Below are 72,089 nucleotides of genomic sequence, written 5' to 3'. Positions count from 1 at the left end.
GGAATGGTAGAACGATGGGTTCGATGACGGTTTGGATGTACCGTACACTATTCAGTGTCCCCTCGACGATCACCAGTGGTGTACGGCCAGTGTAGGAGATCGCTCCCCACACCATGACGCCGGGTGTTGGCCCTGTGTGCCTCGGTCGTATGCAGTCCTGATTGTGGCGCTCACCTGCACGGCGCCAAACACGCATACGACCATCATTGGCACCAAGGCAGAAGCGACTCTCATCGCTGAAGACGACACGTCTCCATTCGTCCCTCCATTCACGCCTGTCGCGACACCACTGGAGGCGGGCTGCACGATGTTGGGGCGTGAGCGGAAGACGGCCTAACGGTGTGCGGGACCGTAGCCCAGCTTCATGGAGACGGTTGCGAATGGTCCTCGCCGATACCCCAGGAGCAACAGTGTCCCTAATTTGCTGGGAAGTGGCGGTGCGGTCCCCTACGGCACTGCGTAGGATCCTACGGTCTTGGCGTGCATCCGTGCGTCGCTGCGGTCCGGTCCCAGGTCGACGGGCACGTGCACCTTCCGCCGACCACTGGCGACAACATCGATGTACTGTGGAGACCTCACGCCCCACGTGTTGAGCAATTCGGCGGTACGTCCACCCGGCCTCCCGCATGCCCACTATACGCCCTCGCTCAAAGTCCGTCAACTGCACATACGGTTCACGTCCACGCTGTCGCGGCATGCTACCAGTGTTAAAGACTGCGATGGAGCTCCGTATGCCACGGCAAACTGGCTGACACTGACGGCGGCGGTGCACAAATGCTGCGCAGCTAGCGCCATTCGACGGCCAACACCGCGGTTCCTGGTGTGTCCGCTGTGCCGTGCGTGTGATCATTGCTTGTACAGCCCTCTCGCAGTGTCCGGAGCAAGTATGGTGGGTCTGACACACCGGTGTCAATGTGTTCTTTTTTCCATTTCCAGGAGTGTATTTCTGTCTCTGATAATATTCTACATACTGTATTTACATTTATATACACTATTAAGAAAAAAGAAAGAAACGAAATACCGTGAAGGAATTATTCGAATGGGATGGAAATCTGTGGTCGGTAGATGTGTGATGTACCTGTAAAGGCACACAAATCATTAGAATTTCAGAAAAAAGTTGTATGATCTATTCACGGAAAAGGGCTTCAAAAACTGAGCAAGTCTTCGCTGATTATTGGGGCATAGTTCGAAGCGAGACTCATTACTGAAGACAATTCTACTCCAGTCAATGAGATTGGAGGCCGAAGACGTGTTGGAGAAGCCCCCTATAGCGGTGGGGTATCAACCGGAATGTCGTTCGCCATACGGCGCGACAGGCCTTCCAAACAGGTTGGGATTTTGACGATCTAACGCGGCAACTGCACAAAAGTTGGCACGATATCCGTTGGGACGACACCCAAACAACTGTCAATCAACTCCAAGCCGAATAACTGCTTACACAAGGGCCAAAGATGGATCAATGCGTTACTGACTTGCTTAATTTTGGAAGATCTTCCTTTTGAATAAATCACCCATTTCCTTCGGAAATTGTAATCATTTGTTTGTCTGTGCCTGTACATTACATCTACCGATTTCAGTCCCATTTGGATAATTCATTCGTGGTGCATCGTATTTTTTGTGTTAGAATGTATTTTTGTAGCTACGCCTGGGCTCTTTAGTGTGTTATCTTGTCTTAATGTATGTAAATCCCCTTCTGTTTCTGTATCTCCATATGAGGTTTCATTCCCTCTGTCTATAACTGCTGTCAGCTAGTGTTATTGTCCTGTTTGGTATCTGGCTATTCTACTTGTAACTCTATAGAAATAGTTTCCGCTGTTCTGTCTAGGTCAGCCATATGTCTGAATTTACGATCGAGATGTTTATGTTGTTTGTGTTGTTTGTCATTCTTTGTCGTCTAGCCTGTGTATGCGATATACAGTGTGGTGTTACTTGTTCATTGGAGCCAGTTTCCCCAAAAAAGAGTTCTTGGCTCGGGCAGATGTTCATCCTATGGAAGTGAGCTAGGTATGGACCATGTCCTGTTAGGAAATGTGTTATTCCGCGGGCTTGAGTAGCACGTTTTGTCATTAATCTCTCCGTCTCTAGTCGCGTGCGTTTCACTCCATTTGCCACGTATTCATCCGCTGTCTTTCAAGATGGCGTTTATCGGTCGGTAATGCGGTCGTGTGTGACTCCTCTACTTTATCTCTGAAGCCCATCTTCGCTCAGTATTTTGCAGTACGGTACCTAACGGTGATGTCGATTGGAGAGACGCTCAAGACTACACAAAGGGCTTCCAGAGGTGTAGTTCTACAGACGCCTGTAACCGAAGGACCACACCATTCTGCCTGCGCATCGCAGCAGTTATCGTTCTCGCCAGCCGATGTTTATGTGCCCGTGCAAAACAAATAATGGATTCAAAGATTTACAGTGATATAGTATTAAATGCCTCGACGAGTAAAGCCTGTCGTGTTTATTCTTGCCAGTTTTGTAGTAGATTTATTAACTTGGCTGCTGTAAGTTATTGATGGGTCTTGGAAGACAGTCCTTCGCCAATCGTAATTTCCAGATATCTCTACTTTTGTGTTACTTTTCTGTTACCAAGTTTCGGCAATTGATTTATAAAGAGTCTCTCTTCAAGTAGGGCGTAAAGTGTCTTGTTTGGGGCAATCGTCAGTTTATTCTGTGCACACCAGTTGTTCCTGTGTTGTAGTACACCACTAACTTTCTTCTCAAATTGTTCTCAGGAGCTGGCCGATGCTATCACCAGCAGGCCTTCAGCAAATTTCACTGCGCAGACAAGGATCGTCACTAGATATAAAAGGATTCTGAAACTGTATCCCTACTGTAGGCCTAACCCCGCATCCTGTGGTAGAGGTGGTCGGTACCTGCAGCTCCATCAGACGAGCGAACTCCACGGGCTACCAGTGGTTTTCAAATGCGTCTGCGACGTCTATCGCTGTGACTTTCACATATTTGTGGTCTGTACTTTTTAAGGTGCGGAGGGTTTCGTATATCGTGTCTTCAATTGACTTGTTTTTCCGACGTCCATACGGATGCGGGCTAACTCCTGCCAGCTTCCAGTGCGACTGTAGTGTAGCACACAGCAGGCGGTCCTGGACGTTCGCCAGTATGAAAATCGGCCAGAACGAGTTTCGAATGGTTGGGTCTCTATCATGGCTTTCTTGGAGATTACACTATTTGATATTTTCCACGCTGCAGGTATTCTCTTGTCTGGAGAGACTAGCTTAAGGCCTCGGTTAGAAGGGGGGTATTCAGTGGCGCGGTCTGTTGTAGCACTTGGGCATGGATGCCCTCGGGTCCTATCATCGCTCGCTTCGAAACGCAGAAGATGAGCATTTCAGCGCAGCCGTATGTAGTACGTAGCAGTAGCATTATCTGCATTCTGTACGTAAGAGAGAAGATTACACTGCGGGTTCTTCATTCAAAAACCGCATTTGAATTTTATTTGTTTGTGAGGAGATAGTTTATGCCTTGTGTAAGCAGGAGAAACATCTACAAGCATATGTCCATTTTTTACACTGTAGCCTGTCGAGACGGAGGTTCACCATTTCACGATGTTACTGCTCGCGTTGGTCGCGATCCCAGGTCTGTTATGAAAATATGAATCGAGAACTTCAGGAGAACAGGACTCTATACATTGCTTACCTCAGCTATTCTGTAGAGATCCTCCTCATTGATCATCTAATTAGTCGATTTGATTTCAAAATTCTTCCGTAACATCTCAAACGCTTCTTTTTCTTGTTTTCTCGCAGGCCCTGATTCACCACCACACAATTCTGTGCCCCAGACATTAATTTTCTCCAGAAATTAAGGGCTATGTTTGTACTAGTAGACCTCTGTTGGTCAGGAATTCTCTCTTTAACTGTGCTAATTACCGATCTGTGTCCTTCTTGCTTCGTCCAACATGTGCTACTGTGCTTTCAAGATAGTTCCTGACTTCATCTACTCGTGAGCTCCAATTTTGATAACATTATCACTAACATCATTGCTGCTAAACTTCTGCAATTTCATCTACTTTCGGTTTACCCTAAATTCATAGCATGTACTCACTAGATCTTTCAGTCCATTCAAGAGGTGTGGTAAATCTTGCTAACTTTCACCGATGATGGCTAGGTCATCAGAGAATCTTGTCACTGATATCCTTCCATCCTGAATTTCAGTCCATCTCCTGAACCTTTCTTAATTTGTCATTGCTTCCTCGGCGTATGGATTGCATAGTAAAGGCAAAAGGTTAATTTCCCTTTCTAATCCGAGAACTTCGTTCTTGGTCTTCAATTCTCATTTCTCAGAATATCTATTCAAGTTTCTGTTGCACATTACAGGTGATCAATACAGGCAGTGTTTGTGGCGCGGCAAACGTCAACAAGTGCTTGCTATCACAGAAGTGCTGACACGAATTGCCAGGTAAGGCGTGACATCATCCGCTTAGGAAGTCTGTCCAGTGAGTTGCCTGTTTAGAGGCGCGGGCTAATTACATGTGTTAATACGGAACGATGGTGTGCCTACATTTTCTAAGATACTGCAAGTGCTACTATGTCACTATGCATACAAATATTCAACACACTTATATGCGCAATTCCTCTGTGTGCCTTCTAATGACGCACAATCGTCTTCTGGAACCCAGCGGTATTTATATTCTACATACAAATCGTTCTCCCCAGAGCTACAAGAGTTTCCTGAGAATTTCAGACATCCTGCACCATGATACATAAGCTGTTAAGGTTATCGTACGATATTTCTAGCGCCTGTCTAGTCTTGCTATCTACAGAATTTTGTCGATGATATATTTCTAAAAATCTGATGTTACGCCTCGAGACTGATGGACTCTACAAGGCTATTTGTATGGACGTTTCGTTGACATTTGTGAAAATGATTTTTGAAACCCTGAAGGAATGATATCCATGCCTTACACTTTACTTGATCACAAGTCCTCAAAAGCTCTGTTAACCCTTTGAGTCCCAACAATACGAAAAAGTATAATTTTAAACATGTTCACAAAGTTAACCTTTATCATCGTAGAAAGCAACGAATACAAGAAGTTCCAAAATGTAAACATTCAGTTGTTTTAAGGATGAGGTTTCACTCAGGAATAAAATTTTACACAAGAAGCAACGAGTACAAGAAGAAAGCTACTAAAACCAAACATCGATTTACTTTAAAGTGCTGGTTTGACTTTGGAACCACTGGAAAATACAACTCTCACCCATTCAGCATTTCATGTGATATATTTGAAGACCATTTCGCATTTTTCCTACACACAATCACACATCTTGAAACTTCCATGAACTCATGATGCCTAAAACAAGTAATAGTCCTAAATAACAAGCAAAAACGTATCTAAAATTTAACAGATTATGTCAGTGCTTTCAATTCCAAACCACTCCTGACAGCGTTGGTACCAACTCATATTTACGTTACCATAACTTTAGCTGGACATACCTTCACTGTCGATAATGTTCAAATGATCACAGAAAACACATGTAGCAGTCTCCTACAATCCTGTAGCGCGAACTCCTCTCCGACTTTTCCTTTGAAAGCTACAATGCTCTACTACAATCCACTACATTCGTAAACGTAACTCAACATACCACTAGATGTCTCTGTCTTGCAGTAAACTCCAAGGTTTCGTGCAAAAAGCTCTGGTACTTCAAAACAAAATTAATGAAATGGTCGTTTGGAGCAGAAAACATTGGTTCTAGAAGATTTAAACTTGAATATTAGACCAAGTGTATCTTCCATGCCCTTGTTTACAACAAGATAAGTATCTATATGTACTTGCTACGGCTTATGGAGCATCAGAATTTGTGTCATTACCATTTGCTGTGACTTCCATTTGACGTAACAGTAGAGAGATGCGCTCCGACAGTGATTGCTCCAACAGTGACCAAAAGAGTGGAACCACGTCCTTTTTTTTCAGACGGTTACTGATTCTGAGTCAGCAGTGGAGACTCTGGAGAAAACTAACATTGCAGATTGCGTTCGTCATCGCTATACGAGTAACGGCATGAGGTTCTATACGTGCTCTACACCATCTCTTGTCGCTCAAATAGCCAGAAATTTGGACGGCATCTGTTACACTTTTAAACTGTTAAGGCCAATAGCGGCGTCCAATCTTCGAAATCTCGATGACACTTTCTTTCGACAAGATAAAGCCAACCACATGTTGCTTGTGCTGCCATCATCGATTTTGATACTTGTTGCCATGGTTAGCATGTTGTCCTGGTTGCTCAGACATCGAAAACCTCTGGTAGTGGTTTGTCCAGGAACCAACCAAACATCACTAGAGAATGACACACACACATACCTGTCATCCAAGATAGGTCGGATTTAATGCCCAGCAGAAAGGTACACTGGAAGATTGGGTTTAACGTCCCGTCGACTTCGAGGTCATTAGAGATGGAGCACAAGCTCGGATTGTGTTAAGAATTGGGAAGGAAATCGGCCGTGCCCTTTGAAGGAGCCGGAATTTGCCTGGAGTGATTTAGGCAAATCAGCTAAATCCGGATGGCCGGACGCGGATTTGAAGCGTCGTCCTCCCTAAGGCGAGTCCAGTGTGTTAACCACTGCGCCACCTCGCTCGGTGATGTCCAGCTCAGAGTTGCGGTTACTGTCAAATGTGGTAGCTATAAGCACAAAATTTCGCATCTATACATCCCTATATCACCTACAAATTTAACCATATATTCTTGATACTACAGTTTGTACAAACAATATTTAATATATCGTTATATTTAGTCCTCGTTAGCGTTGCAACTTAAAGGGTCTGTGTCAGCCAGGTAGATTTCGATTTCGTCTTCAAGGTAATTGAAGGTTACAAGATTAGATATTTGCTGGGTTATATAATTACAACACAGTCGGTAATGGAAAAACTGACACGTGTGGCTGAGTAAGCGGCCCAGTGAAATAATACAAAGGGTATGAAGCTACCTAACACTAATACTACGGTGTAACCAGTTTGTGAGTCTCCACGCAATACCCGCAGGTGACGATGAAAGAACAACTGGTACTTATCTTGAACTACATGCAGTTATCTCGCTGGCTGCTTCTTGCTCTTTCCATTCCCATTTCTAATAACTCCATTGGAAGTTGTTCTGCTGCCTCTGAATCACGGGGTCCCGGGTTCGATTCCCTGACGGGTTCGGTATTTTCTCTGCCCGGGCACTGGGTGTTTGTGTTGTTCTCATCATTTCACCGTCATCATTGTAACTAGATTGGATTGTGAAAATAAAATGGAATGTGTAAAAATTGTACGGGTGCTAATGACCGCGCAATTGAGCGTCCAACAAACCGATCATCATCATAGCTTTGATCAGTACTGTCTGTATTCTTATACGACACGAATGAATTCACACGTTTCATTGTCTGGTATGCATTAGTAAACAGAAAATTAAAATGTCTCGATAATTCTATCACATCTAGAGTTCTCAAATCTAGTGAAGTACTTTTATCGCAGACCGATTAACGTTCGGGTGTGTACTGTCTACTAAATCAACTCAATTATTATCGTAAATAAACTTATAAGCCAAAAAATTATGACCGTTCACGATGACGTTGGATACCGACTGGTGACGCTGCGGACTCGTCACGCGGTAACAAAAGTATGTTAGTGGACTAGGCATGGACGGGAAATCACCCTAGCGAAGATAGGCTGAAAATGGCGAAATCCTTTGAGATAAGTGGCTTTGACAAAGGGCAGACTATTATTACGCAGAGCCTATGATCGAGAATCTCGAAAACAGCGAAGATGGACGAATGTTCATTTGTTGCTGCCGCTAGCATGTACGGAAAGGGGTAGAAAGACAGTGAAACTGCCATTAGACGCTGAATAGTTGGATGTCCACGACTTTTCACTCAACGTAGCTTTCTGAGGCTTGTCTGCTCTGTAAAATAGGCTAGATGGTGATATGTCGCATTTCTGCCGAAAGAGCACGCTGCTGGTACATGCACAAGTGTTTCGGAGCACACGTTCATCTTACATCGTCGAACATGGAGCTCTGCAGTAGACCACTCCTGTGTGTTCACATGTTGACCTCACGGTTACGATTGCAGTGTGTACGGGACCATTGGAGTTTGACCGTCGATCAATGGAAACCTGTTTACTTGTCGGATGAATCACATTTTTGCTACACTACGTGGTCGTATTCACAAATGCCGTCATCAAGGTGAACGGAGGTACGAAACTTGTAGCGGTCCACAGACACAGGGTAGTTGGAGCAGTATTATACTATGGGACACATTCTCCTGCTCTTGCATGGGACCTGTGGTAGTAATAGAAGACACACTGACAGCTGCTAGCTAGCTGCATTCCTTCATGCTTTGTCTTCCCCGACGGCGATGTCGTCTTTCAGCAGTCTAACTGTCCGTGTCTCGGAGCCCGAACCGTGCTTCAGTGGTCTGAGAAGCATTATAATGAACTCACGTCGGTGTCTCGACGACAAAATTCACCTGATGTAACTGCTATGGAATTCATCTGGGTTGCTGTCAGGCGCCGTAGCCGCATACGCAAATTAGCGCCCCGTTCCTTACGAAAATTACATGACCTGCGCGTAGACATCTAACGCCTCATACTTCCACAAAGCCACTAACAAACGGCCGGATGTGATACGCCGAATGGGTGATGTATTTCGTTCCAAAGACGGACGAACAAGCTATTAAGCATGTGGTCATAATGTTTTGGCCCATCTGTGTAAAGAGATACATTTAATTTCCAGAATTGCTCTTCCGATAGTTTTAACTACATATTATCCTATCGCTGTTCACCACTCTTGTAATGGATGCACGGCGTGGTTCATTGTTCATTACATAAAGCGGAATGTGCTACACTGAGAAACCGATGTTAAACGCTTCTTCATAACGTATTTGACTTTCCAATAGTCTTACATATTCTGACGTTATTTTCTCTCACAGATCGATAAATAATGTTCTGCTATCGGATCGTTCCTTAATGTTAGGGGACCACATGTACATCAAACTTCTCTCTGTCACGGTAGAAATCCAACAACCATGGGTGAGTACATGCGTAAACCGTCGCTTCGTTCAGAACTGCGATATTCAGTAAGTCAAGCAGCGATCTATATACTCCTTACACGTTTTCAGTGGGTTTGTCCGTATCATGTCCTCCAGAGCTGCTTACCAAACAAGTTTACAGTTTAGCTACGATGCTGAGTTACGAGCCATCTTGACGTTAGTAGACAAGATAGTATGTATTCACCTACTCTGGTTCCCTGTGTGTAATGCAAGCCATCCAGGTAAGTACTTTGCGACTGGCAGATATTCATCCAAGGAGACCAGAGCAATAACATACTGCGAAATGTAAAGTCACCGTGAGAATATTAAACTCAGTGGGATGATCGGGTCATACGTCATTCGAAGTAGGATACGTTGTAAATGAGGACAAATGCGTTATGTTCGCTGAAAGTGGCTATCTGGCGAATTAAACAAATAACATCGTTTTTGCCAGCCGTTGTGACAAAATGAAGGACTATGAACTCGATGTGGACAGGATATTAACCGTAGGTGCTTATTCTCGTACACCGGAAAGATAACTCACCGAAATACGATGCTTCTAGATTTCTATCTGTACGTCACATTACAGGTGACTGCACTCGTACTGAACCAGAGAGGGCTATTTTGATGGGAAGATGTCTTCTATTCTGAGCGACGCGCACGATGCCGTTGTTAATCTTTCTGCTTTTCAGACAAAATGTATTGAAATAGCTCTTATTCAATGAACTATCTGGTCTGTTTGTGATGCCCGTATACTTTATCAGATCTTTTTGTACACATTTGGTTTATATAATTTTCATATGTTTATTGGTTGTAGCTCTTTAAAAGTAATGTATGCACTGATTGTACATCAACTCATATCGGTCGTTAATAATGCAGTGGTGGATGTTCTTTGCAACCAAACCAAGGAAAACTTACATGTGGACACGGATAGATTTCTGTTCTAGCGTAACAGAGTTGAGTGGGATTGCCAACCATGGTTTGCTTGCAAGCCAACGTTATAAGGCAATTAAACCAAATTCACTGAAATGAATTGAATGTAGACATTTGACGTAAAAGGTTTCTGGGTACTGTTCCGCGTCATATTGTAAGAAAAAACATCTATTACTGCTGAAACCTATGCTTCGGCCACGATTACAGAGCCTTCTTCTGGAAACGTAGCTGAAAGGTGTCCGAATATACTGGAACGGAGTCTACTTGCCCTAGTTTTCATCACGCTGCCAGTACTTGTTCAGTCTTCAGCAGACGAAATGCGTGCTCAAGCAAAGACACCATGACGCTATCGATATAGCTGAAGTAGGAAAGTCTTTGCACACGCGTGTTACTTTTTTTCTTCGGTGAGTTGGTCAGGAAATGCAACGTCAGTTAAGATTGCTAGAAACGGCAGATAAAGCCTCGGTATGATATGTTTGCACTTGGCTGGTGACAGGGGCGGCAAGAAGATGAGTGAATTGGATGGGTCGGGCCACAACCTGTGGAGCTGGTACCGAAAACGTTTATTATTTTTAAACATATTCGTAAAGGCTGTTTCTGATTTCACAGGAGTGGATGAATACCAAGTTGTTGTCATAAGTCGTTTTGTGACAAACATGTATGACTCTGTTGTCGAACTGCATGTTTTGTGGACCCAGAATCTTCCTTTATCATCTCTACTATTGTGTTTATCAGCCACAACTAAACCTGCTACTTGGCCGTTTCATGGTCACTGTAGTTCTATGTTGGCTTCCGTAGATCCCACATTTCAATCTTTATGTATATATCAGCCAGCTGCTAAGTCAACGCATGTTCCACTCCACATGGCAGTCCTTACTTCCCATTTGATATTTTTATTAATAACATTCTATACTCTCTGTCACGAGTTTTCTCAGGCCCTTTTGGATTAAAACCAATGTATGAGTCTGTGAGGGTTGTCTTCAGTAACATGTGGTCACACGTTGTGTGCTACAGCTATTGATCACGTCGACTTCGATTAACATAACATTTTTGATTAAAGGCCCCATTCTTTAGTTATTTTCATTCGATATAGAGTTACTGAAAGTTGCGGTTACTGATTTTATATACCTTATACATAATCTTCCATAATCCCTTGCCTATCTTTTCTATGGTCACAACCTCGCAATTTTGAAACAGATAGAACTATATACATCGCGCATACAGGTATATGAACGTGTTTTTTCGGAGTGTATGAGGTAAAGTTGTCGCTGAATTTAAGAGCTGCAGGATAGACTGAACTCGGGTTGTCCCCTAGCCATATTTACAGGTCTAAGAAGAAAGTTACTTGGTTTCAGGGCATAATTCCGTTAGTTAAAGTTAAATATTTAAAGAAAGAAATTGTGAATTTAGATAATTCCGAATTCATGTCAGATCAGGATCTAAACTGAATGAATTTAAATTATTTTCGCATAATAGTCAGCTTAATATCAGTACAATTCAGAGCAGTAGCTTACAGGCTTTACCTACTCATTAGCTGAGTATTAACAGAAGCCCACTTTCAGAGTCCACTCTGATAAAAACAGCTAAGATGCAATAACTTGAGGTGCAATGTGTGGATGTCACTCAGAAATGCCGAACCTGTAATGTTCTGAATATGTCGGACACGAAACTGCCTCCTTTGGCCATCAATCACCGGTACACTTCTCGTCTTTTTTAACAACAAATAGTGCCACATACACACTTATTTCACTCTTGCTACTGCGTCTGAATTACTCTCCATGCCATGGAAGGCGGTGGCGTAATGGGCAGACAACTGACAGGTACACAGGATAACTGCGATTCCAGTCCTTAGCTTGCAATTCCGAGTTAGACGGAGCCCCAAAATCCCATAAAACAAGTGCCATGATAGTTCCACAATCCAAGCTTATGCTCCGTTTCTAATGACTTGGCTGTTGACGAGACGTCTAATTTGTCTTCCATTCTTCCCCATCTTAGTGTCATAGATGTTGAATAATAAAAAATAAATGTAGGAAATCATAACTCTGGGCTTAGTTAAACACAATGCAGTTCTCCGCAGCGTAAAATCCTCGCCATCTTCCTGCAGGGATTTTAGGACAAAACCAAAGTAACATTCCCAGATGTACGAGTATCTCTTTCAGCTGCTGTACCACAGCAGTTGAGCTCGTTCGAAGAGCGCGCACACCCAAAATTTATAGGATGTGCAGCCTAATAAAAATGCTTAAGCCTGGAAGATGCTCCAGGCGAACCTCTGTTAGCGGGCGACTTCCTGTGGTCATTATTCAGCTGCATTGGACTTCCGTCCAACAATCTATGTTCGTAAAATCTGTTTCTGAAATAAAATTCATATCGAGAATAAATGTGATGAAAATCTGTTTCTGTAGTTACAACACTACCCCTGAATGAAGGACAAAGCAAACATTTTGTTTTAACGAAAACGAATCACGTAATGTTTGTAAAGACTGTGCTCAGAAGAGAACCTAATATTGTGTTGCAAACGTTGTTTTAAATATGTCCACATTAATGCAAAGTAATACTATCATCATCGTACGTCTTCACTTAAACAGCCACGAATAATTTAGGCATCTTAACTCTAACTATATGGAAACTACTACAGTGCATACGTTAGAATGTTTCACTATAAAGAGCAAAAAAAAATGTTAATTTACTGTCTGTATATACAGGGTGTTACAAAAAGGTACGGCCAAACTTTCAGGAAACATTCCTCACACACAAAGAAAGAAAATATGTTATGTGGAAATGTGTTCGGAAACGCTTACTTTCCATGTTAGGGCTCATTTTATTACTTCTCTTCAAATCACATTAATCACGGAATGGAAACACACAGCAACAGAACGTACCAGCGTGACTTCAAACACTTTGTTACAGGAAATGTTCAAAATGTCCTCCGTTAGCGAGGATATATGCATACACCCTCCGTCGCATGGAATCCCTGATGCGCTGATGCAGCCCTGGAGAATGGCGTATTACATCACAGCCGTCCACAATACGAGCACGAAGAGTCTCTACATTTGGTACCGGGGTTGCTAGACAAGAGATTTCAAATGCCCCCATTAATGAAAGTCAAGAGGGTTGAGGTCAGGAGAGCGTGGAGGCCATGGAATTGGTCCGCCTCTACCAATCCATCGGTCACCGAATCTGTTGTTAAGAAGCGTACGAACACTTTGACTGAAATGTGCAGGAGCTCCATCGTGCATGAACCACATGTTGTGTCGTACTTGCAAAGGCACATGTTCTAGCAGCACAGGTAGAGTATCCCGTATGAAATCATGATAACGTGCTCCATTGAGCGTAGGTGGAAGAACATGGGGCCCAATCAAGACATCACCAACAATGCCTGCCCAAACGTTCACAGAAAATCTGTGTTGATGACGTGATTGCACAATTGCGTGCGGATTCTCGTCAGCCCACACATGTTGATCGTGAAAATTTACAATTTGATCACGCTGGAATGAAGCCTCATCCGTAAAGAGAACATTTGCACTGAAATGAGGATTGACACATTGTTGGATGAGCCATTCGCAGAAGTGTACCCGTGGAATCCAATCAGCTGCTGATAGTGCCTGCACACGCTGTAAATGGTACGGAAACAACTGGTTCTCCCGTAGCACTCTCCATACAGTGACGTGGTCAACGTTACCTTGTACAGCAGCAACTTCTCTGACGCTGACATTAGGGTTATCGTCAACTGCACGAAGAATTGCCTCGTCCATTGCAGGTGTCCTCGTCGTTCTAGGTCTTCCCCAGTCGCGAGTCATAGGCTGGAATGTTAAGTGCTCCCTAAGACGCCGATCGATTGCTTCGAACGTCTTCCTGTCGGGACACCTTCGTTCTGGAAATCTGTCTCGATACAAACGTACCGCGCCACGGCTATTGCCCCGTGCTAATCCATACATCAAATGGGCATCTGCCAACTCCGCATTTGTAAACTTTGCACTGACTGCAAAACCACGTTCGTGATGAACACTAACCTGTTGATGCTACGTACTGGTGTGCTTCATGCTAGTACTGTAGAGCAATGAGTCGCATGTCAACACAAGCACCGAAGTCAACATTACCTTCCTTCAATTGGGCCAACTGGCGGTGAATCGAGGAAGTACAGCACATACTGACGAAACTAAAATGAGCTCTAACATGGAAATTAAGCGTTTACAGACACATATCCACATAACATCTTTTCTTTATTTGTGTGTGAGGAATGTTTCCTGAAAGTTAGGCCGTACCTTTTTGTAACACTCTGTATTGGCAAAACACGCAGAGTAGCTGTTAAAATCGAACATATCTTAAATGTCAGCCTATAGCAACATAAGCAAATATCCTGACTGGATAGCTGCAGTGCTTTCTATGTCACATCACTGTGAAACTGTGAGCTCATGTACCCATCGTCTTTGAGTCCAGATCACGTTTTCATCTTTAATCTCTACTGAAGGCTGTATAAATAACCAAAATCAACTATAAGCCAGTCTTTAATTATTAAAGCAAAGAGTGACAATATATGAAATTTAAACTGGGAAATAGTGAATTACTTACACATTGAATGTTAAGAAGTGGATGCAAGCCTGAATGTTCCGTGTCAGCTGGTCACACTACCCACTGCAGAGGCTTAACTTTGCCGCGCAGCTGCAGTTCGATGTTAATCTATGACGATGTGCGTAGCAATAACTGGCGCACAGGAATGTACCAGTAATCACTCCATCTTATTTGCCCCTCCATTTCAGGGAAATCACCAGCATTTATTCTCTTAATGTAGGCGCTGGGGTTTTACGCAAATTGGCAGACGTGAATACGCGCGGTAACAGAACACAGCGTCGATATAATCTGAACCCAGATGCAAATGAAACTGTTTCACACCGTTGCACTGAAAAATACACACAGCGTTTTGCACATGCACCGATTTCCGCTTCCATTGCGACTGTGCGTAGCATTTATGTAAGCAAAAAATGTGCTGTAGTTTCGCCACCATGCTACCATGTCACCCAACGAACCCTCAACTTTCCGTAGATCTCCATAATCGATTCATTCTATCGAATGTAACCTCTCACTTCTAACATCGCTTTCGAGACAGAACTTATTAAAATAGAAAAATGGTGAGAACAAACTACTTGAATAGTAAATATTAAACAATATTTTAAATTTATAAAATGAAAAACCATTATGATGTGTAATTTATTATATTATATGTATAGAACCAATACCGCTTCATAGTGAAGAATAATGCATACGAGACAGCTGTACTGCAATTCAATCATTTCTTCGGTAAGGATGTAAGTTGAAATAATGAATTAAAATTTTTTCAAAGGCCTGTAACGCCGACGCTCTCCGATACTGTTATAGCACAACATAATAGAGAAATCCTGCGTAGGTGATCTTGATGTGAACTGAAGTTTGTGTTAGAGTGGGTTGGTGTAGTTCATACAGCTGTTTCAGCCACAATTTCAGAGTGGTGTAGTGGATAGCACCTCCGTCTAGTAAATAGGAGACCTGGATTAAAGTCATAACCTTGACAGAAGATTTAATTTATTACTTCAACTTCTATCCTTATCAAAGTAAAGTTGAGATTCAGTAGATATTCCATCATATCAGTCATTTCAGTTGGTTAGATAGCCATGCAGGACTACTGTAAATGCCGGCCGAAGTGGCCGTGCGGTTAAAGGCGCTGCAGTCTGGAACCGCTAGACCGCTACGGTCGCAGGTTCGAATCCTGCCTCGGGCATGGATGTTTGTGATGTCCTTAGGTTAGTTGGGTTTAACTAGTTCTAAGTTCTAGGGGACTAATGACCTCAGCAGCTGAGTCCCATAGTGCTTAGAGCCATTTGAACCATTTTTGAATTACTGTAAATGATTCATTCGTTTTCAGAGCTATTTATTTTCTGAAGTGAAGTGTTCCATGTAAAAATATGATTGATGCATGACTAGAACAGCAAATTCACTAAGTTCTCTTGAGTGACCCTCTGGCCTAGCGGTAGTATTGACTAGTTCATCTATAAAGGAGACCGCATATATGACGCTGGTGCGACCTATTCTTGAATACTACTCGATTGTTTGGGATCCGTACCAGGTCGGAAGAAAGGAATAGATCGAAGAAATTCTGAGGCGGGCGGCTTGATTTGTTATCTCGTAGATTCGAACAAGATATGTGTTACGGAGGTGCTTCGGAAACTCAAATGGGAATCCAAAGAGGGAAGGCGGCGTTCTGTTCGAGAAACAATATTGAGAAAATATAGAGAACCGGCATTTGAAGCTGACTGACAAACAATTCCACTGCCACCAACATATAAGGACCACAAAGATAAGATACGAGAAATCAGGCCTCATACGGAGGCATATAGATAGTCGTTTCTCCCTCGCTCTGTTTGCGAGTTGAACAGGAAAGTAAATGGGTAGTATTGCTACAGGTTACCCTCCGCCACGCACCCTACGTTGACTTGAGGAGTATCTATGTAGATGTAGTCAAGTTCATTCATTATCTTATTTAGCAAAATCATGTAGATGGTCTTCACTGTAGCACTGACTCTTTATGGTATGATTATATGATAGCGGACCAAATACTGCTTGCAGTTACTTCTGTAAAATATCTGGGAGTATGCGTGCGGAACGATTTGAAGTGGAATGATCATATAAAATTAATTGTCGGTAAGGCGGGTGCCAGGTTGAGATTCATTGGGAGAGTCCTTAGAAAATGTAGTCCATCAACAAAGGAGGTGGCTTACAAAGCACTTGTTCGACCTATACTTGAGTATTGCTCATCAATGTGGGATCCGTACCAGGTCGGGTTGACAGAGGAGATCAAAAGAAGAGCGGCGCGTTTCGTCACAGGGTTATTTGGTAAGCGTGATAGCGTTACGGAGATGTTTAGCAAACTCAAGTGGCAGACTCTGCATCGCGGTGTAGCTTGCTGTCCAGGTTTCGAGAGGATGCGTTTCTGGATGAGGTATCGAATATATTGCTTCCCCCTACTTATACCTCCCGAGGAGATCACGAATGTAAAATTAGAGAGACTCGAGCGCGCACGGAGGCTTTCCGGCAGTTGTTCTTCCCGCGAACCATACGCGACTGGAACAGGAAAGGGAGGTAATAACAGTGGCACGTAAAGTGCCCTTCGCCACACACCGTTGGGTGGCTTGTGGAGTATGAATGTAGATGTAGATGCGTTCTCTGAGCTATTCCAGTGTTCTTGGTAGTGGGGATACCTTAACACGCTCTTTAATGTACCCCCAAAGGAAAGTCTTCAGCACTATGCACCGTCTAGTGATGCGGAAGTACGTCGTTTTCATAGTGACGAACATCGATGCTTCAGTAAAGTGATGCTCCGTCTTGTTGGTAGATGAAATTCAGGGAATCAGCAGTCAGTTGTGAACCATCACATCTTCTCGCATAATAGAAACGTCTGTGACACTGCACAGAAAATATTAACCTCGGGATCATCGCTCTGATGCGCCTCAGTTTCATGAAGATGTTTAGTACCCCACCCTCTCACACTGTAGCGACTAACCTTTCCAGATAAATGGAAGATTGCGTCGGTGGTGAATATCAGCTTGGAGGCGAAATGTTCACCCTCAAGTGCTTCCTGTACTGTGATGCAAAATTAATGGCGCCGGCCATAAGCTTTAGGCTTTTATTGTTGTACGAGCTGCAGACGATAGGGTTTGAAATGCAACGCCGTCGCAAAATCTTTCACACTGTTTGGTGCGGTGTTCAAATTTCGTCACTTGCGCGGACTTCAGAGATTTTTTACACTGTGTACGAAACTTTCCCTATCCATCTCCGTGACTGTATACGGCACATTTGGTCGACCGGTACTTCTTCGTTTACAGAGGCAATAAATGTCCAAGGGCGCCCATATGATAGTTTGTTGGGGTGGAGGAGGGGGGTGGAGGGGTCTAGACTTTTGGGCATAGAGTATTTTTAATATTTTGGAAGACGAATAGCGACTTGTAATCAACCATAAATAAGTTAGAATTCCGACACTATTAAAAATCTGCGTCACACCGACGTTTAAATCATTTTGTTGAAAGAAAAACATCTGATAACACTATATTTTTTCCTTTCCCTGAGAGGTAAGGTGGGTCTAAGGCCACTGTCTTGCGTCCGAATATGGGTGCTCTTGCCAGTGTCCCTAAATTGTCGATACCAACGCACTGTGATCTGTTTGCGTGGTGGTTCTTTTCCGTAATTACTTCTGAATGCACGGTACACAGTTCCAACAGAAAAATCTCGCATGTTCCAACTCATAACAACTCTTTTCTTGCATTGTTGCCATTTTGTCATGGGTCTGCACACGTTATGCCAGCTGGTGGGCACAATGCAAAATGGGTGAGTCCACTGTTCTGTTCAAGCATGTCATATACGTACATGTAAGACTTTCGAAACTACAGAACTTTGAAAGCGAATGTATCATTTATAGCTGCGTTGTATTTAATTTTCTATAAATTAGAAGGGAAACTATTACAGAAAATAATAATAATAAGTTTTATCATACATTATACATAGTATGTACTAACGCAGCTTCAGCGTGTAACTAATATTGTGACTATAGATGTAGTTAAATATGATAAATATAAGTAATTATTCAGAAAATTCCTGGCAGATTGAAGCTGTGTTCCAGGAAGTTTAACATCAGGGCAACTCCATTGCAGAATAAAAAATTCATTTTGGTAATTAGTCTAGTTAGCCAATAAAACTGAAGAAACTGTAAAAAGACAGGAATTCAAGGACATGGGACCTGGATAAACTGAAAGAGAGTGTCAGAGAGAGCGCTACGGAATGACTGACAAGAACAGGAGAAAGAAATACAGTGGAAGAAAAATGGGTAGCTTTGAGAGATCAAATAGTGAAGGCATCAGATAATCAAGTAGGTAAAAAGACGAGGGCTAGTAGAAATCCTTGGGTAAAACAAGAGATACTGAATTTAATTGATGAAAGGTGAAAATATAAAAATGCAATAAACTGAAGCAGGCGAAAAGATGTGGATACGTCTCAAAAATGTGACCGACAGGAAGTGCAAAATGGCTAAGCAGGGATGGCTAGAGGACATATGTAATGATATAGAGGTGTATATCACTGGGGGTAAGATAGATACTGCCTACAGGAAAATTAGAGAGACCATTGGAGAAAAGAGAAACACCTTTATAAATATCAAGAACTCAGATGGAAAACCAGTCCTAAGCAAAGAAGGCGAATCAGGAAGATGGAAGAAGTATATAGAGGGTCTATGCAAGGACGATGTACTGGAGGGCTGTGTTATGGACATGGAAGAGGACGTAGATGCAGATGAAATGGGAGATATGATACTACCTGAAGAATTTGAAAGAGCACTAAAACACCTAAGTCGAAACAAGGCCCCGGGAGTAGACAACTTCCATTAGAACTACTGATAACCTTGGAGAGCCAGCCATGACAAAACACTACCATCTCTTGAGCAAGTGAAATATGAACGATAAACAGTTTGGACAAGATGAGAATAGAAGCTTTCGAGATGTGGAGCTATAGAAGAATGCTGAAGATTAGATGGGTAGATAACGTAACTAATGAGAAGGTACTGAACAGAATTGGGGAGAAGAGGAATTTGTGGCACAACTTGACTAAAAGAAGGGATCGGTTGGTGCGACACGTTCTGAGACATAAAGGGATCACCAATTTAATATTGGAGGGAAGCATGGAGGGTAAAAACAATTGAGGGAGACCAAGAGATGATTACAGTAAGCAGATTCAGAAGGATGTAGGTTGCAGTAGTTACTCGGAAATGAAGAGGCTTACACAGGATAGAGTAGCACTGAGAGCTGCATCAAACCAGCCTCTGGACTGAAGAGCACAACAACAACCACCTCATAAAAGTGATTCTCTGGAGATAGTTATTCTGCACTCACCATCAGGAAAACCAACAACATATTCATTGCTGGATAAAGGCCCGCTCTAGACTTTTTCATACGATACTGTTATTAGTGGCACCCATCCACGCTACTCCAGCATGTTTTCTATCCACCTTGCATATTGTAGTCGCTTCAATATTTTATTATCGCCTGGAATCCAGCGAAGATCATCCTCGCCCTTCTATCATTCATTCATATGCCACACCCGTCACCACTCTAGTTTCAGTTTAGTCTAAGTACGTCTTTGTTCCACTTTTTTTCCTCATTGCTTTGTTTTCACGTCTCCCCTAATAGCTTCCAGCATGCAGCTTTATATTCCATACTGACAGCTTTATATTCCACACTGGTTTTTCCTTCATGGACTTTTTTTCCTCCATCGAGTCAAACTTCTAAGCTTTATATTAAATTAGCAATATAGTAATAACAATAACAATACTAATAGCAGTAAAATGTTCAATAGTGAATATATGAAACGTAAGAAACGTCACTCAGTTTCTTCATTACGTTCCTGTCGAAAGTGAGTTGTGACGTCCAACGGAAACAAGTGACAGCATTGCGAAAGGAATCAATGTGGAGAATAACTTAGCACGTCAGAGGCAGAGCGAGAAATAATAGCATAAACTTAGCAGATGTGATGGAAGAAAGGAAACGAGTAGAGATAGGGATGGAAAAGCACAGACAGGTTAAAAGTCTGTATGCAGTTTAAAAGTCCATAGCCCACTGTCATTCTGTGTCAACATGCGTAAACCAGACTGAGAGTGATCTATCCGTATCGTACTCATTTGAACTTTAATTTTGAAAACTCTACTTGTTTTATCAAAAGCACGCCTGATTCTTTTTACACGTATCTTTTTCTGTCCATGTACTCACTGTTTTCAACTATCCTAAATCAAAAATCGCACCAAGTAATTCAGTGAGTTCGTTGTTGATACACTATTGTTATTTTTCTTGATATCATGAGAGATGAAGCAGCGAAGACAGTAGAGGAAAACTAAGACAAATCTTCAGAAATTTCTGAATAGCACAAGTGTTACTGAATTTAAGTGCTCAAAGGGGAAAATATAAAAAATGCAGCAAATGAAACAGGCGGAAGGGAAAACGGACATCTAAAAACGAGATTGACGGAAAATGAAACATGGCTAAGCAGGAGTACCTAGAGGACAAATAGATGACTGTAGGAGCATGCTTGACTAGGGGAAAGATAGATGCCGCCTATAGGAAAATTAAAGAGACCTATGTGGAAAAGAAAATCAGCTGTATGAGTATCAAGAGCTCAAGTGGCTAGCCAGCAAAGACGGGAAAAGTGGAGGTTACATGTAAAGGGTCTGGTATTAGACGACATTATTATTTAAGGAGTAGATGAGGATGCAAAGATTAGATGGGAGATACGATACTGTGAGACAAAGAGCTGGAAGACCAACGTAGAAACAAGGCCCCCGGAATGGATGACATTTCCTGAGGAATTTCGAGATCCTCTGGAGAGAGAGGCGTGACAGAAATATTAAAGTGGTGTGCAGAATATATGAGACAAGTGAAACAGCCTCAGATTCTAAGAAATTAATAACTCACTTCCATAGAAAACATGTGCTGACAGGTACGAATACGACCAAATTATCAATTTAATAAGTCATAGCTGCAAAATACTGACACGAATTACTTACATAAGAATGGAAAGCTGTCAGAAGCCGACCACAGGGGCCAGCAGTATAATTTCCAGAGAAATGTTGGAAGCCGCGAGACAGTCCTAACCTACGATTTATTGTAAAACATAGGCTGAAGAAAAGCAACGCTACGTTTATAGCATTTGCCGGTTTATAGAAAGTTTCTGACTGTCTTGACTGAGCTACACTCCCTGAAATCTTGAAAATAGCAGGAATAAATTTAGGGAGTGCAAGGTAAGTTAAGACTTGTATAGAAACCAGACTTCAGTTACAAGAGTTGAAGGACATGAAACTTAAGGACTGGTCGACAAGGTAGCAAGACAGTGTTGTAACCTATCCCTGATAGTCAGTCTAACCATTGGGCAAGCAGTAAAGGAAACCATGGGAAAATTAGGAAGTGGAATTAAAGTTGAAAGAGGAAAAATTAAAACCTTAACGTTAATCGATGACGTAATTCTATCAGACACAGCAAATGACTTAGAAGAGCACTTGAATGGAATAGACAGAGTCTTGAAAACATGTTATATGAAGAACATCATCAAAAGTAAAAGAAGGGTAATGAAACGTAGTCGAATTAAATCAGGTGATATAGAGATAAATTGATTAGAATATGAGGCACTAAATGTGGTAGATGACTTTTGCTGCTAAGGCAACAAAATAACATTTAAAGACCGAAGTAGAGAGGATATAAAGTGTAGGCAGGAAATGACAAAAAAAGCATTTCTGGAAAAGGGAAATTTGCTAACATCCATTATTTTAGGTGAAATCGAGTACACTGTTGTAAAAAACTTAGGTACGAAAGTAAAATTCGTAGGATGTGCCTCTGCCAAGTAACATAGTACGAGTAGACTTGGATTGTATAGAGAAAGAACTGCTATACTAGAGTACAGAAAGCAACTGAAACAAATACGCAATGATACAAAAGAAATGACACTCACTTAAAGACAATTACACTGAAGTCTCCGTGATTTATGATGGTCTCCTGGGCATTACAAAAGGTGAAACATGGTTCTTATTAGGGTGTTGGAGCACGCATGTTTTGTAACGTGTATCCATGCTGGTCTCAAAGTTGGAGGAGGAGGAGGAGGAGGAGGAGGAGAGAAAGATTAATGTCCAGTCAACAGCTAGGTCATTAGAAACGGAGCACATGTTCCGATTAGGGAATGGTGGGGATGGAAATCGTCCGTGCCCTTTCAAAAGAACCATCCCAGCATTTTCCTGAAGATATTTATGGGAATTACGGAACATCGAATCAGGATTGGCTGACGCGGGTTTGAACTGTTGTCCTCCCGAATGCTGGTCCACATCTACATGGATACCCTGAAAATCACACTTAAGTGCCTGGCAGAGAGCTCTAACCACCTTCAGAATAGCACATTTTATTTTAACTGCTATTGTGTGGTATCGTTGAATGAGGGGAAATCTATTGTCGTTATGTGGTGTTTGGCACACACTAGCGGGAAGTCCGTACAGTCTCCCCCGCCCCCCCCCCCCCTCCCCTCTGGCCGATTACTTTCTTAGTCACCTCCGTTTTCAATCCAGAATGGTGTAGGTCATCATCTTCATCATCACGAAGGGCGTCACTGCTGTCGGCAAACTCTTCTGCTTTACGTTTAGTTGCAATGAAATCAATCTCAATGGAAACACCTCTGCGTGATGCAGAAATACTGGTGCATTTGAATCCTTAGTTCGCTACTGCATTCCCTTAGCCTCTGAGGTATGCCTTTCCAAACTTCTCTGCAATATCAACTTAATGTCTGTCTAATCTCTTAACCAACACGTATCTTCAGGGAACCCACGAAGGTCCTGCGAAGTGGTTGTAGTCCATGGATAGTGTGAGGTGGCAAGCAGAGGGTAGTCACATGGTAATTTTTTGCTTTTAATGTGGCGTCAATATTCCTGGTATGAGGATAATGTCCATCCAATACGAGCAAGGTAGGACATTCAGCTGTAGGTTTTGTGTGTTCGATGAAGTGTGTAAGCCGTCCATTGAATGGATAGGACTGTACCTAGCCTGATGTATGTCGTTTTACAATAGGTTTTGGAGGTTTCCCCTTCATCTTTTCAACTGGTGGATGGGAAAATCGTCATCGCAGGCACGAAGTTACCACCTGAACTCACATGTGTGGTAAAAATCAGCAGACTTTACCCTCTCTGCAGCAGTGAGGTCTCCTATCGGTTTTTTGACCCTTCATGCTATCTAGTGTAGAACTTTTGTTTGGGCTACACTGAAACCAGACTCGTCAACAGTGAAGATTTAGTCAGAAGGGCAACAATATTTAGTGTCTTGTGCTTACAGAAGGTCAAGAATGTTCATGACACTATCTATCGTCGAGCAAGTGATGAACCTTCAGATTATTTTATACAAAACCGATTCTTGCTTCTACTTATCTATCAATAGGCAATATTCGAGAATTTCTTTTTCACTTTATTGCGGAAGAACAAGTTTTCTACATAATTTTTTATGGATAAAATATTTAGATCTACTTCTTTTCTAGAAAGAATAGCGTTTGGTGTATTGAAACATCTTGATGCTTCCTTTGGAGTTTCAGTATTATCTCTGCCACACGTTAGTGCTTTGGATCGGCTCGTCTTCATAGCTTAGTGACCAGCATGTATGGCTACTGTGCAGAACGCACTGGTTCGATTCCGGGTACTTACAAGGATCTTTACTTGTTGGAAGCCCCGCAAGGGAATGGACTCAGCCCAGTGAGGTCATCTGAGAACTAACAACTCCAAGTTCAAGGAAGTTTGCACCGAGTGGGAGAGCGGTATGCTCACCCTATGCCCTTCGATACCGCGTTCAAATGACGCCATCGGCAGACGATGACACGGTGGTTGCTCGGGCTCGACTGACGCATCTGGATCAGAACGCGGTGCTTCGTTTTGCTATATCTTCGGATCGCCATTTCTCTCGCACCACCGTTTCTCGGGCCATAACCTATTTCATGTCACAGTGACAACTAAAAAACAAAATGAGTGGTTCTAATACGGAACAGCGTAAGTCACTTCGTTGCCCCAAGCGATTTTCGAAACTAACCACTGAAAATAAACTTTCAATAAACATTTTCAAGTAACTAAAACTGCAATTATTGGTTTTAATTTTACTTCTAAATCATACAACTGAAACGGTCTGCTGATTTGTAAATAAAGCTGGCACAAAATATATTTGAATCATATCTTGTATCTACATCTACATGATTGCTCTGCAATTCACATTTAAGTGCTTGGCAGAGGGTTCATCGAACCACAATCATACTATCTCCCTACCATTCCACTCCTGAACACGGCTCGGGAAAAACCAACAACTAAACCTTTCTGTTCGAGCTCTGATTTCTCTTATTTTATTTTGATGATGATTTCTACCTATGTAGGTTGGGCTCAACAAAATATTTTCGCATTCGTAAGAGAACGTTGGTGACTGAAATTTCGTAAATAGATCTCGCCGCGACGAAAAACGCCTTTGCTTTAATGACTTCCATCCCAACTCGCGTATCATATCTGCTACACTCTTCCCACTATTACGTGATAATACAAAACGAGCTGCCCTTTTTTGCACCCTTTCGATGTCCTCCGTCAATCCCACCTGGTAAGGATCCCACACCGCGCAGAAATATTCTAACATAGGACGAAAGAGTGTAGTGTAAGCTGACTCTTTAGAGGACTTGTTGCATCTTCTAAGTGTCCTGCCAATGAAACGCAACCTTTGGCTCGCCTTCCGCACAATATTATCTATGTGGTCTTTCCAACTGAAGTTGTTCGTAATTTTTACACCCAGGTACTTAGTTGAATTGACAGCCTTGAGATTTGTACTATTTATCGAGTAATCGAATTCCAACGGATTTCTTTTGGAACTCAAGTGGATCACCTCACACTTTTCGTTATTTAGCGTCAACTGCCACACCATACAGCAATCTTTTCTAAATCGCTTTGCAACTGATGCTGGTCTTCGGATGACCTTACTAGACGGTAAATTACAGCATCATCTGCGAACAACCTAAGAGAACTGCTCAGATTGTCACCCAGGTCATTTATATAGATCAGGAACAGCGTATTCGTATGCAAAAATAAACTGTATTAGATTCGCTCGTTGTACCTGTTTGCTTAAGGCGAAAAGCAACTTAATGTTATTGTAAACCGAAAATGAACTTCTTTTAAATATTAAACAAATATGATGATTCGAATTATCGCCGTAATAAAAATTCTTGTATACCGTCTCAATATCAGGCCTCCCAGACAAAAGCTTACACAGATCATACACTACAGTTTTTATCAGTAATAATTCTTTTACCATTAAGCGCGGAACTATTTTACGTAATGGCTATTAATTTCATTTTTGAGATCAGATTTCGAGTAAAGAACACCTGTTTTATGAATTTTAATGATTAATCATATTATTTGATGAACAATTCCCAGAAATTTTAAACATATCAGCCACAAGGAGGAGCTAAGGGCACAATGGCGTTAAATATGGAGGGATTTTTCTTTTGTAATTTCTTATTTCCAGCGAATAGAACCGAAAGTCAACATAAGGTTTGAAATTCATGCACATGACACCTCCGGAATTTCACACGATCGTAAAAAGAGATAAAAAAAAGAATTGCGAATTGCACAAATATGATAAGATATATTACAGTTGCAAATTTTTGGAAATTTGAATACAACGTGATACTAATGTCTGCTGCTTCAGTTGACCGAAACAGAACATTTCGGCTATGATAACCAAAATCGCCAGCAGATGGCGTAAGTAGTCTGAAAATAATATTCTGTTTTACGTTAAAAACATGTTTCATGTTAGCACCATCTCCCGTTCGTTGCTTACATCCGTTAATATATCTTACTCTGTCTCGATTATAAGATTTTTTTTTAGTGACATCTGAAATACATATGGTTTAAACAGAAGAATTTGCACTGTCAAATCACATAATTAGGATGTCCTCTTATTTGTCATGGTAAGTTGGTAAGGAAGATTAGCATCTGACGTCATGTCAATGAAGAAGTGGTCAAAGACAGTTTAACACAAGAAATACCAACTCATTTTCGATAATGCTCATTACCAATTTGTGGTGGGAGATACTTTATGCCCACCCCAGGAAAAATTTTTAAAAAATCGTTAACTGTCGTTGAATTACGACTATATTAACAACATGCTTTTTAAAGAGGTGCCGATGTGTAAGTCCAGAACGTGAAAATATCTTTTGGCACATTCTAAGCAATATCAACGCACTGCCGATAACGTGTACTACCAGGTTTGGGGGAGGGTACTTTATGCCACCTTGGAAAAGAATTTGTATAATGCAACTTTCGTTAACTGTTGTTCCCTTTTACTCACAACATACTTTTTAAGCAAATAAGGTCCTGAACCTGAAAACAGTGAACATCACATTCGTTGCCAAAAATGACATCTATTACTAAGACTTGAATTTTTCGGTCAGGTTTAACTGGAAAATTTCAAGCATTCATGAAATGTGATGGAAGTATTCATTAAAAACTAAAATTTTTCAAAATTTTAAAATGTAAAGTAACTGACTAGATTAGAATATATTCGAAAGGTGGACACAAGTTCACCGCCGCCCCCTTTGCTACTGCAGGGATGAAGCTGTGTTCGGTGAGGAAATTGACCGAATCCTTTTCAAAGGAACCATTCCGGAATTTTCTGCAAGTGCTCTCGGGAAATCGCGGAAAACCTGAATCTGGATGCGCGAAAGTAGATTTGAACCCCTGTCCTCTTGATGTGCCACCTCGCTCGATGGCAGTCATAGCGTGCATCACGTGATATGAGCTGGTGATTGACGCCTATAAGAGAAGTGAAAGGTTGTCTGCATATTTTTCACTGCTGTTATAGTAAAACAAGTTATTTATGTAGGACGCACAGTATACCATTAACAGTATTACGGTATACTGATAATTTTTCCTTTTAGACTCTCTAATTACAACTAAATGAAACACAGGTTTTGTGCCATATGAGTTTCACCTTCTTTTTTTCTACATCTACATCTACATCTACATTGATACTCCGCAAGCCACCCAACGGTGTGTGGCGGAGGGCACTTTACGTGCCACTGTCATTACCTCCCTTTCCTGTTCCAGTCGCGTATGGTTCGCGGGAAGAACGACTGTCTGAAAGCCTCCGTGCGCGCTCTAATCTCTCTAATTTTACATTCGTGATCTCCTCGGGAAGTATAAGTAGGGGGAAGCAATATATTCGATACCTCATCCAGAAACGCACCCTCTCGAAACCTGGCGAGCAAGCTACACCGCGATGCAGAGCGCCTCTCTTGCAGAGTCTGCCACTTGAGTTTATTAAACATCTCCGTAACGCTATCACGGTTACCAAATAACCCAGTGACGAAACGCGCCGCTCTTCTTTGGATCTTCTCTATCTCCTCCGTCAACCCGACCTGGTACGGATCCCACACTGATGAGCAATACTCAAGTATAGGTCGAACGAGTGTTTTGTAAGCCACCTCCTTTGTTGATGGACTACATTTTCTAAGCACTCTCCCAATGAATCTCAACCTGGTACCTGCCTTACCAACAATTAGTTTTATATGATCATTCCACTTCAAATCATTCCGTACGCATACTCCCAGATATTTTACAGAAGTAACTGCTACCAGTGTTTGTTCCGCTATCATATAATCACACAATAAAGGATCCTTCTTTCTATGTATTCGCAATACATTACATTTGTCTATGTTAAGGGTCAGTTGCCACTCCCTGCACCAAGTGCCTATCCGCTGCAGATCTTCCTGTATTTCGCTACAATTTTCTAATGCAGCAACTTCTCTGTATACTACAGCATCATCCGCGAAAAGCCGCATGGAACTTCCGACACTATCTACTAAGTCATTTATATATATTGTGAAAAGCAATGGTCCCATAACACTCCCCTGTGGCACGCCAGAGGTTACTTTAACGTCTGTAGATGTCTCTCCATTGATAACAACATGCTGTGTTCTGTTTGCTAAAAACTCTTCAATCCAGCCACACAGCTGGTCTGATATTCCGTAGGCTCTTACTTTGTTTATCAGGCGACAGTGCGGAACTGTATCGAACGCCTTCCGGAAGTCAAGAAAAATAGCATCTACCTGGGAGCCTGTATCTAATATTTTCTGGGTCTCATGAACAAATAAGGCGAGTTGGGTCTCACACGATCGCTGTTTCCGGAATCCATGTTGATTCCTACATAGTAGATTCTGGGTTTCCAGAAATGACATGATACGCGAGCAAAAAACATGTTCTAAAATTCTACAAGAGATCGACGTAAGAGATATAGGTCTATAGTTTTGCGCATCTGCTCGACGACCCTTCTTGAAGACTGGGACTATCTGTGCTCTTTTCCAATCATTTGGAACCCTCCGTTCCTCTAGAGACTTGCGGTACACGGCTGTTAGAAGGGGGGCAAGTTCTTTCGCGTACTCTGTGTAGAATCGAATTGGTATCCCGTCAGGTCCAGTGGACTTTCCTCTATTGAGTGATTCCAGTTGCTTTTCTATTCCTTGGACACTTATTTCGATGTCAGCCATTTTTTCGTTTGTGCGAGGATTTAGAGAAGGAACTGCAGTGCGGTCTTCCTCTGTGAAACAGCTTTGGAAAAAGGTGTTTAGTATTTCAGCTTTACGCGTGTCATCCTCTGTTTCAATGCAATCATCATCCTGTAGTGTCTGGATATGCTGTTTCGAGCCACTTACTGATTTAACGTAAGACCAGAACTTCCTAGGATTTCCTGCCAAGTCGGTACATAGAATTTTACTTTCGAATTCAATGAACGCTTCACGCATAGCCCTCCTTACGCTAACTTTGACATCGTTTAGCTTCTGTTTGTCTGAGAGGTTTTGGCTGCGTTTAAACTTGGAGTGGAGCTCTCTTTGCTTTCGCAGTAGTTTCCTAACTTTGTTGTTGTACCACGGTGGGTTTTTCCCGTCCCTCACAGTTTTACTCGGCACGTACCTGTCTAAAACGCATTTTACGATTGCCTTGAACTTTTTCCATAAACACTCAACATTGTCAGTGTCGGAACAGAAATTTTCGTTTTGATCTGTTAGGTAGTCTGAAATCTGCCTTCTATTACTCTTGCTAAACAGATAATCCTTCCTCCCTTTTTTTATATTCCTATTAACTTCCATATTCAGGGATGCTGCAACGGCCTTATGATCACTGATTCCCTGTTCTGTACATACAGATTCGAAAAGTTCGGGTCTGTTTGTTATCAGTAGGTCCAATATGTTATCTCCACGAGTCGGTTCTCTGTTTAATTGCTCGAGGTAATTTTCGGATAGTGCACTCAGTATAATGTCACTCGATGCTCTGTCCCTACCACCCGTCCTAAACATCTGAGTGTCCCAGTCTATATCTGGTAAATTGAAATCTCCACCTAAGACTATAACATGCTGAGAAAATTTATGTGAAATGTATTCCAAATTTTCTCTCAGTTGTTCTGCCACTAATGCAGCTGAGTCGGGAGGTCGGTAAAAGGAGCCAATTATTAACCTAGTTCGGTTGTTTAGTGTAACCTCCACCCATAATAATTCACAGGAACTATCCACTTCTACTTCACTACAGGATAAACTACTACTAACAGCGATGAACACTCCACCACCGGTTGCATGCAATCTATCCTTTCTAAACACCGTCTGTACCTTTGCAAAAATTTCGGCAGAATTTATCTCTGGCTTAAGCCAGCTTTCTGTACCTATAACGATTTCAGCTTCGGTGCTTTCTATCAGCGCTTGAAGTTCCGGTACTTTACCAACGCAGCTTCGACAGTTGACAATTACAATACCGATTGCTGCTTGGTCCCCGCATGTCCTGACTTTGCCACGCACCCGTTGAGGCTGTTGCCCTTTCTGTACTTGCCCAAGGCCATCTAACCTAAAAAACCGCCCAGCCCACGCCACACAACCCCTGCTACCCGTGTAGCCGCTTGTTGCGTGTAGTGGACTTCTGACCTATCCAGCGGAACCCGAAACCCCACCACCCTATGGCGCAAGTCGAGGAATCTGCAGCCCACACGGTCGCAGAACCGTCTCAGCCTCTGATTCAGACCCTCCACTCGGCTCTGTACCAAAGGTCCGCAGTCAGTCCTGTCGACGATGCTGCAGATGGTGAGCTCTGCTTTCATCCCGCTAGCGAGACTGGCAGTCTTCACCAAATCAGATAGCCGCCGGAAGCCAGAGAGGATTTCCTCCGATCCATAGCGACACACATCATTGGTGCCGACATGAGCGACCACCCGCAGATGGGTGCACCCTGTACCCTTCATGGCATCCGGAAGGACCCTTTCCACATCTGGAATGACTCCCCCCGGTATGCACACGGAGTGCACATTGGTTTTCTTCCCCTCTCTTGCTGCCATTTCCCTAAGGGGCCCCATTACGCGCCTGACGTTGGAGCTCCCAACTACCAGTAAGCCCACCCTCTGCGACTGCCCGGATCTTGCAGACTGAGGGGCAACCTCTGGAACAGGACAAGCAGCCATGTCAGGCCGAAGATCAGTATCAGCCTGAGACAGAGCCTGAAACCGGTTCGTCAGACAAACTGGAGAGGCTTTCCGTTCAGCCCTCCGGAATGTCTTTCGTCCCCTGCCACACCTTGAAACGACCTCCCACTCTACCACAGGTGATGGATCAGCCTCAATGCGGGCAGTATCCCGGGCAACCACAGTCGTAGTCCGATCAGGGGATGCGTGGGACGAGCTGGCCGTCCCCGACAAACCCCCATCCCGACCCCCACAGTGATGCCCATTGGCAACAGCCTCAAGCTGTGTGACCGAAGCCAACACTGCGTGAAGCTGGGAGCGAAGGGATGCCAACTCAGCCTGCATCCGAACACAGCAGTTGCAGTCCCTATCCATGCTAAAAACTGTTTTGCTAAGAACGTCTGAACTAATCTACAGAGAGCGCAAACAAATCGACAAAATTTAAACGGATATTAAAATACAAGATTGCCTAGTAAATGCAGTAATGCTGCTACTTGCGCACTGCTGACACTGCTCGGCGGCGGAAGGAGGCTAAGCGAAATTACACTATTCAGGTACTGAAACACGATGCTACACTCTCAAATACTATAATACGCCCGAAATTTATGAATTAAACAATGCAAGAACCAAAAACACGCAAAGAAATTAAGAATTAAACTATGTAACAAATGAGTGAGCTAGGAGTATACGACTTGCTGCTCAGCTGCTTATCCAACGGCGGCAGGGAGCACACTGACTGCGACCAACCGACACTGGCCGTTCAAAACAAAACAGTAGACAAACGACTACGCGAATTTACACTATTCAGGTACTAAAACACGATGCTACACTCTCAAATACTATAATACGCCCGAAATTTATGAATTAAACAATGCAAGAACCAAAAACACGCAAAGAAATTAAGAATTAAACTATGTAACAAATGAGTGAGCTAGGAGTATACGACTTGCTGCTCAGCTGCTTATCCAACGGCGGCAGGCATCTTCAGTGGCAGGTTTCATGGTGGTTGTTCCATATGTTGTGTATTTGTTCCTTTCTTAGCACTGCACCTCTTCTTGTAATTGACATTTGAAAAGTCTTTGTTTTCTGACTTCCCATCTCTGTGAGCTGATCGCTTGTTTTGATTATCATAAATTAAATATTTTCGACTTTATGAAAATTAAATGAGAGACAGTGATATAGCTCTGATGAATTCTCCGCTCCATTTGTCAGCCTAGGGTCGACTCCAGGCAACAGGCCTACAACTAATCGATTGCTTCAGGCGGAAGGCTCTTATTCATCTTAACCTAAATTTTTACGTACGTAAGAGTTGTTTCTGATGTAACATGAGAACATTTTCGGCTACAACACGAAAATGCTTGAGATTGTCTCTCTCGTTTTACACCTGCCAGTTTAATATAGAAGAAAGCTTGAACAAAGGCGAACATACGTTTACAGCATTTGCAAATTTAGATAAAATTTTTAACAATGTCGACTGATGATCACTTTGAAAGTTTTAAGGTGACGGGAGAAAAATACAGTTACCGAAAGGTTATTTACAATTTCAATTTGTACGGAAGCCAAACTGATGTTATGGGAGTCGAAGAACATGAAAGGGAAACCGTAATAGGGAAGAAAGTGAGACAGGGTCGTAGCCTATCCCCGATGTTATTCAATCTGTAAATCGAGCGAACTGTGAAGGAAACAACAGTAAAATTTGGAGATGGAGAGGCACTTAAAGTTTCGGCAGAAGAAATAAAAACTTCTGTGATTGCTAATGACACTGTAACTCTGTCAGAGACAGGGAAGCTTCTGAAATAGTAATTGAACAGAATGCATAGTATCTTAGAGAGATTATAAGATCAAGACCAATAAAAAGTAAAGCAATTGTAACGGAAAGTAATAGAATAAAATCAGGCAGTACTGAGTGAATCTGATTAGGAAATGAGGCAGTAAAAGCATTTGATGAGATTTGCTTTTGGGCAGCAAAGTAACTGATGGCCAAAGGAGGGAAGATATAAAATGGAGACTGGCAATATCACGAAAAGTATTACTGGAAGAAAGGAAATTGTTAGCATTCAATAGCAATTTCTTAGGAACATTTTAAGGTATTTGTCTGTAGTGTTGCCTCGTTTTGAAGTGAAACGTTGACAACAAGCAATTCAGACCAAAGGAGAATAGAAGGTTTTGAAATGTGATGATATAGAAAAATGCTGAAGATTAGATGCGTAGATCGAATAATAAATCAAGTACTGAATAGAATTGCAGAATTAAGAAAATTGTCGCACAATTCGATTAAAATAAGGGGTTGGTAGTGGGAAGGCATCGCAGGGTTGTCAGTTTGGTAAGGGTATATAGTGTGGGTGGTCAAAATTATTGAGGGAGACAAATCCTTGAATACGGGATGTAGGCTGGAGTAGTTACGCAGAGATGATGAGTTTCTAACAGGATAAACAAACATGGAGAGCTGCATCAAACCAGTTTTCAGACTGAAGACTACAGCAATAGATCTACCAGCTGCCACAATGTGATTAAAGTTTTAGTTTCAGGTTCTCATTTTTAGAAACTATGCCCAACATTACTAACATTTATTGAAAATGAGAATCATTTCAAAAAAGAATCATTTGTTTGCGGATAGCTTCTATAAAGTAATCACATAAAACCTGACAAGAGAGCACTGTTAACTTAATATTTGCCGCTTTGTTTTAGAGCTGTTCATATTTGTTCCTGGTATTGCGCTGAAAATACGAGATCAAAAATCTTGAGTCACGTAACTATTAGCTACAGACAGACCCAAGATTTCCTTGATCCACTACCAGGGTAATGACTTCCGATGAAAATTCTGAAATTTGAAAACCCGTGCAGGCTATTCTGTTGTACTGTCATTACTTATTAGTAGTGTGTTAATTTGAATGACACTGAACAACATTTAGTAATTTTTTGGAATTTTTGAAAGTTTGAGTTTAAGCAACTGACAAGTTCAGTTTCTCGTGGACGGACTTCGTGACATAATCTCGATATAATCCATGTTTCATTAACTAGAGTTGTTTTCATTAGTAATAATTGATTGAAACATCGATAGAAAGGTAAGTTTCATGTTATTTTTCCTTCACAAAATCCGTTTTCACGTTTGTTCTTCTCTACTCAAAATGACTCTTTGATATACACAAGAACAACATTCCATCCAGTTCATTTAGGGATTATGGTAGTGATTTATGGTACTGTACGTTTTTAGCCCCTCTGTCCCCATCTGAACTCAATTCGGTCAGCGTGCTATAAATATGATTTGTATGCGTAGAGACTGATCATCTGTCAGAGATCCTAATCTATATTTCGCTTCGCTCAGTCTTTCATAATATTGGCCTTCAGTGCAATTTGAAATCTTAGAAAAGACTATTTTAATCAAAAGATATTTTGTAATTATAGCATCACAACTCACCGTTTTCAAAGAAGCTGCTTGTACTGAAGATGAGCACAGATTGGGAGAGTATCAGCAGTGACGAACAGTAGTGGTTTGTCTGAGAACAAGTGTGTCACATCTGGTGATACTGTATTTTCGTTTTGAGTAATACTGCGGTGGCAACACTGATGGCAGCCGTATTGGAGCCTTTAATGTTTGTGTTTGTGTTGTACATTAATAAAAAACAGAGATTCCACAATGTTTTCATTTGTTATTGTAATATTAATCTGACTGTAATTATTTCCGGCCCATTTCAGGCCATTATGAGGCAAATCGTCTACGAGATCGTCGTTAACACTTGTCAGTACTTGTTGCGACGAGCAAGTCGCGTAGCAGTGAAAAGGACGGATGCGCATAAATCGGCGAAGAGGCAGTGCGGATACGATCCATGCTTGCCTCAGTGTGTTACTAAGGGCTGAGAATTAATGGCCAAACACGTTGCACCCTACGTTCGTGCTGAAGACGACCTATCCAATTTATCACTGTTCCGTAAATTGTGCTTTCAGCTTCATCCGGGAAGAGGCCAACTTTAATGACCACTGATAACACGCTGGCGGCGCCGTAATTACACGGCTGCCTGGGAAGCTCTAGGATTCGGGTCCGGGCCTGTCGCGCTGTTTGCAGGATTAACGCCGCAGCGCCTGCTGTTGATTAAGCGTCGATTCCCGCTGCAGTCGCCAGTGGAGTGTATCGAGCGGAAGGCATCACTTCCATCCACGAACCTGTAGCTATTGTCGATAATTGCAATTTTTGCGAGAAACGCCATGAATACTGTGAAAATTGTTTTTATCTGTTTATTTATATCAACTGATTTATTTATTACGGCAAGATTAAGGCCATCGAGCTCTCAAAAGGCGTTCTACAGGCGTTTTTCAGTATTTTCACACATCGACACAGATATTACAATATGAATTACTTTTAATGTGGGATACGGCACTTACAAGCAACTAAAATACCTGTATCATAAGTAGTGGGAAGCAGCTGGAGCTACAATAGACATAATCAGAGCTTATGTTAGTTCATAAAAGGTAGAACATAAAGAGCAGATGAAAATCACGTAGATTTAAACTGAGGTAAATGCAGCAGTCAAGGAAAGAGTGGGAGAGGAAGAGAAAGAGGAAGCACATGTAATGAACATTGAGAGAAAGAAAATGCCATGTCTGATTGAGAAACAAAAAGAGAAAGCTGCATAACTGGAAAAAGAGGGATGTGTTTGCTTTACTGTTTTGACGAAGAGGAAACTGGGTATATTTTTCAATTTTTAGTAAAACGTTACTATGCAGGAAAAAGGTAATACTTTACATTTTTGCCGGCTGGTGTGGCCGAGCGGTTCTAGGCGCTACAGTCTGGTACCGCGCGACCGCTACGGTCGCAGTTTGGAATCCTGCCTCGGGCTTAGATGTGTGTGATGTCCTTAGGTTAGTTAGGTTTAAGTAGTACTAAGTTCTAGGGGACTGATGACCTTAGAAGTTAAGTCCCATAGTGCTCAGAGCCATTTGAACGTTTTTTTTTTTTTACATTTTTCTTTAATGCAGCAGGACACTGAATTGCGCGCAGAGTATCCCACATCAAAAATAGGTGAACAGGTAGCTGGTACCCACGTAAAGCGTTAATCGTCCATCTATTTCATGGATAAACATCATGCTTGTCTTGTTTGAACCGATGAGGTCGTTAGTTAACGTTTACGATGGGTATGATATCGTTGCTGATTGTAACCTATGCAATCTGACATTCTGATAACTCGTGCACGAAATCATAATACGAGCAAGCAGAATCAGACGAGTAGTCTGAGTAGGACCTCGCTCTCTTTGGATAGGGGTTTTTAATACTGTATAAAACGAAATGACGACTTAATGGCGAAAGCTAAGTTCTGACTCAGAGAAGAAATGAACAGGAATCACGATTCACCTACTTGTGAGAAATTAGTTACAAAAATTAGGGTAATAAAGGAAGAAACCTGTTACTATTTGCTAAAGAAGATATAGGACATCCTGCTATTGGTGAAAGTTACAAACGTTCCGTACGTACCCAACTCAAAGAAATCACATTACATAAAATCACTTCGTGCATGTTGCACTGGCATATGTGGAGCTTATCGATAGAAGAGTTTTCGTTAAGTTGGCCTACCTCTAAACATGACTGGAAAGGGTAGATTAGCACAACTAACTAGCGTGAAGATAGCGAGAGGGCCTCGGACCACGCTTGGGCGAAACCTGCTTTCACAGGGAGAAGAATAGTTTTTTTAATAGGGCGAATCAGTAAGTAACCCAGTATAAAAAAATCTACAGTAAGCATTCATAAGAAAGATTCTGGTGCACACAAAAGTAGATTAATTAGATACCGTAAGGAAACATAAACCGTTAGCACAAGTAACATTGGATTTTTCGAAGATCGTTCATCGAAACATGCATCATCAAAAATGTTCAGAGCCCAGTGGTGCAGAGACACAGAAATCCAACATCTAGAACTGCAATTCTAGAGGACTTCTTCTAAGAGCCTAATATCACGCATTTGGTAGAAAAAGAGTACGCTTTAAATCTGGCATGACGCCAGTATATTATGAAACATCAGTCATTGAAATAACGTTGTTTGATATCAATGAGAAGTTCATCCTTTTACGTCTGTATCGATCATCTAGTGTCAGCGTGAATATCTTTTTAAATAAATTAACAGTATTTCTGGATAAAGTTTCAATAACAAAATTAATGTTTTGTGGCGGCATAAATACAAATATCACAGATACTAACTCCTTTATAAACATCCTTGAGTTCGAGCGTTCATGACGGTCGACAATGCAAGAATGGTCACCAAAATCTCATCTTCGGTAATGAACCTCATAGACAGAAATACGGAAAGGGAAAAGTGTGATACAGCTGTAAAACATATTGGATTCCTAGTCTTTTAGTTCAGATAATAAAGATAAAATTAAATAAAGAAAAAAGTTCTTAAACCGGAGACTTACAAAAAGGCTTGTATCTAAAGTTAATAGTCAAGTTTGTTCAAGTAAACTAGCAGACCGCATAGAAAGCAACGTAAATTCTTAAAGTTCCCAATATTATACAAACAAAATTTATAAAAATTCCAAAAGAACCCACATCGGTAGCAAAAACTCACAAAAGCGTGAATATCCTTTTAAATAAATTAACAGTATTTCTGGATAAAGTTTCAATAATAAAATTAATGTTTTGTAGCGGCATAAATACAAATATCACAGATACTAGCTCCTTTATAAACATCCTTGAGTTCGAGCGTTCATGACGGTCGACAATGCAAGAATGGTCACCAAAATCTCGTCTTCGGTAATGAACCTCGTAGACAGAAATACGGAAAGGGAAAAGTGTGATACAGCTCTGACCCACAGATATCTCAGTTCTCAATTCCATGAAATAGAGCCACAGTGATCCAGAACTCTTAAATTTCTATCACATGCACAAAATGATGTATTTAAAGGTAATGACGGATTTATTGATGCAAAAAGTCATCTGATTACAAAGTGACATATAAACCATACATGTTATAACATGAATGTATGCATGTGTGCAAGAGTTTGTGCATATTCTGCATCTCCTCCTAAACCACTGGACCCATTTCAACCAAGCTTGGTAGACATATCACTTTCTGCCACGCAACAATCGCTGTGGGGTAATAACAATAGCTACGGTCGTAGGTTCGAATCCTGCCTCGGGCATGAATGTGTGTGATGTCCTTATGTTAGTTAGGTTTAAGTAGTTCTAAGTTCTAGGGGACTAATGACCTCAGATGTTAAGTCCCATAGTGCTCAGAGCCATTTGAACCATTTTTTGAATAACAATACGTGCCATAGTTCTGGAAATATGACGACATACACAATGAGAATCGTGAAAAACTATCGCTTCATGTATTACGTTTAAATCTATTACTTCTGTGCTACTAATTCTATTCGCATTAAATTTCGCAGAAATTATTCACATATATCGCTAAATGCACCTGCATATACAAACTACATCTGAATGGCTATTCTGCAATTCAAACTTAAGTGTCTGGCAGAAGGTTCACCGAATTACCTTCACAATAATTCTCCATTGTTCCAATCTCGAACAGTGCATGGAGATAACGAACACTTTTATCTTTCTGTACGAGCTCTGATCTCCCTTATTTTGTTATGATGATCGTTTCTTCCTATGTAGGTCGGCGTCAACAAAATATTTTCGCACTCGGTGGAGAAAATTGGCGATTGAAATTTCGTGAGAAGATCCCGCCTCAACGAGAAACAACTTTGGCTGAGTGACGTCCACTTCAAATCCTGCACTACATCCGTGACACTCTCTCTCTCCTCTTTCTCGACGTACTTCGTTAATCCTCTCTGGTAAGGATCCAACACTGTGCAGCAGTACTTCAAAACAGAATGGACAAACGTAGTGTATGCAGTCTAGCAGTAGAATCTTCTAAGTGTAGTGATAATAAAACGCAGTCTCTGGTTCGCCTTTCCCACAAGTATTTCTGTGTGTTCTTTCCAATTTAAGCTGTTCGTAACTGTAATTCCTGCGTCTTTAGTACTTACAGCCTTTAGATTTGATTGATTTATCGTGTAATCGAAGTCTCACGGATTACTTTTAGCACTCACGGGGATGACCTCATACTTAATATTATTTAGGGTCAATTGCCAATTTTCGCATCATTCAAATAGCTTATCTAAATCGTTTTGTAATTTGTTTTGATCTTCTGATGACTTTACTGGGTGATAAATGACAGCATCATCTGCAAACAATCTAAGACGGTTGCTCAGATTATCTCCTAAACCGTTTATATAGATAAAGGAACCACAAAGGACCTGCACTACTACCTTTCGGAATGACAGAAATCACATCTGTTTTACTCGACGATTTTCTGTCAGTTACTATGAACTGTTGACCTCTCTGACAGGAAACAGCGAAACCAGTCGCATAGCTGAGACGATATTCCATAAGCACGCAGTTAGAAAACAAGCCACTTGAGAAGTACGGCGTTAAAAGCCTTCTGGAAATCTGGAAATACGGAATCAGTCTATAATCCTTTGTCGATGGCACTCAAGACTTCCTGTGGATAATGATCTGATTGTGTTTCACATGAACTATGTTTCCTAAATCCGTGTTGACTTTGTGTCAATAGACCGTTTTCTTCGAGTTAATTAATAATGTCCGAACACAATATGTGTTCCAAAATCCTTTTATATATCGATGTTAATGATAAAGGCCTGTAATTTAGTGGATTACTCCTACAACCTTTCTTGGTTATTGGTGTTACCTTGGCAACTTTCCAGTCTTCGGGTACGGCGACTGGAAAGTTGTTAAGTATGGAGCTATTATCTGCATACTCTGAGAGGAACCCAACTGGCATACAGTCTGGGCCGGAGGACTTGCTTATGTTAAGTGATTAAGTTGCTTCACTACTCCGATGATATCTACTTCTACATTAATCAGGTTGTCAGCTGTTATTGACTCGAATTCCGGAATATTTACTTCTTCTTTCGTGGAGGAGTTGAGGAAGGCTATGTTTAGAAATACTGCTTTGGCAGCGCTGTCGTCGATAGGATTTCCATTTCTATCGGGCAGAGAAGGCGTTGATTGTGTCTTGACGCTAACGTACTTTACAAAAGACCACAATCTTTCTGGATTTTGTGTCAGTTTTCCTTGTGGAAGCTATTATAAGCTCCTCGCATTAGGGTCTGCGCTAAATTTCGATCTTCTGTAAATGACCTTGAAGGTTTTGCGTTCGTTTAAATTCGCATGAGTTTTTCGTTGCTTTTCAGCAGTGTTCTGACCTGTTATGTGTACCACTGGGGATCAGCTCCGTCGTTTGTTAATTTACTTTGTATAAATCTCAATTGATTTCAAATGTTATGTCTTTGAATTCAAGTCGCAAGTGGCCTAAACTTGCGTTGTTAATTTGGAAAGAGTGCATATTGTCTTTCACGAAGGCGTAAGCCAATTCTTATCTGATTTTTTTGAAGAGATATATTTTTCATATAATTTTGGAGGATCTGGGAGTTACGGTATTCAGTCCCGCTACGACAACCCTGGGTTCAGTAATCCCTGTATCCGTTTTGATGCTAGTTATTAACTCAGGACTATTTGTTGCTAAGAGGTCAAGTGTGTTTTCAGAATCGTTTACTATTCGAGCGGGCCCATGAACTAATTCGTCGAAATAATTTTCAGAGAACGCGTTTAGTACAATGTCGTATGCTGTTTTACGCGTACGTCCGGGTTTAAACATGAATTTTCCCCAAAATATAGAGAGTAAATTGAATGAATAGGGTACATGTTTGAAATTAGATTCAAGTTTTCTTTGAGCCTTTCGGGAATTGCATCATCTGAGTTGATAGGTCGGTAAAAGGATCCAATTATTATTTTATTCCGGTTGTCAAGAATGACTTCTACCCATTCTAACTAACAAGAATTATCTACTTCAGTTTCGTTACAGTATAAACTACTACCAACAGCAAAAAATACGCCACTGCCAACTATATTCAGCCTAACCTTTCTGAATTAAGTAATTTGTAAGAAAATCAGGTGAACTTATCGTTCGCTTTAGCCAGTTTTCAGTGCCTACAACGACAAGAATTATGGCACAGTCAGCTTAACCATGCATCCACGTTACTGACAAGAATTATTTACAGTAGAATGGAAAAGAAAATTGAGGACATGTTAGATGACGATCGGTTTTCATAGGATCTGTCGACCTGGAAAAAGTGTTCTACCTTGTCAAATGGTGTAAGGTGTTCGAAATTCTGAGAAAAATGGGGTAAGGTATAGGGAGAGACGAGGAATATGCTACATATACAAAAGCCAAGAGGGAATAGTGAGTGAAAGACCAAGAACGAAGTGTTCTGATTAAAAAGGGTGTAAGGCAGGGATGTTGTTCTCGCCTCTACTGCTCAATCTGTACATTGAAAAAGCAATAATGGAAATAACAGAAAGGTCCAGGTGTGGAAAAATTCAAGGTGAAACGATATGAACAATATGATTAGATGATGACATTGCTATCATCAGTGAAAGATAAGAAGAATTACACGATCCCCGTAATGGAATGATCAGTCTAATGAATATAGAATATGGATAGAGAGTACATAGAAGAAAGACGAAAGTAATGAGAAGTATCAGAAACGAGAACAGCCAAAAACTTAACGTTAGGATTGATAATCACGAAGTAGATGAAGTTAGGGAATTCTGCTACCTAGGCAGCAAAATAACCAATTACGGATAGAGTAAGGAGGACGTCAAACGCAGACTGTTGTTGTTGTTGTTTGTAGTTGTGATATTCAGTCCAGAGACTGGTTTGATACAGTTCTCCCAGCACTCTATCCTGTGCAAGGCACTTCATCCCCGAATAACTACTACTACCTACATCCCTCTGAATCTGCTTAGTGTATTCATCTCTTGGTCTCCTCCTACGATTTTTACCCTCCACGCTGCCTTCCAATACTAATTTGATCCTTTGACGCCTCAGGACATCCCCTAACAACTGATCCTTCCTTCTAGCCAAGTTGTGCCACAAATTCCTCTTTTCCCCAACTCTATTCAGTACCTCCTCAGTAGTTACGTAATCAATCCATCTAATCTTCAGCATTCTTCTGTAGCACCACATTTCGAAACCCTTCATTCTCTCTTTGTCCAAACTATTTATCATCCATGTTTCACTTCCATACATGGCTACACTCCATACAAATACTTTCAAAAATGACTTCCTGACACTTAAATCTATACTCGATGTTAACAAATTTATCTTCTTCAGAAACGCTTTCCTTGCCCTAACCAGTCTCCATTTTATATTCTCTCTACTTCGGCCATCATCAGTTACTTTGCTCCCCAAATAGCAGAACTCATCTACTACTTTATGCGTCTCATTTCCTAATCAAATTCGCCCAGCATCATCTGATTCGACTGCATTCCATTATCCGCGTTTTGCTTTTGTTGGTGTTCATCATATATCCTCCTTTCAAGACACTGTTCATTCTGTTCAGCTGCTCTTCCAAGTTCTTTGCTGTCTCTAACAGAATTACAGAGTTGTCGGCAAACCTCAAAGTTTTTAATTTTTCTCTGTAGCTATTAATTCCTACTCCAAATTTTTCTTTTGTTTCCTTTACTACTTACTCAATATACAGACTGAATAACATCACGGATAGGCTATAGCCCTGTCTCACCCTCTTCCCAACAACTGCTTCCCTTTCATGTCCCTCGACTCTTATAATTGCCACCTGGTTTCTGTACAAATTGCAAATAGCCTTTCGCTTCATGAATTTTACCTGTGATACCTTCGGAGTGTGAGAGAGAGCAATCCAGTCAACATTGTCAAAGGCTTTATCTAAGTCTACAGTTTCTAGAAACGTAGGTTTGCCTTTTCTTAACTTATCTTCTAAGACAAGTCGTGGGATCAGTATTGCCTCGCGTGTTCCAACATTTATACAGCACCCAAACTGATATTCCCCGAGGTCGGCTTCTACCAGTTTTTCCATTCATCTGTAAAGAATTCGTGTTAGTATTTTGCAACCGTGATTTATTAAACTGATTGTTCGCTAATTTTCACACCTGTCAACACCTACTTTCTTTGGGATTGGAATTATTACATTATTCTTGAAGTCTGAGGGTATTTCGCCTGTCTCACACATCTTGCTCACCAGACGGAAGGGTTTTGTCATGGCCGGCTCTCCCAATGCTATCAGTAGTGCTAACGGAATGTTGTTTACTCCCAGGGCCATGTTTGGACTTAGATCTTTCACTACTCTGTCAACTTCTTCACGCAGTATGAAATCTCCCATCTCATCCTCATCTACGTCCTCATCCATCTCGATAATAATGCCCTGAAGTACATCGCCCTTGTATCGACCCTCCAAATACTCCTTCCACCTTTCTGCTTTCTCTTCTTTGCTTAGAACTGGTTTTCCATCTGAGCTCTTGGTATTCATACAGGTGGTTCGCATTTCTCCAAAGTTCTCTTTAATTTTCCTGTAGGCAGTATCTATCTTACCCCTAGTGAGATAAGCCTCTACATCCTTACATTTGTCCTCTAGCCATTTCTGCTTAGCCATTTTGCACTTCCAGTCGATCTAATTTTTGAGACGTTTGTATTCTTTTTCGCCTGCTTCATTTACTGCATTTCTATATTTTACTTTAGTCAATTAAATTCAGTACCTCTTCCGTTACACAAGGATTTATACTAGCCCTCATCTTTTTACCTGCTTGATCCTCTGCTGCCTTCACTGTTTTATCTCTCGAAGCAGTCCCTTCTTCTTCTACTATATTTATTTCTGCTGATATTGTCAGTCGTTCCCCAATTCTCTCTGCCGGCCGGGGTGGACGAGCGGTTCTAGGCGCTGCAGTCTGGAACTGCCTGACCGCTACGGTCGCAGGTTCGAATCCTGCCTCGGGCATGGATGTGTGTGATGTCCTTAGGTTAGTTAGGTTTAAGTAGTTCTAAGTTCTAGGGAACTGATAACCTCAGAAGTTAAGTCCCATAGTGCTCAGAGCCATTTGAACCCTAATTCTCTCTCTCTGGAACACTCTACAACCTCTGGTTCTTTCATTTTATCCAGGTCCCAGCTCCCTAGATTCCTACCTTTTTAAGTTTCTTCGGTTTTAATCTACAGTTCATAACTAATAAATTGTGGTCAGAGTCCACTAGCGCTGGCAAAAAGGGCATTCGTGCCCAAGAGAAGTTTACTAGTATCAAACAAAGGCCTTGGTTTGCGGAAGGAACTTCTAACAATGTACGTTTGGGGCACAGCATAGTATTGTAGTGAAACATGGACTGTGGGAAAACCGGAAGAGAAAAGAAGCATTTGAAATGTGGTGCTACAGACGTACACCATGTCATCAAAAGTATCCGGACATCCACAGAAAATACGTTTTTCATATTAGATTCATTGTGCTGCCACTTACTGCCAGTTACTTCGTATCAGCGACCTCAGTAGTCATTAGACATCGTGAGAGTGCAGAATGGAGCGATCCGCGGAACTCACGGACTTCGAACGCGGTCCGATGATTGGGTGTCACTTGTCAGAGGTCTGTATGCGAGGTTTGCACACTCCTAAACATCCCTAGGTCGACTGTTTCCGATGTGATAGTGAAGTGGAAACGGGAAGGGACACGTACAGCACAAAAGCGTACAGGCCGACCTCGTCTGTTGACTCACAGAGACGACTGGCAGTTGAAGAGAGTCGTAACTTTTAATAGATGGACATCTGTCCGGACCACACGCAGTAACTCCAAATAGCATGAGGATCCACTGGAAGTACTACGACTTTTAGGCGGGAGAGGGAAAACTAGGATTTCATGGTCGAGCGGCTGCTCATAATCCACACATCACGCAGATAAATGCCATACGACGCCTTACTTGGTGTAAGGAGCGTAAACATTGGACGATTGAACAGTGGAAAAACGTTATGTGGAGTGGCGAATCACGGTACACAATGTGGCGATCCGATGGCAGGGTGTGGGTATGGCGAATGCCCGGTGAACGTCATCTGCCAACGTGTGTAGTGCCAACAGTAAAATTCGGAGACGGTGAAGTTATGATGTATTCGGATTTTTCATGGAGGAGGATTGCACCCCTCGTCGTTTTGCGTGCCAACATCACAGCAAAGGCCTTCATTGATGTTTTAAGCACCTTCTTGCTTCCCACTATTGAAGAGCAATAATGGGGTGGCGATTGCATTTGTCAACACGATCGAGCACCTGTTCATAAGGCACGGCCTGTGGTGGAGTGATTACACGAAAATAACATCCCTGTAATGGACTGGCTTGCACAGAGTCCTGACGTGAATCCTATACAACATCTTTAGGATGGTTTGGAAAGTCGACTTCGCCCCAGGCCTCACCAGCCGACACTGATACCTCTCCTCTGTGCAGTACTTCACGAAGAATGGGCTGCTATTCCCCAAGAAACCTTCCATGACCTGACTGGACGTATTCCTGAGAGACTGGGAGCTGTCATCAAGGCTAAGGGTGGGCCAATACCATACTGAATTCCAGAATTACCAATGGAGGGCACCACGGACTTGTAAGTTATTTTCAGCTAGGTGTCCGATACATTTGATCACATATTGTATGTTGGAAATTAGGTGAAGTGATCAGGTAAGAAATGAGCAAGTTCTGCGCAGAATCGGAGAGGGAGGGAATATGTGGAAAACACTGAAAAGGAGAAGGGACAGGATGACAGGACATCTGTCAAGAAAGGAGGGAATAACTTCCATGGTACTAGATGGAGCTATACACGACATAAACTGTAGAGGAAGACAGAGATTGGAATACATTCAGCAAATAACTGAGAACACAGGTTGCAAGTGCTACTATGAGATGAAGAGGTTGGCACAGGAGAGAAATTCGTGGAGGGGCACGTCAAACCACTCACAAGACTTATATGACAAAGAAAAAAACGAACGATTTGAGCATCAGTGGTTTCTATTAGCGCTTGGGGCTCTGGTACTCTCCGAACACAGCTACGACAACTTAAAACTGTTATGCTGATGGTTCCTAGAGTGACGTTCTTCCTGTGTTCGACCTGCATCCTCTGAGACTGAAGCCCTTTCTGTTTCCCCGAGGCCCTATAACCTAAAAATCATCCCTGTCCAAGTGACACAGCTTCTACTACCCATGTAGCCGTCTCCAGTGCGAAATAGACTCCTGATCTATTTAACAGAACCCGTTACTCCACCACCGTATGGCGCAAGTCGAGGAATATGGAGCCTACGCGATCGCAGAAAAGTTTGAGCCTCCTATTCAGACTCTCCACTTGGCTTTATACCAGATATCCGCCGTCGGTGTTGTGCGCTCTGCTGCTTTCGGCCCGCAAGCAAGACTGGGAGCTTTTACCACTTTTGATAGCCGCTCAAAACCATAGAGAATCTCTTCTGATCAAAAGCGACACACATCACTGGTACCGACGTGAGCCACCACCCTGTGCTGTGCCCTTCATAGCACCCGGAAGGACCGTTACACGTCTGGAATGACTCCACTCGGTAAGCACTCGGAGTGCAGATTGGCTTTTTTCCCCTCCATGGCAACTATGATGCCCCATAACGCTCCTGACATTGGAGGCCCCAGCTGCCAATAATCTCACACTGTACGATTGTCCGGATCTTGCAGTCTGAGAGGTCTCCTCTGAAATCGGACAAGAGGCTTCCTCTGACTGAGGGACATTGTCATACACAGATAGCAACCGTAACCTGTTTGTCAGCGTAACTGTGGAGTGTTTACATTGGGCGCCCCATGAAGTCTTTCACGCCTGCTACGTTCTGAGGCGAACTCTGACTCGGCTATGGGCGAGAGGTCAACCTCAGTGCGGAAAGTAACTGGGATGGCCTCCAGTGTGGACCGATCGGAGGATTCGTAGGTCATCCTGGATGACAATTGGATCCCCATGGCCGGTCCACAGCAATAATGCCCATCCACTGCAGCTCCAAGCCGTGTAACCGAAGCCGACACAGCCTGGAGCTAAGAGCGAAGCATTCACAGTCCCTGTCCATGCTAAAGACGGTGGAAAACTACACTACACAGTCAAACACGTGCTACGAAACTGTACTATAGACACTGACGAAAATGCAAGAATTATGTCTAATAAATAGAGAATAGAAGCTTTCGGATTGTGATGATACAGAAGAATGCTGAAGATTTGATGGATAAATCACATAACTAATGAAGAAGTATTGAATAGAATTGGGGAGAAGAGAAATTTGTGGCACAACTTACTAGAAGAAGGAATCGGTTGGTAGGACATGTTCTGAGGCATCAAGGGATCACCAATTTAGTATTGGAAGGCAGCGTGGAGGGTAAAAATCGTAGAGGGAGACCAAGAGATGAATACATTAAGCAGATTCAGAAGGATGTAGGTTGCAGTACGTACTGGGAGATGAAGAAGCTTGCACAGGATAGAGTAGCATGGAGAGCTGCATTAAACCAGTCCCTGCACGGAAGACCACAATAACAACATGTCTAATAAGTTTGGTTAGCACGCAGAGATTCAAAAACTAAACTGCCAAAGCACACATTTGAGGCTACGTAATTCGCTGCTGGTTAGGAACTTGAGAAATGTCACAGAGTCGGTTACTTTCCTACACAAATGAAAACGCGAGAACTGTGTCTCTTAAACATTAAATTAACATGCAGAAATTAAAAAAAAACTAAACAACCAAAGCACACAGATGAAACTAAATGACACGCTCCCGGTTAGGAAATCGTAAAATATCACAAAATCAGTTATTTCCCTGTTGCTGCTCTCTTAGCCGACGGCTGCTGCCTGACATGCCAGGAGTACCACACACAGTTCAGGAGATACCACATGGTAAGTACTAAGATGCGTGAAAACCTGCCGTATTGTGCATGATGTTTAGATTTATTACTTCCTTTTTACTGACTCTATTCACACCACATTTTGTAGTTAGTATCCACATTTTCTGCTGAATGTAACTACCCAAATATATCATTGTATGACACGTAGTTCAAGAGATCTGACGCCATAAACACTAAGATGCGTGAGAAATGCCGCATATGCATGAAATTGTAGTACATTTATTATTTACTGCTGAGAGGCTCCTACAGTCGAGTCAACTTAACGAAATGACTTGCACCTGGCAGCGCTTTTGACAGCTTTCATCTGTTAAGTGCAAACGGCTGTAGACGAGAACGACAGCTGTCTGTACAACTGTGAAGAGATTTTGTCACAGACACGTTTACAAAATCGCGTTGTAGACACGCGAAGCATCTGTGCCCAGCGTATAGATAATGTCCAGGAGGAGGAGATAAAGCATGAGATAGAGGGGCAGGGAGAGATGCACTCCGAGAGGGCGAGGAGATGAAGAGAGGGGAAGGAGTAGATGGACAAAGGGGTAAGTAGAAGATGGGCAGTGGGGGTTGGAACAGACTGACAGAGTAAGTCGTGAGTAGCAGTTGGAAAGAGAGAGGGCTGAGTGGCAGAAGAACAGAGAGGCACAGGTGGAGTTAGATATGGAGAGGACAGAAGGAGAGAGAGGGTAAGGTTGAGGAGGTGGACAGAGAGGAAGGAGAAAGAGATGGACAGACAGGAGGATGCAGATAATGGCTAAGGGAGGAACGAGGAGAGAGGCTAATGGAATAAATACATACCTGAGCAGCGCCACGTACTCAGCTAGTACAGGGAATGAGAACTATACACTCTTGGATGCGATTATCTGGAAATGAGGATATGCAAGCGAAAGCATAACAACCTACAGGTAAAAGGAAAATACAAGAAAGATCTGCCAGTATGGCCTCAGACTGACAATAGAGCCCGATGGACCGTCGTGTCACCAATCACACAGCTACGTCATTTAGATGTGGTATGGAGGGGTAGTCAGCGCACCTTCTCTTCGCCGTTGTCGTGTCAGCAGACTCGTGCCGCTAATGCTCTGTCAGGTACCTCATCAAGCATCACGCGGCTGAGTGGTCCGTGTTCCGTCCCCCGAACAAGCAAAAAGCTCTGACTGTGCAATATCCCGCAGTGTGTGAGACTGTGAAACCTATCAGAGTAACAGATCTACCCAGACACCGTCACACTTCCCTTAAGACTCTATGTTGACCGAAAATTACGCAACGGAATCGCTATATTGAAATGCACAAACATAAAATCATAAGGTGAGAAATTGAAATACTCCTACTACATCTACATCTTCGTGGATACTCTGTAAATCACATTCAAGTGCCTGGCAGAGGATTCATCGAACCACCTTCACAATTCCCTATTATTCCAATCTCCTATAGCGCGCAGAAACAATAAACACCTATATCTTTCCGTACGAGCTCTGATTTCCCTTATTTTATCGTAGTGGTAGTTCCTCCCTATGTAGGTCAGTGTCAATAAAATATTTTAGCATTCGGAGAAGAAATTTGGCGATTGGAATTTCGTAAGAAGATTCCGTCGCAACGAAAAACACCTTTCTTTTATGATGTCCAGGCCAAATGAAGTCCCCTCTCCCATATTCCGCGATAATACAAAACGTGCTACCTTTCTTTGAACTTTCTACCTAGTAAGGATCGCACACCGCGCAGCAGTATTCGGAAAGAGGACGGACAAGTGTAGTGTAGGCAGTCTCCTTAGCAGGTCTGTTAAATTTTCTAAGTGTCATGCCAATAAAACGCAGTCTCTGGTTAGCCTTCCTCACAACAATTTCTGTGTGTTCCTTCCAATTTAAGTTGTTCGTAATTGTAATACCTAGGTATTTGCTTGAATTTACGGCTTTTAGATTAGACTGATTTATCGTGTAACCGAAGTTTAACGAGTTGCTTTTAGCAATCATGTGGATGACCTCAAACTTTTCGTTATTTAGCGTCAACTGCCACTTTTTGCACCATTCCGATATGTATCTAAATCGTTTCGCAGTTTTTTTTTGATCTGCTGATGACTTTATTAGTCGATAAACAACAGCGTCATCTGCAAACAACCGAAGACGGCTGCTCAGATTGTCTCCCAAATCGTTTATATAGATAAGGAACAGCAAAGGGTGGGAACGCTAGAAATCACTTCTGTTTCACTCGATGACTTTCCGTCAGTTACTACGAACTGTGGCTTCCCTGACAGGAAATCACAAATCCAATCACATAACTGAGACGATATTCCATAAGCACGCAATTTCACTACGAGTCGCTTGTGTGGTACAGTGTCAAAAGTCTTCCGGAAATCCAGAAATACGGAATCGATCTGAAATCCCTTGTCACTAGCACTCAACACTTCAAGTGAATAAAGAGCTAGTTGTGTTTCACAGGAACGATGTTTCCTAAACCTATGTTGACTGTGTGTCAATGGACCGTTTTCTTCGAGGTAATTCATAATGTTCGAACACAATATATGTTCTAAAATCCTGCTGCTACTATGTAATGGTTCAAATGGCTCTGAGCACTATGGGACATCCCAGGTCATCAGTCCCCTAGAACTTACAACTACTAACCTAAGGACATCATACACATCCATGACCAAGGCAGGATTCGAACCTGCGACTGTAGCGGTCGCGCGGTTCCAGACTGAAGCGCCGAGAACCGCTCGGCCACCAGCGGCCGGATGCTACTATGTAATTATCCTTTCAGTCAACAGAATACTGGGATCAACATTCTACGAAAATCAAAGTTAGTTGTTGACGACAACTAACAAGACAGGAAAGTGGAGGGATGGTTAGCTAAACATTAAAGTATTAATCTAATACAACGCAACGCTTAATTTAGAAACTCCAATGGACGACTGAATACCTCATCAAACGATACTAAGGCATGAATCATGTTTAGCCGAGCTGTAGCAACTGTACGCTTATTATCTAAACATTAACCCCCACCTAGTGAGCCGTGCTGCTGTATACTCTCACAAATCTGCCGTGGCGATAAGTTGGAGGACCGTGGTCGAGGTGGAGAATTACAATCTTGCTCGTCAGGATTAAGACACCTCCAAGCGCCTCGATGTCTCGAACCAGTGACCTGTCTCCGTCCACAAAGAAACCAAGAGTGTCCCTTTCTTTTCCACCACTTAGCGATTGGGCAGTTTGCGCCAATCTGGCTGCAAAGGTCAGTGAGGAAAAATGTTATTCTTTTGCGCCAATAGTGTTTCAGTGCCTCATTTAACAAATCCCCACACGAGAATGTCGTCAAGTCTCGGGCCAATCAGACCACTTCTTCCTCGCTGAGTTTCTCCTATAAATTCCCGTCTGACAACAGCCGGCGACGGGCGAATGATAGCATAGTTTAACACATCTGAATTTTCCGAGCCAAATGTTGTTGTTGTTGTGGTCTTCAGTCCTGAGACTGGTTTGATGCAGCTCTCCATGCTACTCTGTCCTGTGCAAGCTTTTTCATCTCCCAGTACCTACTGCAACCTACATCCTTCTGAATCTGCTTAGTGTATTCATCTCTTGGTCTCCCTCTACGATTTTTACCCTCCACGCTGCCCTCCAATACTAAATTGGTGATCCCTTGATGCCTCAGAACATGTCCTACCAACCGATCCCTTCTTCTGGTCAAGTTGTGCCACAAACTTCTCTTCTCCCCAATCCTATTCAATACTTCCTCATTAGTTATGTGATCTACCCATCTAATCTTCAGCATTCTTCTGTAGCACCACATTTCGAAAGCTTCTATTCTCTTCTTGTCCAAACTATTTATCGTCCATGTTTCACTTCCATACATGGCTACACTCCATACGAATACTTTTAGAAATGACTTCCTGACACTTAAATCAATACTGGATGTTAACAAATTTCTCTTCTTCAGAAACGCTTTCCTTGCCATTGCCAGCCTACATTTTCTATCCTCTCTACTTCGACCATCATCAGTTATTTTGCTCCCCAAATAGCAAAACTCCTTTACTACTTTAAGTGCCTCATTTCCTAATCTAATTCCCTCAGCATCACCCGACTTAATTAGACTACATTCCATTATCCTTGTTTTGCGTTTGTTGATGTTCATCTTATATCCTCCTTTAAAGACACTGTCCATTCCATTCAACTGCTCTTCCAAGTCCTTTGCTGTCTCTGACAGAATTACAATGTCATCGGCGAACCTCAAAGTTTTTATTTCTTCTCCATGAATTTTAATACCTACTCCGAATTTTTCTTTTGTTTCCTTTACTGCTTGCTCAATATACAGATTGAACAACATTGGGAGAGGCTACAACCCTGTCTTACTCCCTTCCCAACCACTGCTTCCCTTTCATGTCCCTCGACACTTATAACTGCCATCTGGTTCAAAATGGCTCTGAGCACTATGGGACTCAACATCTTAGGTCATAAGTACCCTAGAACTTAGAACTACTTAAACCTAACTAACCTAAGGACATCACACACACTGGCCGAGGCAGGATTCGAACCTACGACCGTAGCAGCCTCGCGGTTCCGGACTGCAGCGCCAGAACCGCACGGCCACCGCGGCCGGCAACTGCCATCTGGTTTCGGTACAAATTGTAAATAGCCTTTCGCTCCCTGTATTTTACCCCTGCCATCTTTAGAATTTGAAAGAGAGTATTCCAGTCAACATTGTCAAAAGCTTTCTCTAAGTCTACAAATGCTAGAAACGTAGGTTTGCCTTTCCTTAATCTTTCTTCTAAGATAAGTCGTAAGGTCTGTATTGCCTCACGTGTTCCAGTGTTTCTACGGAATCCAAACTGATCTTCCCCGAGGTTGGCTTCTACTAGTTTTTCCATTCGTCTGTAAAGGATTCGTGTTAGTATTTTGCAGCTGTGACTTATTAAACTGATAGTTCGGTAATTTTCACACCTGTCAACACCTGCTTTCTTTGGGATTGGAATTATTATATTCTTCTTGAAGTCTGAGGATATTTCGCCTGTTTCATACATCTTGCTCACCAGATGGTAAAGTTTTGTCAGGACTGGCTCTCCCAAGGCCGTCAGTAGTTCCAATGGAATATTGTCTACTCCGGGGGCCTTGTTTCGACTCAGGTCTTTCAGTGCTCTGTCAAACTCTTCCCGCAGTATCATATCTCCCATTTCATCTTCATCTACATCCTCTTCCATTTCCACAATATTGTCCTCAAGTACATCGCCCTTGTATAGACTCACTATATACTCCTTCCACCTTTCTGCTTTCCCTTCTTTGCTTAGAACTGGGTTTCCATCTGAGCTCTTGATATTCATACAAGTCGTTCTCTTATCTCCAAAGGTCTCTTTAATTTTCCTGTAGGCAGTATCTATCTTACCTCTAGTGAGATAGGCCTCTACATCCTTACATTTGTCCTCTAGCCATCCCTGCTTAGCCATTTTGCACTTCCTGTCGATCTCATTTTTGAGACGTTTGTATTCCTTTTTGCCTGCTTCATTTACTGCATTATTATATTTTCTCCTTTCAGCAATTAAATTCAATATTTCTTCTGTTACCCAAGGATTTCTACTAGCCCTCGTCGTTTTACCTACTTGATCCTCTGCTGCCTTCACTACTTCATCCCTCAAAGCTACCCATTCTTCTTCTACTGTATTTATTTCCCCCATTCCTGTCAATTGCTCCCTTATGCTCTCCCTGAATCTCTGTACAACCTCTGGTTCTTTTAGTTTATCCAGGTCCCATCTCCTTAAATTCCCACCTTTTTGCAGTTTCTTCAGTTTTAATCTACAGGTCATAACCAATAGATTGTGGTCAGAGTCCACATCTGCCCCTGGAAATGTCTTACAATTTAAAACCTGGTTCCTAAATCTCTGTCTTACCATTATATAATCTATCTGATACCTTTTAGTATCTGCAGGGTTCTTCCATGTATACAGCCTTCTTTCATGATTCTTAAACCAAGTGTTAGTTATGATTATGTTGTGCTCTGTGCAAAATTCTACCAGGCGGCTTCCTCTTTCATTTCTTAGCCCCAATCCATATTCACCTACTATGTTTCCTTCCCTCCCTTTTCCTACACTCGAATTCCAATCACCAATGACTATTAAATTTTCGTCTCCTTTCACAATCTGAATAATTTCTTTTATTTCATCATACATTTCTTCAATTTCTTCGTCATCTGCAGAGCTAGTTGGCATATAAACTTGTACTACTGTAGTAGGTGTGGGCTTCGTATCTATCTTGGTCACAATAATACGTTCACTATGCTGTTTGTAGTAGCTTACCCGCATTCCTATTTTCCTATTCATTATTAAACCTACTCCTGCATTACCCCTATTTGACTTTGTGTTTATAACCCTGTAGTCACCTGACCAGAAGTCTCGTTCCTCTTGCCACCGAACTTCGCTAATTCCCACTATATCTAACTTCAACCTATCCATTTCCCTTTTTAAATTTTCTAACCTACCTGCCCGATTAAGGGATCTGACATTCCACGCTCCGATCCGTAGAGCGCCAGTTTTCTTTCTCCTGATAACGACATCCTCTTGAGTAGTCCCCGCCCGGAGATCCGAATGGGGGACTATTTTACCTCCGGAATATTTTACTCAAGAGGACGCCATCATCATGTAATCATACAGTAAAGCTGCATGCCCTCGGGAAAAATTACGGCTGTAGTTTCCCCTTGCTTTCAGCCGTTCGCAGTACCAGCACAGCAAGGCCGTTTTGGTTATTGTTACAAGGCCAGATCAGTCAATCATCCAGACTGTTGCCCTTGCAACTACTGGAAAGGGTGCTGCCCCTCTTCAGGAACCACACGTTTGTCTGGCCTCTCAACAGATACCCCTCCGTTGTGGTTGCACCTACGGTACGGCTATCTGTATCGCTGAGGCACGCAAGCCTCCCCACAATCGGCAAGGTCCATGGTTCATGGGGGTGGCCAAATAGCATTCCAAGATTTGTACCTTTCTGCCATGAATTGTGGTGCCCCAGCAAGCACTTACTGTTGCCCACGGCCATCTCAAGAGTCGAGTCGTGCCACAGGCTGCTAACACCGTCTTAGTGTGAAGGACTGGTAGATTCCGTGAGCTTCCGTCAGCGGCCACTTGACAAGTGCAAGCCAGCACCACGTCTTAGTGCCCACGGTACCCCTGTGGCATTCGGCGCAGTGTGCAGGCTGTGCATTTCTTTCGTATTCACAGACTGGAACGTTTAACGACGACCACTGACATTTTATAACATACATTTACCCCTAATAAATCAACCTAATGAGGCTTTAAGTAGATGCAAGTAAAGTGTCCTGCCTATCGCCATCCATGCCAAGGGGCAGATAAATTTAGTATGAATGGAAGGAGGCTAGCCAAAGGGCTTGCAACAGCGCTAGGATTCGAACCCGAGTCCTTGTAATGGCACATTAACCGCTGTTATAGTTCTATCTATCTGTTTATTCATTAATTTCTATGCAGATGTCGCATGACACCTCTCGAATTCCTTCGATGAGAACATCACTCAGTTTATTTATTTAGTTATTTATTACATTTTTTTCGTTACAAACCGTGACCAGTCCCCTGACGGAACATTTACGGTGTCGGCCACAACTCGGCTACGGCGGCGGAGACGTATAGATAAGGGATATAGATAAAGTAATAAATGATTCACGTTAGCCAGAATACATTGTTCTTAAATCCTGGTAGTGTACACCTCTGAAACTGTCACACGAGCTATTCGGCTTGGTCACAGTAACGCTCAATTATTTGCTGGAGCAATTGGTTGAATACATAATATTTTATAAGTAAATTTGATGCTCATAGAGTAACCGCATTTTATTTCGCCTCTGTCGTGTACGTCTTCGCTCAATATTAGAAATAATGCGACCACAACTGGAAACTAACTAAAAGTTTTCATGGAAGCTTTTCAGTGATGAAACTTCAAAGTTCAAATGGCTCTGAGCACTATGGGACTTAACTTCTGAGGTCATCAGTCCCCTAGAACTTAGAACTACTTAAACCTAACTAACCTAAAGACATCACACACATCCATGCCCGAGGCAGGATTCGAACCTGCGACCGTAGCAGTCGCGCGGTTCCCGACTGAGCGCCTAGAACCGCTAGACCACCGCGGCCGGCGTAATGTATCACAACGTCGAACGTCCATCTTCCACTAGATCCCACTCAATGCCGAATTTACATTGACGGCACCTAGCTGTATACGCGTGTAGTCTATAAATAGTAACTAACAAAAAATTCCAAATTCTGACTGAGCCTGTGAGTCGACACTGGACTCGCATTCGGGAGGACGACGGTTCAATCCCGTCTCCGGCCATCCTGATTAAGGTTTTCCGTGATTTCCCTAAATCGCTTCAGGCAAATGCCGGGATGGTTCCTTTGAAAGGGCACGGCTGATTTCCTTCCCCATCCTTCCCTCACCCGAGCCTGCGCTCCGTCTCTAATGACCTCGTTGTCGACGGGACGTTAAAATACTAACCTCCTCCTCTTCCTCCTCCTGTGAGGCGAAACAAGCGCTGTATCGTTGTAAGAGGTACAGAGTGGAGCGTGTGTGGCAGGGCTTAACCAAGTTCACTACTACCAGCGTCGTGTAATCGTACTGCCCCTGTGGTTAACATACGAAGGACTGCACCGTAATCTAAGAGTGAAATTAAAAATTAAAATAACTTTTCCAAACTTCGTCACTGTACGTTTTAGCATATTAATGTTAACATGGTAAAGTCTCATAAAGATCAAAAGAATGTGTTGGGCAAAATAAATCTTGAAAGTGGCGCTGCGTAATAAAACTACAAAGACGGTGGGTATAAGCCACTTGTAACATGCAGCTAAATTACCTTCTGCGCCATCCAAAATTATTCGCCGTTTAATATCTGTTGATTACCTGTAATACACTGCTATTTCTGACTCTGTAAGCTTTATTACAGATGCTGTATTTAATACATAATGGACGTAATAGTGTATTTATCTGCGACCTATATCATTCATAGTATTTGTAATGTAAATATTGAATTACTGGGTAATCGGCAAGGAAACTTTGTTTAAATATATTTGTAGCAACCACAAAATGGTAGTACCAGTGCCGCTGTTCAGCAGCCTGAGTCGTGAAACAGAGTGGAAGTGTCTGTTCGGCATTCCGGCAGTCGCGGTGTGCGGTTATGATAGCACTAATGAAGCCGCACCTACTTGATTAACCAGTGAGTATTGAGAGGAATGTCGGACTGTTGAGAGGCTAGACAAACGTGTGGTTCCTGAAGAGGGGCAGCAGCCTTTTCAGTAGTTGCAGGGCAACAGCCTGGATGACTGACTGATCTGGCCTTGTAACACTAACCAAAACGGCCTCGCTGTGCTGGTACTGCGAACGGCTGAAAGCAAGGGGAAACTACAGCCATAATTTTTCCCGAGGGCTTGCAGCTTTACTGTATGGGTAAATGATGATGTCGTCGTCTTGGGTAAAATATTCCGGAGGTAAAATAGTCCGCCATTCGGATCTCCGGGCGAGGACTACTCAAGAGGACGTCGTTATCAGGAGAAAGAAAACTGGCGTTCTCCGGATCGGAGCGTGGAATGTCAGATCCCTTAATCGGGCAGGTCGATTAGAAAATTAAAAAAGGGAAATGGATAGGTTAAAGTTAGATATAGTGGGAATTAGTGAAGTTCGATGGCAGAAAGAACAAGACTTTTAGTCTGGTGAATATAGCGTTATAAATACAAAATCAAATAGGGGTAATGCAGGAGCAGGTTTAATAATGAATAATAAAACAAGAATTTGGGTAATCTACTACAAACAGCATAGTGAACGCATTATTGTGGCCAAGATAGATACGAAGACCACGCCTACAACAGTAGTACAAGTTTATATGCTAACTAGCTCCGCAGATGACGAAGAGATTGATGAAATGTATGATGAGATAAAAGAAATTATTCAGATAGCGAAGGGAGACGAAAATTTAATAGGCATGGGTGACTGGAACTCGATAGTAGGGAAAGGGAGAGAAGGAAGCGTAGTAGGTGAATATGGAATGGGAGTAAGGAATGAAAGAGGAAGCTGCCTGGTAGAATTTTGCACAGAGCATAGCTTAATCATAGCTAACACTTGGTTCAAGAATCATGAAAGAAGGTTGTACACATGGAAGAAGCCTGGAGATACTAGAAGGTATCAGATAGATTATATAACGGTAAGACAGAGATTTAGGAACCAGGTTTTAAATTGTAAGACATTTCCAGGGGCAGATGTGGACTCTGACCACAATCTATTGGTTATGACCTGTAGATTGAAACTGAAGAAACTGCAAGAATGTGGGAATTTGAGGAGATGGGACCTGGATAAACTGAAAGAACCAGAGGTTGTAGAGAGTTTCACGGAGAACGGTAAAGAACGATTGACAAGAATGGAGGAAAGAAATATAGTAGAAGAAGAATGGGTAGTTTTGAGAGATGAAATAGTGAAGGCAGCAGAGGATCAAGTAGGTAAAAAGGCGAGGGCTAACAGAAATCCTTGGGTTACAGAAGAGATATTGAATTTAATTGATGAAACGAGAAAATAGAAAAATCCAGTAAATGAAGCAGGCAAAATGGAATACAAACGTCTCAAAAATGAGATCGACAGGAAGTGCAAAATGGCTAGGCAGGGATGGCTAGAGGACAAATGTAAGGATTTAGAGGCGTATATCACTAGGGGTAAGATAGATACTGCCTACAGGAAAATTAAAGAGACCTTTGGAGAAAAGAGAGCCACTTGTACGAATATCAAGAGCTCAGACGGAAACCCAGTTCGAAGCAAAGAAGGGAAAGCAGAAAGGTGGAAGGAGTGTATAGATGGTCTATACTAGGACGATGTTCTTGAGGACAACATTATGGAAATGAAAGAGAATGTAGATGACAATGCAATAGGAGATATGATACTGCGTGCAGAGTTCGACAGAGCACTGAAAGACCTAAGTCGAAACAAGGCCCCGGTAGTGGACTACATTCCATTAGAACTACTGACAGCCTTGGGAGAGCCAGGCCTAACAAAATTCTACCATCTAGTGAGGAAGACGTATATGACATACGACATACCCTCCGACTTCAAGAAGAGTATAGTAACTCCAATCCCAAAGAAAGCAGGTGTTGACAGATGTGAAAATTACCGAACTATCAGTTTAATAAGCCACGGCTGCAAAATACTTACACGAATTCTTCACAGAGGAATGGAAAAAATGGTATAAACCGATCTCGGGGAGATCAGTTTGGAATCAGTAGAAATATTGGAACACGTGAGGCAATACTGACCCTACGACGTATCTTAGAAAATAGATTAAGGCAAGGCAAACCTACGTTTCTAGCATTTGTAGACTTAGAGAAATCTTTTGACAATGTTGACAGGAATAGTCCCCTTCAAATTCTGAACGTGGCAGGGGTAAAATACAGGGAGCGAAAGGCTATTTACAATTTGTGCAGAAACCAGAAGGGTGTTATAAGAGTGGAGGAAATGAAAGTGGTTGGAAGGGAGTGAGACTGGGTTGTAGCATATCCCCGATGTTATTCAATCAGTATATTGTGCAAGCAGTAAAGGAAACAAAAGAAGAATTCGGAGTAGGAATTTAAATCCATGGAGAAGAAATAAAAACTTTAAGGTTCGCCGATGAATTATAATTCTGTCAGAGACAGCAAAGGACTTGTAAGAGCAGTTAAACGGAATGGATAGTGTCTTGAAAGGAGGGTATAAGATGAACATCAACAAAAGCAAAACGAGGATAATGGAATGTAGTCCAATTAAATTGGGTGATTCTGCGGGAATTAGATTAGGAAATGAGACACTTAAAGTTTTAAATGAGTTTTGCTATTTGGGGAGCAAAATAACTGATGATGGTCGAAGTAGAGAGGATATAAAATGTACACTGGCAATGGCAAGAAAAGCGTGTTTGAAGAAGAGAAATTTGTTAACATGGAGTATAGATTTAAGGGTCAGGAAGTCGTTTCTGAAAGTATTTGTATGGAGTGTAGCCATGTATGGAAGTGAAACGTGGACGAAAAATAGTTTAAACAAGGGGAGACTAGAAGCTTTCGAAATGTGGTGCCACAGAAGAATGCTGAAGATTAGATTGGTAGATCACATAACTAATGAGGAGGTATTGAACTGAACTGGAGAGAAGGGAAATTTGTGGTGCAACTTGACTAGAAAAAAGGATCGGTTGGTACGGCATATTTTGAGGCATCAAGGGATCACCAGTTTGGTACTGGAGGGGAACTTGGAGCGTAAAAATCGTAGAGGGAGACCAAGACATGACTACACTAAAATGATTCAGAAGGCTGTAGGTTGCAGTAGGTACTGGCAGATGAAGAAGCTTGCACAGGATAAAGTAGCATGGAGAGCTGCATCAAACCAGTCTCTGGACTGAAGACCACAACATCTTCGTGGTACCTACGCGAAATGCATATTGGCCGCAGTCTGTTGATCTGCAGTCAGCTTCAAATGCCGGTTCCCTAAACTTTCTTAGCATTTTGTTTCAAAATGAATGTCTTCTTCCCTCCAGGTATTTCCACTTGATCTCCCGAAGCACATCTGTAACACTTGCCTACTGATCGAACCTACCAGTAACAAATCTAGCAACTCGCCTCTGGCCAGCCGGGGTGGACGAACGGTTCTAGGTGCTACAGTCCGGAACCACGCGACCGCCACGTTCGCAGGTTCGAATCCTGCCTCCGGCATGGATGTGTATAATGTCCTTAGGTTAGTTTGGTTTCCGTAGTTCTAAGTTCTAGGGGACTGATGACCTTAGAAGTTAAGTCCCATAGTGCACAGAGCCATTTGAACCATTTGAACTCACCTCTGAATTGCTTCGAAGTCTTTTATCAATCCGACCTGGTGCCAATCCCAAACTTTCGAGCAGTACTCAAGAATAGGCCGCACTGGCGTCCTACATGTGGTGTTCTTTACAGATAAACTATACTTTCCTGAAATTCTAGTTTTACATATTACTTTGAAGTATTTTTAACAAGCCAGTGACATTAATGTGAATACTGGTGTATTTAATCGGTAACTAGGTATTTTTACATCTTATTCTATTACGAATATGTAATTGATGACTTAATAGCAGTTGCTGCGCCAACAGACAACTTTCTGGGTGTTAGATTAACTTATTACGTTGGCTTATTTAATGTTTATGAAGCTGGTTTTAACGTATACAATATCCACAGGGTATTGGAATTCCTGTTTTTAGCCGTTTAGAGTTAAAGTTATGTAAATTTTTAGATATGCAGTTCAAAACTCAACATACAACATATGAATCGCTTCCCCCTGATTGACACTGACGTCAAGCGGCTCACGTGTGCCCACTTTCACTCAACTTAGTCCTGGCTCCTCAGCCACCAGCAGCAGTTTTGCGACTGGGACAGCACAGCTGTTGCAGGCGTCATCGTCGTCAGCTGGACGGGTAACCATACATCTTTTTAATGTATATTCTTCTTAATAATTTCTGACTTCCCTATGAAAATCAATACTTTCACTTTTTATGTTTACGGTGAGTTATCTGACGATGACACACTGCTAGAAGCCGAAGCAGGTCACATTTTTGAAAAATGGCTCTGCAATCGGGACTTTTCTCCTAATTTTTGAATCCCCGTCTACTTTTCGAGGTACTGAAGATGCCACGAGAGGGAGAGAATTACTTTTCGATATGTCATCTGAATTTGATAATTTTACTCGGTTGCATTTCCACAAGTTATTCAGCAAATACATAAATCGTGAAAACTTGAAGTTCAAACCCACAGTAACATTTATAAAAGTGTTACTTGATGCTCTTGACGATAATCGTTGTGCCGTAGGCATATTTCTTTAGACCTTTCCCAGGAATTCGAAAGAGCTAAATTTAAGACTTTACTTCATAAGGTAGTTTCGCTAGGAAAAAGAAATTTAGCCAACAAATGATGCAAATCATACCTAGCAGATAACGTACAAATGGTGGAGAAATTATTATTTCAAATGAATTTGAATATTTAATGAAACACTTGTGAAAAACCAAAATAAATTTAGAAGCTTCTCAAAATAGTACATCATGCCAGTACATTCCTGATACGTGTACCATGTGGCCGAGCGGCTTTAGGGGCTTCAGTCTGGAACAGCGCGACCGCTACGGTCGCAGGTTCGAATCCTGCCTCAGGCATGGATGTGTGTGATGTCCTTAGGTTAGTTAGGTTTAAGTAGTTCTAAGTTCTAGGGGACTGATGACCTCAGATGTTAAGTCCCATAGTGCTCAGAGCCATTTGAACCATATGTGTATCATGTTCCCAGTACTCTTAAAAGTTTTCTTTGCTGTCGATAGTTACATTATAGTTATTAAGAAATACACTAGAGAAATCCTCGCAGAGAAACTAAATTAAACCCTCCAAGGAATTTGCAGTTGGACAGTACATAATAAAGTTGTATTAGACATAATGAAATTTGATAGAAATTTTAATTTGATGAGGAAAAATGATAGGATCGTCATTGTTAATGTAACAAAGACAAAAGCACTGGGAAGTTATTTTGATAGTCATTTTAAAGTTGTATGAATACCTAAGAAACTGGTGAACAAAATGTCAAATGTGTGTGAATTCCTAAGGGACCAAACTGCTGAGGCCATCGGTCCCTAGACTTACACACTACTTAAGCTAACTTAAACTAAGAACAACACACACACCCACGCCCGAGGCAGGACTCGAACCTACGGTTGGAGGGGCAGCGCAGTCCTTGATATGGCGCCTTAAACCACACGGCCACTCCGAGCGGTACACAATTTCATCAGCATGTTACGTCCTTAGAGCCATTTCGTCATTACTTACCTGTCAGTGTCTTTTAATTACATACTACTGGTATTTAGATTATGTTTCCAGTATGGAGTTCCTTTCTGAGTAAGAAGCGCACAGAATATAGACAAAGATTTCAAACTGCAGAGCAGGTCCATAAGAATAATAGCTAAAACTAGTAATGGAACACAAGGTATGTTAAATTCATTGCAGATTTTTACTACAAAATATGAAGACCTTTGGTAGTCATTTATGAATAAAGAAATCTTTGGTAAATAATGAACAAACATCTCTCTTCATTGTCGTGGATCAAAATCCAGACTGAACCACTGACCAGCATACCCTAACATGGGCAAAAGATATAATAAATTTCCTAAGGATATTGAAGAGGTTACTGAAACAAACTTATTCTAAATGACGTTAAAAAGTACTTGTTAACCAATACAATCTATAAAGTGAAGGATTACTTAGATAATATTCAGAAGGGTTTGGTAAAAAAAATGGTTCAAATGGTTCTGAGCGCTATGGGACTTAACATCTCAGGTCATCAGTCCCCTAGAACTTAGAACTACTTAAACCTAACTAACCTAAGGACATCACACACATCCATGCCCGACGCAGGATTCGAACCTGCGACCGTAGCGGTCGCGCGGTTCCAGACTGAAGCGCCTAGAACCGCTCGACCATCAGCGACCGGCGTTTGGTAAAACATTTAATAAGGAAATAATAATAATAATTCATCTGTAATTTTACAATAAACTTCTTTCGTATCACTTTTTTTTTTCTGGAAGATCTTGCACCGAAATCTGCATTGGACAATAAAATCTTATCGGCTTTCATTGGTCAACATTTCGCTCACTATTAGGGGATGCTAACCTGGTTTTTCAGACAATTAAAGGAAAACAAAAGGAAACAAAGCATTCACCGTGGTTCTGATGTTAGCTGATAGTATGTGTGTAGTGTGTAGTGACTGATGTTGGGAAGGAAATTAAGAGTATATCACTAACGTTTTTGCATTGTGATGTAACTCATGTGCAAGAATGTGTAAGGAAAACAGTATGGTACACTATGGATAAAACGGAAGACGTTATACTGTTCTTACTGGTTTAATCTTGTCTTCGACAGAGTGAAGGCGTTAATCCCAATGAGGCCATCCCTAGTTTTCCTTAGTACTTCAGTCATATGATGGAGTATTTTCTGTTAGAAAGGCACGCCCGACTACCATTCTCGTCAACTAGATCTGTAAATATGTAAATGTTGGGTGTTTCACGATTTTTATTACAGACATTTGGGGGTTGTAGCGTAGCATTAGCTCATAAAATTTTGATGAGGAACCCATGTCCGGAAATGTACCGTTTGGATATAAAATAAGTTTGAAGATCGGATCACTTTCAATCCATTGAATATAGGAAATGAAGGAAGGAAGATCAGGGTTTAACGTCCCGTCGACAAGGAGGTCATTAGAGTCGGATCACAAGCTCGGAATATTGCATGGCTGGGAAAGGATATCGCTCGTTCTCATTCAAAGGAACCATCCTGGCATTTGCCTGGTCCGATTTATAGATATCATGGACAATGTAAATCGGGATGGCCGGACCCGGAGTTGAACCGTCGTCGTCCTGAATGCGAGTCCAGTGTGCTAACCACTGCGTCAGCATGCTCCGTTTGAATATAACCATTTTTGTGTCATTGTTGAGCCTATTGACCTGGAAGTTTAAGCCACTCTCCAAGGACGACTTTACAGAGATGTAAGATGGAGGACTTTAAGTGGTATAAACATTTCTCGTACCAAAGAAAGACATACAGAAGGCGTGAAGATGAGAACATTTTTTACTTCCCACAATTTCCAACAAATGGTCGAATATACTTACAGAGAAAAATCTGATGCTCGCAAAGGAATGCTTTTATTGGGAAAAATATTAGAACGTTCAGGATAAAATTTGTTATTTTAAATGAAAACCAAATTATTTCTTCCAGTTTTTATACGTGCTCTGTCATTTTCAAATCGGTAAAAATATTACTTTAAAATAATGCGTGAAATAAATGAAACCAAAAATTTTGAACAAAAACGAAACCAAATATTGTACAAAAAACAGTGAGGACCTTATTGTGTGTCATATTTCTGTTGGAGTTCAAAGTGAGAACCATTTGCATCACGACACTTCTGTACACGCTCTATCATTGATGAACTCACTGCTGTCAACATATCCACAGTAATCGACTCGCACTCAGCAGTAATTCGCTTCTCAAGTCCCCCGATGTCGCTGAAGCCTCTTGGGATATTACATGTTCAAATGACCCCAGAGGAAGAAGTCTAACGGCACCAAGTCAGGCGATCGCACTGTGTGCCTCTGGATACGAGGAGGACTGCATCATACAATCAACCATTTTGAAAATAAGTGATTTAATGCATTTTTTTGCTACTGGAGATTTAATGGACATGATAACCATTATGCTGGAACTACATCATTTGACGAACTCTCAAGGGCGCATTAAAAAAAAAACAAGCGTAATGTGTAATAAAAAATGTTTTTATACTCTTCTCCGTTCAACGTACTATCAACTGAGTAAAGGCCCGCCACATGCCGTTCGACTAGGCCAGGCAACAAATTCGAACTCCACTGTTGTTGATTGACACCTGGCGAAGCGAATGTTGGTTTTTCGTTGATCAGTAGTACATCATACTCAGATCTACATTCCCGTGTTTTCTGAAAGTGGCCTTATCAGAAAAAAATGTTTCCACATAGTTATTATGTTGCTGTTGATCTCACTGACAATATTCAAACGATGTTGAAAGTTACTGCCAAGTATCTCTTGATGAAGAGAAATATGGTATGGCTGATACTTATATCAATGAAGAACACACTAAACGCTTTTGTTGCTGATACCAGGCACACTTTGTATTTAATAAAAAACTAGCACACAGATTTGTTCCAGCAGCTCAAAGAGCCACTACTTCTACAGCTACAGACTTCCTGACATGCAAAGTCTTCTGATGGCTGTGACGAGATGGACAAACTCTGATTGAGAACCGTACGCATGCAGTTTTTCTGCTCTTGACGCATTTGGATAATATTCACCATAAATTAAGAGCATGTTGACTATTATTCAACTAGTAAATAGCATTGTACTTCTTGAAAAGGCTTATGCATTAGTAACGACTCAGCTGTAAATGAACTGTATGATTCCTCATAACAAACAAAATATATGTAGTTGACAAGAATTCTTCCGGGTTGTTTGGCCGTGGTCCATGGAAATCTTCTATCCCTGACGTTTCGTCCAAAGCTACGTTGGACATCTTCGGAGAGGCTCAGCACAACCAGGAGCACCTCCGAAGATGTCGAACGTCAGAGATAGAAGAGTTCCATTGACCACGGCCATACAGCCCGGAAGAATTCTCGGCAACTGAAACATCCGGTCGTGAAAGCCTTCATTGTACAAATATATCTATACAGTGGATCAACTGCACTTCGGTTAACTCCTCCGAAAGTCAACAGGCAACGGACTGTGTATCTCTTGTCTCCCAGGACAGATTTCCTTATCGAATAACATAAACATTATGTAACTATTGCGTCGTGGTTTCCTTGGAGAGTGGCGTTAACTTTCGGGTTGCGAGCCACTCAGCGATTACAATAACATCACAACAACAGCTAAATTCAATGTACAGAGCAACCCAAAAATCTGTTAAAGTTTGAGAATTTAATACTTCACGGAATAATGTAGGAAGAGACGTAAAAATTGACACACATGCTTGCAGTCGCATGGGATTTTCTTAATATCAAAAGAAAGTGCACAAAATGACAAACAGATGGCGTTTCACACGATACAAAAGCAGTTTAGCATAGACAATGTTCTTCATAAGACGTGCTCAACACGTCGGTCGTCATTCATCAACAATTCCTGTGGTCGAGGGAAAATGTTTTTTTGTATGATGAGAAACTGCCGTCGGATATTGTCCTTTAGCATTCCTAATGAGATGGGATTATCACGATAGACTTGAGACTGCATGTAACGCCACAACTAATAATCACAGGGGTTTAGGTCTGGAGATCTGGGAGACCAAGCATGACGGAAGTGGCTGCTCAGCATGCGATTCTCGCCAAAAGATACGCGCAAGATATCTTTCACACGTGTAGCAGTGTCGAGTGGAGCGCCATCCTGCATAAAAGTCGTGCCTTCCGTGAGGTGTTAGTCGCACCGAACAAGCTGACAGTTCGAAAAGCAACAAGCTGCATTTTCTGGAAGACAAATGATCCCATCACGATTGAAGCTGATATTTTCACACTCCAGTATGACTTTTTCGTCATACAGTAGGGTCTCCACGAGAGTTATCGGATTTTCGGCAGCCTAAATTCTTCAGTTCTGGGTGTTGACAGACACTCGGAGTGTGAAATGGACTTTGTCGGTCCGCAACACGTTAGACAACCAATCGTCATCTTACCACGTTTTTTGAAGTGTCAACATCGCAGATGGTCTCTGCGTCACTGAATCGTTGGCTAATGCTTAGTGCTCTCCAAACAGTAGTGCGTGGAACGCCAGTGCAACGTGCGACTTCACGAGCGCTGACTTCACCATGCTGAGATGGACCCGCTGAAGTCTCCATTTCTTCCTGAACTGTCCGAGCAGCACTAGCACTTGTCTGGTCGCCCACTACGAGGTCAGTCGTCTAAATAACTCGTGGCTACGAACTTCGTCATCAATTTCTTCACAACGACATTTGTCGCACGACCTCTACCCGTTCTAATGCCCTTCTTGTGACGATAGGAATGCAAAGCTGAAATCGCGAATTCTCGATTCTGATACTAAAACATCCCTAACAGGACCTTTCCTGATAAAGTCAAGATGCCGCTCCTGTTAACATCTCTGGCTGCCTCTCTCACTGCAGCGTGTTTTATACACGATTGTCATGCGGCGTCACTGGCGTGTTGCTGTCCAGTGCCACCTTTTGGCAGGTTTTTGCATTAGTGTTTGGTTTGATTAAGACCCGTGCTATTTCAGTCGTGTGTGGCAAATTTTACATCTTTACCTCCATTATTCTGTGAATTAGTGCATTTTCAAAACGTTAACGCACTTTTGGGCCACCCTGCATTTTTAATGTTTAGTTTTATTACTCGATGTACAAATGAGTCGTACTGCTAGTTTGTCTCATCGAGATCTGCTATTCTGGCGGAGAAAACATCAAAGTTGGTACCTGTATGTCGGCTATGGATGAAGGTGTGAGACTCCTTTGCTCTTTTTTTCATGAGCCCATGGTCACTGTTTGTCTAAGTCAAAATACTTTACAAGTCTTTAACAGGTAAAAAGTAAGTTAAGTTGAACAAGGTAAGTACATCATCTTTTGTATGAATTACGTGTTTTGTTCTTCATCTGCAGTACCATGACATTTTCATGAATTTCTGTCATTCCACACATGAAAATAATTACTACTACTACCAGAACTACTACGGCTATCGCATGGATGCGTAGCTATTCGCGCGCTACCATTGGTTTTTTAATGATTCAGTCTCGGGCACGATAATCACCAATATGACTTGGAGAAATGCAACTTCAAAGCGATAATGAAAACCATACGCCGGCGTCAGAACCGCTGTAGTGTGTTTCACCGGAACACTGACCAAAGGCTTAATTACTCACCTGTGGGCTGTCTGCATCACTTTGTGGGCTGTTCGTTTCATCCATCTCATTTAATGTTAATGTGGCCTGCAGGGCACCTGCAAATCTCTCTGTAATCTCTCGACTTTATAATTTAGTCACACGAACTGTGTCCGTTCATTTGCATCAAAAGTTTATATAGTTCTGGGACGAATTGTAACAGAGTCTCTCATTTCACTTTATTTAATTTCATTTATTTATCAGGTTCCATAGGATCATCTATGTCATACTTACTAAGTTCATTGAGCCAGTCCCTACATATTTTCCAGGATGTTGATTAGAAAAATCATATACAAAATGAAGTATAGAACAAAGAAAACACAAGAAATTATAACTGATATATAATTAAAAAACATGTTCTAAGGGAAAATTATTAACTAATACGAGGAACTTACTCACAGAATAAAAGTAGTATTTCACAACGAAACATTTCAACTTACATTTGATCACTTGGGGTTTGACACTCTTTTTTCAGTTGTGCTGGAAACTTTTTAAAAAGGAAACCTGCTTAATACAGTACATCTTTCGGTTAAAGAAGTGTAATCTTAGTGCAAATAGTATTTCCCTCTACTCTTCACTGAATGAATGTAGCAGATTTCTGAAAATGAATCTCCTGTTGTCGAGAAATCTCATGATGGAGTTTGTGGTAAGGAACGAAACAGTTAGAATTTTTGAAACATCTGAAGAAGAGCCTACATGAACTTCGCGAGCTGAAATCGCAGATCTGCTGGACCGCTCTCTTCTGGTCTAAGAAGGTTCTTGTACAGTGCCCGGAGTTTCCTCACGATATGATACCATATGGACTAGTAAAGCCTTACCGTTTTAGCGTCTGACGTATTGTAGATTATAGTGAGTATAGCGGCATTCATATACCGGTCCTAAAATGATCGACTTCAATGACTGACTAACCACCTCTGGATGACAAAATTTCGCTTTTAAAAGCATTTCGTGTCAGAAACTGTCTGCATTGTGTTTTGTGTCAGTTCTACATCTACATCTATATCACATTTAAGTACCTGGCGGAAGGTTCATCGAACTACCTTCACAATTCTCTATTATTCCAATATCTTATAGCGTGCGGAAAGAACGAACACCTATAACTTTCCGTACGAGCTCTGATTTCCGATATTTTATCGTGGTGATCGTTTCTCCCCATGTAGGTTGGTGTCAACAAAATATTTTCGCAGTCGGTGGAGAAAGTTGGTGACTGTAATTTCGTGAGAAGATTCCGTCCCAACGAAAGACGCCTTTCTTTTAGTGATGTCCAGCCCAAATCCTGTAACGCTTCTGTTTTACTCGATGACTTCCCGTCAATTACTACGAACTGTGACCTTTCTGACCGGAAGTCAAAAATCCAATCACATAACTTAAGGCGATATTCCATAAGCACGCAATTTCACTACGAGCCGCTTGTGTGGTACGGTGTCAAAAGCCTTCCGGAAATCCAGAAACGCGGAATCGATCTGAAATCCCTTGTCAATAGCACTCACCACTTCATGCGAATAAAGAGTTAGTTGTTTCACAAGAACGATGTTTTCTAAATCCATGTTGACTGTGTGTCAATAGTCCGTTTTCTTAGAGGTAAATCATAATGTTCGAACACAAAATATCTTCCGGAATCCTGCTGCATGTAGACGTTAATGATTTGGGCCTGTAGTTAAGTGGATTTGTCCTACTATCTTTCTTAAATATGTTGGTGTGACTTGTGCAACTTTCCAGTCTTTGGCATGGATCTTTCGTCGAGCAAACGGTTGTATATGATCGTTAAGTATGAAGCTAATGCATCAGCATACTCTGAAAGGAACCTAATTGGTATACAGTCTGGACCAGAAGACTTGCTTTTATTAAGTGATTTTAGCTGCTTCACTACTCCGAGGATATTTACTTCTACGTTACTCATGTTGACAGCTGTTCTTGACTCGAATTGTGGAATATGTACTTCGTCTTCTTTTGCGAAGGCATTTCGGAAGGATGTATTTTGGCAGCACTATCTTAGATAGTATCTCCACTGCTGTCGCTCAGAGAGGGCATTGATTGTTTCTTGCCACTAACCCAAGTTTGGAGCCAACATTTCGTTATGGAAACTGTTATAAGCATCTCGCATTGAAGTCCGCGCTAAATTTCGAGCTTCTGTAAAAGGTCGCCAATCTTGGGGATTTTGCGTTTGTTTAAATATGGCATGTTTGTTTAGTTGTTTCTGCGAAAGTTAAGTGCGAAGTGAATATTTCGCTGCCTGTCAGTGAAGGTCTGTAATGGTTTTTTAAATATAAAATGACCTTACTTTTAATGAAATCTGGTTTAAGTCAGTTAACTTTATCTGCCAATTTCACTCTGAAAAAATTCTTTCCGTAAAGTGTAATTCTGGAAGATCTGCCGTTCAGCACTAACATTTGTTATGTGATGCAGTGGCATCTACTCGTACGTCTACAGTTACATACTCCGTAAACCACCCTAAAATGTACAGCGCAGAGTATCTTGTTCCACTATTAATCATTCCATTCACTGTTTCACCTGCAGGAAAACAAATACTGTGATGATCAAATACAGTATTATTGGTGTCCTGTTGAAACAGTCATGTCGTTTAAGTATCTAGCCGTAACGCTGCAAAGCGATACAAAATGGAATGAGCACTTGAGGTCGATAGTAAGGAAGACGAATGACGGACTTCCGTTTATCTGGTGAATTCCAAGGAATCTTAGCTCATCTATTAATGAGATCGCGTATAGAATACCAATGTGACCAATTCTTAAGTGCAGCTCGAGTGTTTAGGATCCCAGTTCGGATTGAAGGAAGACATGTAAACAATAATTGCTACTCGTGTCGGTGTTTTAGTCCCACCACTTGTGACGTGTAACCACAGAAGACATTTTTATTTCGGGTCCTCTACCGCATCTCATACTGTCCGAGATGCAGGCACTTTTATGGGTAACTGCCGCGCGGTTTGCAAAGGGGCTCATCGCGTGTGTCGCGGAGAACCTGGATACTAACGCCGTGCATGGACGGACCCATCCGACGACTAGTCCAGCAATTATCCCATATCCCCATCACGCCATACCATGGCAAAGGTACTTGTTTTGGCAAAATTCCTCTAACCTCATGACGGGGCACTGTTCGAGAACACGTATGCGAACCATGTACCGCACATCTAATACCTACCAGCCTACGAGCGTCACCAAATCTCTGCGATAGGGTAGCTCCCGATAGTTTTGTGGGTAAACGCAATATGGTCTACCAAGGGACATCGCCGGTACCACTCAGGGTTCCGATGCTATTTCACGCCACCACGTCAACCGATAGCCCTAATGGCTATCCCAGCCGTTACCGCTTGTTCGCATGCTGTTTACCCACCATACTAATCGTGATTGCGAGACTCCTCTCGTAGCTTGTGACGAGTAGCCGCCGAGATCGCCGACACAACCCCCTAGTGTGCTGAAGTACTTGCCAAGACTGCACTTTACCCTACCTTGAAAGCACGAATAGGGATTGCGTAGATTCAGGGCAACTTTTACGAGTAATCGCCATGCAGTTGACTGGGCTGCATCGTGGCCAAACCCGTTAGTGTTGACTCTCACTTTAAGACCCGATGGCTCTGGTCGTTAGCCTGGATTCATGGACCAATTTGAGAGTATCTATTTAGTATATTCTGTAGCAACCTTCCATTGCAGAGGGCCCCATAAAAGTCACTTGTTTCAGTATATTCGTGACAACAGCCCCTCAAGACAGGCTTGGACTTGATACCAATTCATTTGGATGCCCACCAAGGGTCAAAGGGGTCTTAGATCCAAAAGGCCGGCCTGTACGTTTTGTTCAGTATATTCAGCAGCAGTACTCCATTACAGAGGGCCCCAGAAACGCCACGGGGCCTTGTTTCGGAGCTGCCGACTGGTACATATTCAGCAGCGGCCTCCTATTACAAGAGGCCTTCCCCTATCCACTACCCAGGGATCTGGCTTGGTAGC

Source organism: Schistocerca piceifrons, chromosome 4 (assembly GCF_021461385.2).
Source record: "Schistocerca piceifrons isolate TAMUIC-IGC-003096 chromosome 4, iqSchPice1.1, whole genome shotgun sequence".
Classification (NCBI taxonomy): Eukaryota; Metazoa; Arthropoda; class Insecta; order Orthoptera; family Acrididae; genus Schistocerca; species Schistocerca piceifrons.
The sequence above is the reverse complement of the archived record's forward strand: the minus strand, read 5'-3'. Positions refer to the sequence as shown.